Source organism: Salvia splendens, chromosome 18 (assembly GCF_004379255.2).
Source record: "Salvia splendens isolate huo1 chromosome 18, SspV2, whole genome shotgun sequence".
NCBI lineage: Eukaryota > Viridiplantae > Streptophyta > Magnoliopsida > Lamiales > Lamiaceae > Salvia > Salvia splendens.
The window spans coordinates 21,448,001-21,516,492 of NC_056049.1; the positions used below are offsets into that span (position 1 = coordinate 21,448,001).

Genomic DNA, 68,492 nt, shown 5'->3' on the forward strand with positions numbered 1-68,492 from the left:
CTATTTTGTTAAAGTGCGCACATGAATATCATTCGTTAGTATTAATGCTGATTTACGAAAGCAATTTGAATTAAAACAATCTTAGACAATAGCCAATACTCCTCTATTGAAATTGATGACACCCAATTTTTATTTCCACTTTCCCGCACGCATTTTTGCAATCGATCTCTTATTATATAATCCCATATACACACACCCTGATTAATCTAGGACTAACAAACTAACTTACTCATCAAAATAAAAAAACAACAAAATTCAAAATTGCTATCAACATCATTTCAAATAGTTCAAATATTGTAATTAGAGTTTATTACCTACAAATAATTAAAATTTGATAGGTAATTTAATATTTTCATGTGTTGATAAGTTGAGTTGAAGTAGAAAACGTTAAAAGCTATAATTATGGTCGGGGAGCAGGACAGAAATCCTATCTCTAGTCATATAATTCATCTATATCTCCTCTCACTTTTTAAGCTTGACATATACACAAATTTCTATTTATATTATAATCTCCAGCACACGATGTAATAATTTATACTACTTCTCTTATGCTTTAGGTACTGCCCCCTCTCTCTCCTCTCCTCCTTCCCCAACCTTTCCTTTCTCCCCCCTTTGTTTTTCTATTCGCTCTAGGGTTTGAAACTGTTTATGGTCTAATTTTGTTTATTTAATTCACCCTATTTTAAATTAATAGTACTGTTTTCCTTGGATCGAAATAATAATTTTTTTTCAGGCCTCCTGTTTTTTGTTGTGCTATATCAATCATCAACATGGCTGGTTTGGACTTCGCCCCTCATCTCCACCTCCCCGAATCCGAAGACAACAACGATGAATCCAACCCCAACCAATTCTCCGGCGACAACAACTCCTCCGGCGACGCATCGGGGCGGCGCCCCCGCGGCCGCCCCCCGGGGTCGAAGAACAAGCCGAAGCCGCCGGTGATCATCACCCGCGAGAGCGCCAACACGCTCCGGGCCCACATCTTCGAGGTCGCCAACGGCTGCGACGTCTTCGACGCCGTCGCCACCTACGCGCGCCGCCGCCAGCGCGGCGTCTGCGTCCTCAGCTCCACCGGCACCGTCACCAACGTCACCCTCCGCCAGCCCGCCGGCGGCAGCGTCGTCACGCTCCACGGCCGCTTCGAGATCCTCTCCCTCTCCGGCTCCTTCCTCCCTCCGCCGGCGCCGCCGGGGGCCACCAGCCTGACCATCTACCTCGCCGGCGTGCAGGGCCAGGTGGTCGGAGGGAATGTCGTCGGAGCGCTGATCGCTTCCGGCCCAGTTACAATCATCGCGTCCTCCTTCACCAACGTCGCGTATGAGCGGCTGCCGTTGGAGGAGGAGGACGGGATCCAGATGCAGCCTCCGCCTCCTTCTCAGCCTCTTAACATCGGAGGCGGAGGCCAGTTTCCGGATCCAGGGCAGCCTTTCTTGAATTTGCCCCTCAACATGGCCAACGGTCAACTCCCAATGGACGGAGGCGGAGGCGGTGCATGGGCCGGAAACCCGGCCGGGGGAGGCCGGCAGCAGTTCTAGAGGTCATAATTAATTAAGGTCAGAATATATCACCATTTTCACAATTAGAACAATTTAATCATTTTCATCTGCATAAAACTTCAATTATCTTGTAAATTTAGGTCACAATTATCGGGTTTTTTTGTGGTGTTTCTTGCCAATGTACCTATTGATTTGCGAGTGATTCGAAGGGGAAAAAATATTTTGTTTGGAAATTTGATGAGTTTGATGGAAATATTTTTGAGGTTTGGGACTTTTGTGCTTGAGTGTTTGTTTATTGCAACTTGTGCACATAAAAATTGTTTCTTCACAGAATCTTATGCTAATTCAATTGATTCTTAAATTTCTGAGGATAAGGTGTGCATAAATAATCTTGCACTAAAGTGTGTGCTTACAATTGATAATTTAGGAGATAAATTTTGTTAATAATTCCAGTGATGTCCTGAAAAAGAGTTTATGAAATTGGAAAATCAAAGCTTATGGATATATGCATATAAATTAGTATGCTCGTGGCAAATATTTACTGAATTATTTTCCATAAAAACTCACACAACCTTTTGTAATCACCATACTTTTGTTCTCTCTCCGTCTTGAGTAGAGAGGTTGTGCATGAGACAGAGACATTGATGGAAGAGAGGCAACTGCGAAAAGAAAAAAATAATTCCATGCTACGAGTTCTATTTACTGCATCCGTCTTGGCTACTTTCATCCCATGATTTCGCCCAAAGTGATAAAAATAATGTTTGCCCCATTTTATTGTTAACAACATGTTTATTAAAATAACTTTGCCCTGTTATACTGTTATATAGAAACATATTTATCTCATGCCCAACTATTTATCTAGAGGTATTTAATGCACATGAAAAGTTTCATTGCTGCACTTGCATATATTCTCGTATAGATAAGACTAGATAATTTTCTCTCAATCCTCACAACTGTATTAGGAATAAAATAGGTTTACAGATGTAATTGTCATTAATGTTAGTGTGGGAATATTCAGGAAACAAGGTGTTTGGTTGGTGGTTTTGAAATGAACAATGATATGCAAGTATATTATGCTTAGTTATAACATAATGGACATTTTAATAAAGAATAAAGCGTAACTATAATTTGACGGTCTAGGATATTTTAAATAATTATAATAAAAATAATAAGTTGATGTTCCTATTGAATGGTACCTATTTTTAACAAGACACAAAGATATCAAAGAGAATGTTCTCCGACAGACAGTAGGGTTAGAGAGAGAATCAGGAGCTTTTGAAAATTACAAGGTTAGATAGAATTAGGATTGGAGGGTTTGGGGACTTTCAAATAACCGTAACTATAATGTGATGGGCTAGGATATTTTAATAATTATAATAATAATAATAAAATTAATAAATTGTTGGACTTATTTATTGTTGTCTAAATTGTTACCTAATTTTAACAAATTTTTTTAATAAAAAACATTTGGTGTAGGCGGGGTTTAGTCATACCCTCAACTCGTGAATATAATCAAAATATATCGTTCTAAAACATGATCCAAGCATAAAAGTGACTAGGATTCAAAATAATAATAAGGACAAGAACAAATAAACTGGAGATCCCACGAATCGGATGCCTCCATGCTAACAAAACGCCAATAAATTTGTAGTGTTTGAAAATAAGGAGCTTGCGGAAAAATTAGACGGTGTTGGGGCATTGAAAATAGGAATTCAAAGTGTTATATAAATACAAATCGACAACGCCTTTATAGGACGTCATTTATTGTCCTTTTCTCGTACGACACATTTTGACACTCTAATTAAATACTCCCTTCTAGGATGTCAATTTAGCCCGCAACCCGTGGGCTGACCCGAATAGCCCGCCAAATTTATAGGGTTAGGGCTGAAAATTTCTAGCCCGATTAGCCCGCATCCGATTAACCCGCAACCCGTTAGGGCCAGACCCGAAAACCCGATAAAATTTATATTGTTCTATTTGTTTGACTCTAATTCGACACTTCATTGATTATTTTATAATACAGATTACTGAAAAAATAACTTTCCATTTTATATATTAAATATATAAATTATATATTAAGTTTTTATTAATATAATAATAGATAAATGAATTAGAAACTTCAAATTCACTAAAAAAATATATTTAAATTTCTAAACATGCTTTAAAATTTCTTGATGTTTATGTTTTATGTTGCATAAATCTCAAATATTAGTATTTGACCATGTTAATATTTGAGTTTACGCATATATCTCAAATTTATCATAATTAAATATTTTACATTTTATAAATATAACTAATTTTCACCATTATTTATTGGATTGATCGCATGTTAATTTTATCGGTAGCAACCCGATTAACCCGATGGGCTAGCCCGAAACCCGAGCTTTTAGGGTTAGGGCTGAACTTTTATAACCCGAAAAAATAACAACCCGATTAGCCCGCACCCGATTGACCCGCAACCCGAATAGGGTTGGCCCGAAACCCGGTGGGCTGGCCCGATTGACATCCCTACTCCCTCCGTCCTTGAAAATTTGTCATATTTCATTTTCTACACTCGTTTTAGAAAAATAATAGGAGTAATAAATAGTTAAAGTGCAGATAGAGTAATATAAGAGAAAGAATAATGTAGAGAAGACTCTCATATATGTTATTCTCTCTCTAACTTTATCCTCTATCCACTTTAGCTATTTATTTCATTTTTCTAAAACGAGTGAAAAAAATATAATGTGACAAATTTCAGGGACGGAGAAAGCAATAAGTACTCTAACATTTCTTTGTCACATTAATGTGGCATATACTAAAATATGAAAACATCACAATTTATTGTTCTATTTTTCAACCTTATAAGACTAAGAGCATCTGCAATGGGGCGGACGATAGGCCGCCCGATGCCTCGGGCGAGCCATCGTCCGCGCCCTATAGATCATCATCGGACGATACGCGGACGATAGGGCATCGTCCGCCCACTGTGGACGACGAGGACGATGGCGCGGACGATGCAACGCGTTTTATTTTTAATTTCGAAAAATTTATTTATATAAATACCCCCTACTCCACCTTCATTTGTAACCTTTCCATTCACTTTTCCACACTCAAATTACACTATAAAATGGATTCCGGTGAATACTCAAGTCCGAATAGTCCGATGTTTGGGGGTGGTGCACGTTGGCCGGGTACAGACCTTGACGAATATCGGTCGTTCGACTCCAACACGCAATACGATCCCGAATTCAGTACGGATTCGTACTGTCTGTCTGACATGGAGCCGTCTCCAACTTGCCCCGCCGCGCCGCCGCCGCGCCAACCAGAGGACGTTGTTGGACACGCACAACACCCTCATGCAATGTCAGGACCTGGCCAAAGCCGAATACCTCCAGGGATGATCGATGAGCTGCGCCGTAAGTTGGGACTTTTGTAGAGTAGTCAACTTTTTTTTCATTTCTAACTCGTGTAAAACTTTTTTTTAATCAATATAGGATTTGCCGTTTGTAATTAATCATGGTATTTTTTAATTATTTTGCATTGACATATTTGAAAATATTTAAATTAATTAATAAAATAATAGTGAAATCTATAGGGCGGCCTTTAGGGCGCCCCACTACAGGTGAAAGGGTAAGAGGATAAAATGCTGACATGGCGGTGCAAAGGGCGGGCTTTAGGGCGTCCCTTAGGGCGCCCCATTGCTAATGCTCTAACTAGATTTTCACCAAAAATCATGATCTAACCTGCTATTTGTCCTTTTTTTTGTTTTTTCACATTTCAATTTTTGCAGACAACAAATTTAAATACAGTATTTTCTATTTTAATTAGTTATAAAAATAAATTTAAAATAATAATCATTTAGGTGTATTTTTAGTGTTGTTTTCGACAAATTTTTGGTTGGAAAAAGGCATGCAAAATATTGTAATGATTTGATGTCAAAAGTATACTCCCTCCATTGATTCCATGTTAATAAATGCATATCTTTTTGACACGGATATCAAGATATGAATATTTAATATGTGAAGTGGCAAAAATAAAGTACGAGAGAAGATAGAGTAAGAAATAAATAGAGAATAAAGTAAAAAAGATAAAAAAGTTCGAGAGAGAATGCATATTGCTTTTTACTAAATATAAAAATGACTATATTATATTGTAACTTCCCAAAAATGAAAACAACTCTATTAAAATGGAACAAAACGAGTTCTATTTATAATATTTATGCTTATTTGGACAATTAAATACTCCTACTTTTTAATCAGTGTCAAACTAAAAGCATTATATTTTAATAAATAATAAGTATGGCGCATCTTTTGCTACACCGAAACAGGTTAAAAGTTCATACTCACTCCATTGTCATATTTCCATTTTCAGAAATAGTAAATTATCATTAATACATTTAACAACCTTTTAAAATATTAATTATTTTAATTATTTTTTCTTTATCATATTAATATATTAAAAAATATTGTATTCTTTCTCCATTGACACACTAAACAAAATCCTCTGAAATCTTGTTCCATGACATATCTTTGTGGATGCGCAAGTACCATGGCAGGATGGACGGGAGCAGGCTCAGGTGGGATCCCAGGATGGTTCTTCCATATCCCTAGTTTCGGCCAGTCTAGCTCTTCTCAATCTGTGCAGTATCCTAATCTGAATCCCAGAGACGGAACTAGAAAATTGAATGAGTCGGTGCTGAAATTATAAAAAAAAATATGTCATGGTGGGGTTATTGTGACCAGCACCGGCCAAGCCCCCGCTGGAGCGGCGGCTTGGCCCACGCTAGGTCCGTCCCTGCTAAATCCTAATCATGTTTATCAGTATTTTAATTTAGGATTTTAAATAATTAATGTGCGATTTGTATCCTGGCTGATTGATGTATTATGCATCTGCAGTTGAGTAATTTATTTTGATTTAAGTCTCTTGTGTCTTCTCAATTTTATTAGTTTTATGATCTTCGCAGATATTACTCCCTCTGCGCGCCAATACTTGTTACAAGTTGACCCGGCGCGAGAGTTTATGAAAGGTAACAAAAAAAAGTTAGTGTCTAATAGTGAGTAAGGTCAATCAATAATTATGTTTATTGTAAAAAAATTCAAATATAATTTCAACATTTGACCTCCAAAAACTGTGTTAATCTAGAGATGAACACTTAAGGAATGTAATTGATTTTGCGTGATATACTTAAGGAATGTAATTGATTTTTTTATATAATTTATAGCATTTAATTTGATATATTTGCAACAATATTCTAGATCTATCAGTGGTCTAACCGTCTAACCGGTCCGACTAGTTGAATCGGGAATCGATAACTTCACTATTTCGATTACCTGTCTGACTTTTAAATATTGATAACATGTAACCATCTTTTAATTAAAATTTATAAATTGATATTTAAAAAGTATATATTCTCGATTTCGTATAGGAAACTAAAGTATCATCAATCCGTAGTTATTTTACACTCTATGCATACATACATTGATGTTGCGCTTTATTACTAAGCTTTTATAGTAGTTAGTTAAAAATGATCAAATTACTGAGAGTAGTAAGTATAAGTTCAAAACGAAAAAACGACAAGGTGCTATTGCAAAAATGCAAACCACGTTCGTAAACGACAAGGCAAAGAACTGCCTACTACTTCGAATAATTCCTAAACAGCGAGGCTCCCGATAAAGCCAAAAGCACTTCATTATTAGTGTTACTACTTATAAAAGGGTATACTATAAAAAAATGTAGTATACAAACAATTTCTTCAAGAATGAAAAAAGGCTCAAGATTTTATAGTACATGTATCTTGCCAATATTACTTTCCTCCGTCTATCATTTAAATAACCAATTTTGACTCGATACGAGTTTTAAGAATTTATTTGACTTTGTGATAAAAAGTAATTGGAGAAAGTTAGCGGAATGTATGATCCATTCAAAATATTAATCTTATATTGGATTGTGAGTGTAAAAAGTTAGTAGAATGTGAATTCATCATAATAAAAGTAGAATAAAGTAAATAATTCTATAGATCGTGGACAATCTAAAATAATAAAATGACTTTTTAAATGTTGTAAAGAGTAAATATCACAATAAATGTTATTTTCAACATAAAATATGAGGGCAGCAATGCATTAACTGTCACTGCAAAACCGTTATGAAAATAAATGGAACAACTCAGACAACGCAAAGCAAATTTTCAAAATTGAAATGAATCTTAGGTCTTCAGCCGCTATAAATATGTACACAAAGAGACCCCTAAATCTCACCAAGAAAAAGAAAGCATTGTTAAATCTAAAAGCAATGACTAGAAAGAAGGTAACCCTCGCCTACATTACCAATGATTCGGAGAGGAAAGCTTCATACAAGAAGCGAAAGAAGGGTCTGATTAAGAAGGTGAGCGAGCTGAGCACCCTCTGTGGTGTGGATGCTTGCCTCATCATCTACAGCCCTTATGACCCCGTGCCGGTGGTGTGGCCGACGCCTGTTGATGCTCAGAACATCCTGGCCCGCTTCCGCAAGCTCTCCATCATGGACCAGAGCCGGAAGATGGTAAACCAGGAGAGCTTCACTCGCCAGCGGATCAAGAAGGCAACGGAGCAGCTCCGCCGCCTCCAGAAGGACAACACCTGCCGCGAGCTAGAAGCCTTCATGTTCCGATGCATCCTCGGCCAAGCCTCCCTTCACGACCTCCAATTCCATGACCTCTCGGAGATGGGCTGGGTCATCACCCAGACGCTCCGAGAGATCAAAGCCAGGATGGAGGCGATGGCGGCAGAGCACCAGCGCAATCAGACTGTTCTGCCGCCGCTGCCTCCACTCCTGCCGCCGCCGCCTATGTTGGTGTTGCCTACTCCTCCTCCTCCGGCGGTGGAAGAGGCTCCACCGCGGTTGGAGGATGATGGGATGGAGAGCTTCCCTTGGAACCTGGTCCAGAGCCCGGGAGGAGGAGGCGATATGGAGGGAACCGGGCTCGGGTGGGATCCCGGGATGGTGTTGCCGTTTCCCTACATTTTCGGCCCGTCTAGCTCTTCTCAATCCGGCCCGAATCCAAATCCAAACCCTAACCCTAACCCTAACCCTAACCCAAACCCTAATCCTAATTCTAATCCTAACACTTTCAACCAGTGATTAATCATTAGTCGTATGTTGTTTTCCTCTTTTTCCAGTTTATCAGTGTTTTAATTTAGGATGTTAACTGATTAATTGCGATTTGTATCTTGGTTGATTGATGTATAATGGATCTGGAGTTGAGTAATTTGTTTTGATTGAACTTTCTTGTGTCATCTCAATTTTGTTACTATTATTATTACTTCCAATTTAAAATGCAGAGAATTTGAGTTATACGATTCGTAGATATTGATATTATTATTACTTCCTTTATAAAAGGGAAAATTTTCTATCCCGCGCGATTATTTATTATAAAAGGAGTATCAATTAGATACCTTTTCTGACTTGTTATTTAAATTTTTATAAAGAAGTGAGACATAACTTAAGAAATTCCAAAGAAAACTAAATATGCTTATTTTACAAGAAAAATTAAAAATGTTTGCCTTTATAGGATAAAGTATATTCAGTTATAAAAATATATCTCTTCATTAATTATGAAGAATATACATGAATATTGGCATAAATTTTTCATGTGTATAAAAGAATGTATATATTATAGGAAAAATGAAATAGTCATATACGGAATATTACAATTCATATAGTAATAAATAATCTCGTGACAATAAAATAACAATAAATCGTTACATGATTGAGGTAGAGTAATTTGTTTTGATTGAAGTCTCTTGTGTCATCTCAATTTTGTTACTATTATTATTACTTCCATTTTAAACTGCAGGGAATTTGAGTTATATGATTCGTAGATATTAGTAATTATTACTTTCTTTTCTGAGTTGTTAATTCTATTCCACGCGATTATATATTATCAATTACATACCTTTTCCGAGTTGTTCTTTAAATTTTTATAATGAAGTGAGACATAATATAAGAAATTCCAAAGAAAATCTAAATATGCTTATTTTACTACAAAAACTGAAAACGTTTACTTTTATAGAAAAAAAGCATATTACGTTATAGTAATATAACCCTCGTTAATTAAATGATATACATGAATATTGCCATGTTTTTTCATGTGTATTGAAGTGTATAATAAGCGGGAATATTACAATTCAAATAGTAAGTCACATCTGTTACAGTAAAAAGAGATATTTGCAATCGAAACTGGGATCGAACTTTCCGAGTAAATTACGCATGTTTTTTTTAAACCATTGTTAATCATCATGGTTAACAGTGTAGTTCATACATTTAATACTTTTTACCATTTTACATATGAATAACGTGTATTTGATAATGGATAGGAGAATAATAATGACAAAGATTACGGGTACTGTCTCCATTCCATAAAAATATGTACATTTAAAATGTCACAGGAATTAGTACATATTTGGTAAAGTAAAAGAAAGAAGAATAAATATAGTTAAAATAGTGTTAGTGGATAATAAGACCTACATTATTATTAGTGTTTAATGAGTTGTAATTGCTGATCATAGTGGTATAAATTGTAAATAAATTGATATATACGGGTAATGAGTTGAGGATGATAAATGGCAATGACCATATATTTATAATGGGACGGACAAAAATGAAAAATTCATATATTTTTATGGGACGGACTGAATATTAAATAAAAAGATAGGCTAAATTGTATACAACATCTAGTTCGTTGTCAACGAATTTATGAGTAGATTATATCTATACATGTATTAAGCTTATTAAATAATTAATTTGATTGTAGAACACGGTAAATAAGACACTAAGATATAAAACGAAGTTTATTAATATACAAATAGGGATGTATTAAAATGGCAATACTCTTTATTGTGACACCATACCACCATTTTAGGCTATTGGATTTGAAAATCGTGTGCTTGTCAAGCTGCCATGTGGCAGCAAATTTTAATTATGCTGAATCAATTAAAAATTCGGAAGGGTAAAATAGGAAATCTCTAATTTTTACATTACTAGATTGCAGTGTTATTCATTGAATATTGCAGTCTTACCACAACAATATTGTAGTTTACCACACCAGCAATTTCTAATACATTAGACTGCATCCGTGTTCTGTTCACGAAATTTAATCCTAGGGTTTCGATTTGTGAATATGGAGGCGACGAAATGAGAGTAATCGTCGTATGGGGGAGAGAGTGGGAGAGAGAGATGGGGTAATTTTTACTTTATCAGATTGCAGTGTTATTCATTGAATATTGCAGTGTTACCACGAAAATATTGCAGTTTACCACACCAGCAATTTCTAATACATTAGACTGCAATCCATGTTCTGTTCACGAAATTTAATCCTGGGTTCGATTTGTGAATATGGAGGCGGCGAAATGAGAGTAATCGCCGTATAGGAGAGAGAGTGGGATAGAGAGAGATGGGGGATTTGGATAGTGACGCTATTTTCGGGGGATATCCCTAATTTGATTCTATATGAAATGACTAAAATGCCGCGTTAGCAATTCCTAATACACTAGACAACAATCTCAATTATGTTCGTGAAATTCAATCTTGATCATTGGATTTTCAGATCTAATGGTGTATATTGGTGTTATGTTGTTATTTGAGGAAAAAAGCCAACAAAAAGTAATAAGAAGTGGCGTTACTGGGCCAAGCCCAATGAAGAACAAATAAACTTCCATTTCCAATTCCCAAAACCAGTAAAGAACCCTAGAATCGGATTAGAAACCTTCCATTTTCCAATTCCCTTGTCTACTTTTCTAATCCGTAAAATTTGGGATTTGTTTTCCTGTAAGTTTTGGGCGTTGCAGAGATCTCTAATATTTCTTCTCAATTCCTTCCTACTCCTCCTCGCCGCCAGGTATGTCCTCTCTCTGCTCTTAACTAAATTAGTACTACTTGTTTACACACAAGTTTAGTATTTTGGCTTTCAAACATCTCTATGTAGATTACTTATTTAGACAACAGTTTTGTATTTTTTAGATAACTATACTGAATTGGAGCCAAACGATATTGTCAAACAGTGTTTCAATATCTATTGCTTCCGAAGCTGAGTGTTTTTTTTATATATATGCAGAACTGAACATCGATCTCTTGCTTTGAAATGAAGTCAGAGGATATAAACATGTGTCAAATTCAGGAATGGTTCCCGAAATTTAAATCCATATCCATTAAAACTTCAATTCACGAGCTTCCTGAGTCCTTTGTCCAATACCTTATTGACGATTCTGGTCCGTTTCTGCTCCCTCTTTCAATCACAAACGATGATGCCTTTCCCAATAGACTCCACAAACCCGAGGAAGAGGAAGATTTTGTTGTGTCCGAGGGATCCGGAGACGAAGCACGCCGCCCCCTTTGTTCCCTGAGCTAGAAACAGAGGTTAAAGCATCCATTGAATCTCTCAGCGGCCCTGTCTTTCCTAAGCTTAACTGGAGTTTGCCTAAAGACTGCTGCGTGGATGAGCTCGACCGGGAGTCTCCGATGCACGAATTTCTCCGAGATTGCACTCTTGCTGCGATCTTCAGACTCGGTAGTTCATGACCTCTTCCATGCGTATGATTCCTGCACGGACAAGACTGCATCAAGGCCGTCAAGATTCTACCTTGCGCTGTGGAAATGGTATCCTTCGCTGCACGATAAAGCCCTGGTGGGTATTTGTCAGCGGGAGGTGACTAACTTTTATCCTGTTGTTGTTGAAAAGAAGAGTGAATTGAAAGAGGCGATTGAAGAGTTTTTGTGGAGAAGATAAAGGAGTATGAATCTGAGACCTATACGTTTGGGGCGTGTTCTGTTTGTCATATAGAGGTCATTTAAATTATTTTCTGTGCATATCATGTGTTCTGTTTCGCATATACCATTAATGCACATCCCTACAAATGGGCTTTGGCCCGTTGCTTTTTGGCCATATTATGCCGTTAGTGTATCAGGGTGGAGCACTACGATATGTATTAGGGTTTTAACTCCCAACCAATAATATAATTTGAAGTGTCTAAAATACCCCTTAATTTCTCCCAAAATGCGTAGAAAATTGGGGGGATTGTAAAATTCATTCCCAAACCACCACACACACTTTGAAGAAATCTGTGCAACTCTGCCGACACTACCACCGCAACGAACTGAGGTGGGTCTGTTCTTTGTTTTTTTTTGTTTGCTATTTTTGAAATTTTCACAGTGCGTGAATCCTCTTACCGATTCATTTCAATCGAATTGATTAATTTTTTCGGAGTCTAAAAAACCCACGGAATCTGCCTTTCTAATCTGGGTCGTTCTGTGTTTAGTTGAGTAGATCGGTCCTAGGGTTTTCCACTGCAATGGGTAGTCAGTCCAACAACGAGGATATGGTGCCGCGTATGGGGAAAAAATATACCCCCCAAAGCCGAAGAAATTGCCTCCAAACAATTTATGTACATCATTAAGGGTAATAAGGGAAAACATATATTGTGGTATTTGATTTACGGCAAACCAAACAAATGATATATCACTTGTGCTTCATATAGTGCAAACCAAACAGCTGTATCGAATAGCCCAACATCCAATTTGTGACTTTTTTATCTGGCTCACCCCTTATCTACTTCTGAAACTATTGGATAAACAGAACAAGCCCTTGATGTATATGTTGCAAAAGATGGGAGAGTTAAGGTTTTGGATTTTAATCCATGGGGTGCATCTCGCTTCCCTTGCTTTACACTTGGGAGGAGCTGGAAGAGTTGTCGGGCGAGGAAGTGGAGCTGGGGATTGTTGAGAGCCGCTGTGGTGTTGGCAATTGAAACATAAAATGAATATAAAAATATCCCACAGGTGTACATAAAGAGCTTAATCCACTATATAAGTTTCATGGGCTTCTCCTCCTATCACCAATTGGTTTTAGGATGGAACTAATGGATTTCTATCATGGTATCACATGGTTATTAGAGAGGGTCGCTGACTGTGGCTTATATTTAACTGACCCAGTAGTATATATGGGCTGAAACCGAAAAAAATGACTAACCCAGCAGTATAACTAGGCTGAAAATTTGGGCCAGTAGTCCAACCGACCCAAAGAAAAATTGGGCCGATTGTCCAATCGATCATAAAAAATTCCAACCCCTCCAAGATTCACCTTGAAGGGATTCACCTTGAAGGGTTTGAGGGAGGGGGTTGGCAATTGAAACATAAAATGAATATAAAAATATACCACATCTTTTGTACACAAAGAGCTTAATCCAATATATAAGTCTCATGGGTCTCTCCTCCTATCACCAATTGGTTTTAGGATTGAACCCATGGATTTCTATCAGCATTCGTCCGGGTTTGAAAACTGCGGTGCCTTATGATTATTTGGATACCAGTGAAGGGATCGGGTGGGATCAATTCCTGAGGAATGCTGATGTGGAGCTGCGGAAGCAGACGACGCACCCATCCTTGTCTAAAGCAGGAGGATGAAGCATTGTTGTAGCTGCAAGAAGTAAGCAGTCAAAATGCCTATTTTTTTTCAAGTTTCAACTAGTGGAATGCTATCGAATTGGAGATTCTTGGATGATTGATACATAAATTGTTGTTGATTTTAGTCATGCTTAAAGTGTAACTAAAGAGGGGAAAATTAATTAGACACTAGTTGCCAGTTTTGGGATGAAAGTAACATGGACAAAGTAATGGAATGTGCGTCTTAAAAATCACACTCGGGCTAAATATTTGAACTTTATTTTCATCAAGCTCAATTTTTTCTTTGCATAGTGGAGAAAATTAATTTGATGGAATTCCTGTTTGATGTCAACTGATTTACTCATTCTTGATTCTCACATATCACCTCATCATAAAACTCGTGTTCGAGCATCCAATTGATTGCGGAAAGCCCGTTTGCAAGTGCTTTTTCACCCAACCGTTGATCGAAGTTGTGCGACTTTCCGGGATGATGGCACTTTTCAAAGATGGCAAGGTGACGGAGCGCAATAGCTGCAACGAGCATAGTAGTCCGATAAAATGTGACGCTATGGTGTTTGTGCCTACAAATAGCACGAAACTTGATTAACAACTAGAGTCAATAAAGACTGAAAAGAAGCTTTACCATAATTGGGAAAATGCTAAACAAATCAAATGAAGGACATGAAATTTGGGTAGGGTCACAGATGGATGGATCCATCTGCATGGTGTGTGCATATGCATTAGAATTCTTGTGATCTCAGATGAAAAATAAAAATATTTACACTTGATTGTAATGCAATGCCAGTAATATTCATGAATACTTGTATACTTTTAACCAATATATCTATCCTATATGCTCAGAGTGATATGATCATATAATAGCAATTACTATTAGTAATACTAATAGCCAAAGATATGTGTACAATATTTATAGGTAGTTACGATGATTCCTCTTTGAGATATATAGCATCAAATCCTAATAAGTTTTCTTTTATTGATTTTTATAAATTATAATACCTCTTTAAGCTTCTTCTGAATCAAGAAATAAAATACGGTTGATTGACATCTTTTAATATTTACATAAGACATTCACCAAAATTATTTTATGTGGATATATGGTCCAATTTAACTGGTTTAATTATTTGGTTACTGAACGAATTATTTGAAATTCTTTATAGTATGGAGTACTTAATTTGATTAAAATCCATACTGATCTAAAAAGGTGAATGTTATAGTAATTTCAAATTCATATTAAATGATGGTCAAATAGTATGTAAGTGTAACGATTTCTGATCTAAATAAGGTGAATGTTAAGGCCCATATTTAAATGGGCTGATAAATTAGTTTCTACAGTCCAATTCTCATCCAAATACTTACTTTTAAGTCCAATATTAAATCCACGGAGTATTTATTTTGCTATGTTTTAAATTTGGCGTTTCTTGCAATTCATTTACAAAACTAGGTGAAATTAACAATTTGGTTTTATTTAATTCACATACAAATCATGGGGAATAAAAGCCTAACACGGTTGCAAGCAATGTTTTAAAAGCCTAAAATCGCTAGACATTTGGCTGTTTTGAACTACCAGGACTGAGCTTTTTTTTTATTTCATACTACTATTTTTCAAAAAATAATCTTAAATTTTTATAAAATTTGATCGCTTAACCTTTAATTAAATAAAAAGCATATTTACTGTTTCACCATACACTCTTTTTTGAAATAATACGAACCTTAATTATCTATACTTATATACATAAAACATCATTTTTTCCCTCTATATTAACTAATAATTTGTGATTAATTATATATCATAAGTAATTCATTATTTCAATATTTTAAATATAATAAACTAAATTATTTTTATTATCCATTCTTTTGAATTATTAATAACATTTATATATTTTAATTAATATTTAATTATGTTTATCACCCACCCATTTTTTAAAATCTTATCAAGAACTAAATTTTAATAGGTTTATAGTATACTAGTATAAGGTTTAACATTTTTGTGATATATTACTAATTTTTTTTATTTATCATTCACTAAATTTAATTTTTATTTGTATAATATATACTCCCTCCATCCCATTAAATAGGAACTTTGGGGATGGTACGAGTTTTAATGAAAAATTGATAGAATAAAGAGAGATAGAAAGAAAAAGTGATTGGAGCATTGTCAGTGGAGAATGGACCTACCTCATGGAAGATGACTATTTATGTATGACGGCCCAAAATGGAAAAAGAAGATTATTTTTATTTGACTGAAGGAGTAGTATTTAATTATCTACATTTGAAAAATTATTCTAGTTTTATCAGTGGTATAACCGGGCCAACCAATTGAAACATGAATTGATAACTTCACCAATTCGGTTATCGATCCGACTTTTAAATATTGATTACAAGTTATAATCATTAATTAAAATATAAAATTTAATTTTAAAAAGTATGTGTTCTCGATCGTATCGGAAACTAAGGTATCATCAATCCACAATTATTTTATACTCTTCTTAGTACTCCGTACCAATTAATGATTATTTGTGTATATGTACATAGATGTTGCGCTTTATTATTAAGTATGTTGTTATATAGTTAAAAAGGATCAAATTACCGAAAGTAGTAAGTATAAGTTCAGAACGAAAATCGACAAGGCTATGCCGCAAAAATACAAACCACGTCCGTAAATGACCCTGTGCCGGTGGTGTGGCCGACGCCTCTTGACGCGCAGTCCATCCTGGCCCGCTTCAGCAAGCTCTCCAGCATGGACCAGAGCAGGAAGATGGTCAACCAGGAGAGCTTCACTCGCCAGCGGATCAAGAAGGCGACGGAGCAGCTCCGCCGCCTCCAGAAGGACAACACCTGCCGCGAGCTCGTGGCCTTCATGTTCCGCTGCATCCTCGGCCAAGCCTCCCTTGACGACCTCCAAATCCATGACCTCTCGGAGATGAACTGGGTCATCACCCAGACGCTTCGCGAGATCAAAGCCAGGATGGAGGCGATGGCGGCAGAGCATCAGCGCAATCTGACTGCTCTGCCGCCACTTCCTCCACTCCTGCCGCCGCCTATGTTGGCGTTGCCTCCTCCTCCTCCTTCCGCGGTCAAAGAGGCTCCATCGCGGATGGAGGATGATGGGATGGAGAGCTTCCCGTGGAATCTGGTCCAGAGCCCGGGAGGAGGAGGCAGGATGGAAGGGACCGGGCTCGGGTGGGATCCTGGGATGGTGCTGCCGTATCCCTACTTTTTCGGCCCGTCTAGCTCTTCTCAATCTGGCCAGAATCCAAATCCTAACCCTAACCCTAACCCTAACCCTAATCCTAATCCTAATCCTAATCCTTTCAATCCGTGATGCTGTCATTAGCTCTATGTTGTTTGAGATTTAGAATTTTTATGTTTAGGGTTAAGTGATTAATGTGCGATTTGTATCCTGGTTGATTGAAGTATAATGAATCTGGAGTTGAGTAATTTGTTTTGATTAAAGTGTTTTGTGTCTTCTCAATTTTAGTAGTTATATGACCTTCGTAGATATACTATATTATTACTTCCATTTTAAACTGCAGAGAATTTGAGGTATATGATCTTCATAGATGTTAATATATTATTATTACTTCCTTTTTAAAAAGGCCGAAAATTTCTATTGCAGGCGTTTAACATAACTTAGGAATTCCATTTCAGAAAGAAAACTAAACATGCTCTTTTTACTAGTAAAAACTAAAAATTTTAAATTTTATAATTAAGCATATTAAATTGTAATGTAACTCTCCGTTAGTTACATTTTTTGCAATGATTTACATGTGTATTTGTAATATTATAGGGAAAGTAAAATAATCTTATACGCGGGAATATGACAACTCAAATAGTAATAAATCATCATTGCATTCACTAAATTAAAACTCGCAGTTAATATCTCGTTACAATAAAATAAGAATAAATCGTTACATCTGTTACAGTAAATAGAGAAGAGATAGTAGCATCTGAAACAGGGATCGAATTTTTAGGAGTAAATTACTGATTACACATGTTTTTTTAACCAATGTTCAACATCATGGCTTCTCATGACAGCGTACATAAATTTGACCTAAAACATTTAATATTTTTTACCAATTTAAATATCAATAACGTGGCTTTGTTAATGGATAGGAATGAAATAATGACTGATATAAGTCGGTATTAAATAAAAAGATAGGAACAATTGTATACAAAATCAAGCTTAATGTCAATGCATTTATGAGTAGATTAGACCTAGTCCTAAACATAAAACATGCACTCCCTCCTTCCTTTAAAAGATGTCTTATTTTTCTTTTTAGTTTTTCCCACGAAAGATATCACATTATGCTCCTACTATTTTTTGAAAAAAAAATTCCCTATTAATATAAAAGTTATATTTTTTTTTCTCCACTTAATACACAAAACAAAACCTCCTAAAATCTCATGTCATCCCATAAGTGTGACATCTTTTGTGGGACGAAGGGAATAGTTTTGATACGAAGTTCATGCCACCCTGCCTTCACGTCGTACGTAACCACTGTCTGTCATCACAGAGCCTCATCTTTTGGGTAGGAAGATTCAATTTAGGGCTTTAGTTAGTTTTTGTTTTCCTTAGTGGATTTTTTTTAGATACTTGTATTCTCCATATTTCGATTTGAGGAGCTAGTTTGTTTCGTTTGCCATATTAGCATCGCTTGAATTTGTTGTGTATTGCTAGATCGATCCATCAGTGTGTCACATATTATTGTGTGAAACTATTATTTGCTTTTGATTATTGTATTGGTTTTGCTACTATCTGTATTATCTTTGTTATTCTTTTTTGCCAATCTTTGGTTTGCCTTTTTCTATTCATATATAGTCTGGATTTCATTTAAGGTTTGAGTTTAACTTTCTTTTAAAACCAATTGTTATTTCCTAACTATAGAAATATTTGTATGCATAGTTATAGTTAGATTAGACAGTCAACTTTGTGGAATTTGAAATATTATATCTCATGATTAGATATGGATTATATTTAATTCATGAGATTAATCTCACAACTTAATCCTAGATAGATAATCATATACTCACTCCGTCTCCAAAGAGTATAAACTTTGGTTCGGCACGGGTTTTAATGCATTATTGGTAAAGTAAGATAGAGATAGATAGAGAAAGTTTTTTTAAGTATTTTTAGTGGAGAATGGGTCTCACCTCAATAGAGAGGAGAGAGTTTCCAAAATTGGAAAGTCATACTCTTTGGGGACGGACGAAAAGGGAAATAGTGCATACTCTTCAGGGACGGGGGAGTAATAAGTACTCAAGTCATTCCTCTCCAACTAAAATAGTACTCCATCCGTCCCTCAAGAATATGCACTCTTTCATTTTTAGTCCGTCCCACAAGAATATGCACTTTCTGATTTTGGAAATCTCTTCTCTCTAATGAGGTGGGTCTCATTCTCCACTAACATACTTTATTTACTTTTTCTCTTTACCTCTCTCTTACTTCACCAATTTTACATTAAAACCCGTGCCGACCCCAAAGTGCATATTCTTTGGGGACGGAGAGAGTAAATCCTTAGCTTAACCCTAGATAGATAGTCATATGATAATGAGTCATATCAACCGAACGACACATTTGTGTATGTAATATTGTTAAAGTGGGCTTGGTCCAAGGTAGATCAATTTAAATAGCGATCCATTAGACATATTTTGGGTTTGGTCTAAAGTAGATGGGCTTCTTGGAGTTTTAGGGCTCAGCTATGGTTTAGCCCATTAATTAAGTGTACAACAATTACTATGTTAGCTAATAATTAATAATCTTGTTTTTTTTCACTTTTATTGATCCAAAAAAATATTTACTTTTTTATTTTTTAGTAGGTACTTTTTGGTGGTATGACTCATTTTATTAACTCACTGTAAATAAATTATTATATCAAACTCAATATTATTTTCTCATTTGTCGGATAATTAGAGTAAAATGCTCAATCTTATTCATTATGTAAAACAAAATTGTCTCCATTTGTGAATATAATTTTCATAAAAGATGATGCCGAATGGCCCTAACGATAAGTCAAGCTCATGTATCATCTAAATTAATATACGTGATAAGTATTGTATATATTGGAATTTACAACAGAAGATAAACTAAGTCAAAGATATGGGTATCTTTAAAAATAATTCGGACCAAGTCAGATATACGAATTAATGAAAAGAAAAAAAATTTGGTTGGTTAGTGTTCATATCTTAAATCAGTGTAGCAAATAAAAATTTAAAATTTAAAATGCTCGAAATTACTTATAAAAATCATCTTTGAATAGTAGCTGCACCAACACATTTGGGCCATTACACTCCACAAAGTAAATGTAATAAGCACCTAATTTCGTCTAAGTTCGGTTGCCAAAAACTATGAAATTCAAATTGAATAAAAATTAAATTAAAGGGAAAATAATTACTCCACTTTATAAATTGGTGGTTAAACTAATATTCTGTTTGACCTAAAGCGACAGCTCTCCAATAAAATGGAGAATTGGAGATTATGATGACCGTAATTTCACACTGCAACTAGCATCTATTTATATATGGAAATAATTTTATTGACGATAGAGACTATATCCCAATGCTGATGTAAATTATTACTGTTTCAGACAAATCAATTTTAATTTGAGTGACAGATAGAGATTACCTCGCTGTGCGGATGTGTAAGAGACAATTTCTTTGGTCGGTTTCCCGATAACACTAATTGATTCCATCATTTAAGTGTAATTACTAATTAGCCGTATGGCTAGAAATGATAATTTAGAAGCTATTTAAATAGCATTGAAGTAAAAAAAAAAGAAAGAGAAATTATTGATGATTAGGTACTTAATTTGAGGCAAATATTGACAATATATTTTTTCGATTAAATGGATGTTGATATTTTTTTATTTTCGGTCAAAGAAAAACATATCGGATTTAATTAAACATATTAAAAAAATATAGGTGTTGGCCGCATGATGACGACTATTTCTCAGGTCACCGAGGATTGAGATTGTTTTCTGTCGGCCCAATCAAATTAATCGTCTAAAATACTCTTATGTATCTCATTAATTTCTACCAATTCTTTGACGTATATAATAAGAAAATGGTTCAGATTTTAATACATATTTTTGTGTAAACGCTTTACCAAAATTCTTCATATATTATTTATAAGTATCAAATTCTATATACTCTATTTGTCCCACTTGTGACATATTTTTTCTTTTTGAATATCACATTCTAATTAAAATATTTTTTAAAATAGAAACATTAATCTTTAGAAGTATCAAATTTTATATACTCCATTTATCCCACTTTATGTGACACATTTTTTCTTTTCGAATATCATATTCTAATTAAAATATTTTTTAAAATAGAGACATTAATCCCATACTATGTTCTCTTTCTCAGGGGCGGAGCCAGGAATTTGTAGGAAATGAGACAAATTTATCTATAAAGAAAATTTAAGAATTTGAGGAGGGCAATTTAGTAAGAAATTAAAAGAAATAAATTTTATAATTAGTAATATATACAAGGACTAGAAAATATGAGGTGGGGCAAATGCCCCTCCAATGCCTTTACTAGATCCGCCCCTGCTCTTTCTTAATTTATTTTTCTTCATTTATGTTACCAAATAATAATGCATAAAATCTCATATCTAAAGTAATGTGTCATTTTAAAGTGAGATGAATACGAAGAGAATAGTAGTAATACAAATTATTTTATATAGCACAAACTTCTGTATTGCGATCGAAAACTAAAGCTTGACTTGCACTTCAAAGTGAATTATAAAGCAAAACTCTAGCAGCCTCAACTAAATTTGGAGTTAAAATGGGTATTAATAGCATCTCCAACTATTTACATTAGCTCAAATCCATTTCAGTGTAAATATCAAATTAAATATGATTTTATTCCAACCATTTAAATAAAACTCAAACTTAAAAGAATATTCTCTACATTATTCCTTGTTTACTCACAAAGTTTGAAAAAGCTTTTGGTTTTGGTTTAGTGTAAACCTAAATAGGTATTTTTGCTCAAAAAATAAAAATGAGATTGATTTTGAAATACTATTGGAGCTAATTACCCATCCCATTTTAGGTTTTAGTGTACCATTGGAGATGGCCTAAAATCTACCAACCTCGACTAAATTTTTGGTTTTTCCTCGTAATATTTAATTAGTTAAAAATATGTTAAATCGTATAACACATCGATGTGGTATTAATAAAAAAAGACTTGGTATCAAAGATGTCTTATAAGGTCTTTCAAATGAGGGAGTGACCCATTTTCATTTGATATCAGAGCAGGTCTAAATCGATGATGAAATCTACGTACGTGTGGATATCTGATGTTCATTCTAGCCCACACGTGTGAAGCGTGTTAAAAATCTTTAAAATTTTTAAAATTTTATCTCACATCGGCTTGTGTTAAAAATCTTACTGTACTAGTTTTAACAAACATCGACTTAGTTCTGCGTTTCTGTATTAAGATTGAGTTTTGTATAGTTCTCTATATTTTTGAATTTATATGTATCAATGTATTTCGAAATTTCACACATGCAAAACAGAAACAGGTGATGTGGACATGTGGTGAATTTAGTAATCTAAAACGACATCGTATAAACAAAAATTAAGATACACCTCATAATTTTAATTCATGGGATATTCTAGAATACATTAAAGTTTTATATTATCCCAAGTTCCCAACTTTGACCAATTCGTGAATTTTAGGAAGAATTTACATTAATTATAAATATAATCGAAGCTTGTCTGTTCGTAATTCATTTCATAAACCAAAGTTGAAATTTGGCTAATTGTCGCTTCGTTGTACTGTATCCAGAGAGTTAAAGATATTATCAATTTAATGTGATGTTATCATTGTTTCATTTTAAATTTCAAATCATGGTGTATAGTTCTTTTATTTTAAATGCAATATCATCTTTTTTGGCAGCGTACGACAGCGTTGGTTAGCTATATTTTTTAGTTCAAAGTTCAAACTATAAAATGAACAATGGAAATAAGTGCGATATAATTGTAATTATTAGAAATTCAAGCTAACAAATTAATTACTAAGAAATCAAAATTGAGAAATTTTAGTACTAACAACGTCAATATTTTAGGTAATTAGAGACTGGTTTTAGTAAATCATGGTTTACAGCCAATTAATATTAATTTACAATATTTCATTGTTTGATCAGCTTAAATTTTTTTTAATTGTTAGACAATGTAAAGGTAAGTAGGAAGAAAATATTAGTGCAATGTGAATTCCATTATACTATGATTTGCCTCATTCCGAAAGTGGAAGCTCCAAATAGTTTGGCTAAATTTCGCCCCATAGCTTTGTGTAGCGTGATCTATAAGCTGGCAACAAAGACAATTCCTAATAGACTGAAGCAGCTCATGCCTTTGATTATTGGCCCAGCTCAATCTAGTTTTGTGGCTGGTAGACACATTTATGATAATATTGTAATTGCACAGGAGGCTATTCATTCTATGAGGAATAAGCCTGATAGAACAGGTACGATGGCTGTAAAGGTGGACCTTGAAAAGGCCTACGATCGGGCAGCTGGGCATTTCTCTTTGATACTCTTAATGAAGCTAAGCTGTCTGCTGCTCTTGTGGATGTGATTATGAAGTGTGTCTCCACTAGTTCAATGCAACTGCTTTGGAATGGGAACTTAACAGAGTCATTTAAGCCATCTAGAGGAGACAAGGGTGTCCGCTCTCGCCCTATTTATTTGTGCTTTGTATGGAGAGATTAGCTCATGGGATTGAGTGTGCAGTCAGGGTGGGTTAGTGGAATCCGTTTATGTTTGGTAAGAATGGACTATCCCTAACAAATCTCTTCTTTGCAGACGATCTTTTACTTTTTGGGCAGGCTGATGTTAGAACGGCCGAGGCCTCCTTGAATGTACTAGATGGGTTTTGTGGAAGTTCGGGAATGAAGGTTAGTACTGCAAAGACAAGCTTATTTTTTTCTAAGAACGTCGACATTGAAAAGCGTAGAATAATTAAAAATCTGCTTGGAGTGGGGGTAGTTAATGATTTAGGGCAGTACCTTGGAGTTCCTCTCCTACACTGGAAAGTTAGCAAGCTCACCTATGCTCATATTTTAGATAAGATGAAGGCGAAGATAGCAAACTGGAATACTGCACAACTTTCTTTGGCTGGTAGAATCACTCTGGCACAAGCAGTATTAAGCACTATGCCGCTATATGCGATGCAAACTTCCAAGCTACCTGTGGGTGTGTGTACTGAGATAGGAAAGGAAATTAGAGGATTTATATGGGTGAGCCATAGGAGTGGCCAACGATTGAGTAAGGTCGCATGGAGCAAGGTGTCGCGACCTAAGGACGAGGGTGGTCTTAGCCTTCGAAAGTTAAGCCTAGTGAATTTTGCCTTTGGAATGAAGGAATGTTGGGAGATATTCAAACAACCAATGTCATTATGGGCAACTCAGTTATGCTCTAAATATAAGTTTGATCTACTTTTGGGGTTTGATCCTATTGCTCCAGCTTCTTGTACACCCTTTTAGAGATTAATTTGCAGCTCTTGGGATACTATGCGTAGGAATTTGGTTTGGGCGTTAGGCACAGGGAGCAGTGTTCAATTTTGAAATCAACGGTGGGTTCCAGCTCTGCAGGGACCACTTTCTGAAGTAGTTATCCAACGTATACCTGGTCATTTGTTGTACAGGACAGTGGATTTTTTTGTTGAAGATTCAGCTTGGGCATGGTCTAAATTCAGCTACTTGTTGCCTGAATCGGTGCTTGATCTGATAGCTGCTATTATGCCACCGGGAGCAGAGCATGAGAAAGACGAAGTGTTTTGGGGTCTTTCATCATCTGGGATGTTTTCTATCAAAACTGCTTATGACGTTCTGGTGGAAGGACAGAGGTCACAGACCTTCTTACCATGGAAAAGAATTTGGAGCTGGTACGGGCCACAAAGGATTAAAACTTTTTTTTGGCTGCTCATGAATAATGGGGTCCTAACAAATACGGAGAGAGCAAGAAGACATATTTCTCCATCAGCTATGTGTAGCATGTGTGGTTGTGAAGAGGAGACTGCCCTACATATGCTACGGGATTGCATCCATGTGAAAAAGGATATGGGAGGGACTGATGAGATATGGAGGAGAGGTTGGGTTTTTTGATGTGGCCTTAAATATGACGGATTGGATTATTCAAAATATTAGCTCAAAAATCTTATTAGGAAGTGGAGTAAAATGGTGCACGGTATATGGAGTAGGCTGCTGGCAAATTTGAAAAATGCAATGTGGCTTCATTTTTAAAGGAGAGAGAATTAGCCCGATAGAGAGCATGACTCAGATTGTTAGTATAGCAAAGACGGTAGAAGAGGCTAAAATGGCAAATGATACAACCACTGGAGTAGCTCGACTACCCACTTTTGTCAGTTGGCGGCCCCCTCTGCCGGATATCCTTAAGCTAAATACTGACGCATCGCTAGAGGGAGGATCAAGACATGCTTTTGGTGGTGGTCTCATCCGTGATACTACAGGAACTTGGAGGTATGGCTTTGTTGCTAATATTGGAGTGTGTTCTATTTTGACTGCCGAAATTTGGTGCTTATTTCATGGGCTACAATTGGCAAAGAATATGGGTATTCGAAAGTTAGAGGTGGAGAGTGATAGTTTCACTGGTGTGTCCATGATTTTGGGGAACTTTGAAGTAACTATCAATTGCAGATCTATAGTACGGAAAGTGCAGAGCTTGTTAAATGAGTTTGACTCAGTGGTGCTCCGTCACGTGCACAGGGAAGGAAATTTCGCTGCTGACTTTCGGTCACATTATGCATACAACTTTCATAAAGGTGTCCATGTTTTAGAGTCTCCTCCATTGGGTCTTAGTATTTGGTTGATGGATGATAGATTAGGTGTTTCTTATGTTCGTTAGTGTGTAATCGGGCTCTGCTCGCTTTTCTTACCCAAAAAAAATGAAATAGAACATTTATTGAGGTATAAAAAATTATACGATATTTATTGGAGATAGAAGGGAGTACTATAAGATTTTGACATTGGACACATGCATTTAATTTTTTTCTTTCCTGTGTCTATCATATGAATCTGAATTAGGTTTTTCTCGTCATGAGACGTAGATCAAATTTGTGATTTGGAAATGAACATATTTTAATAAAATGTTTAATTGATTTTCTGTCACTAACAAATAATGACTTTAGATAACGGATAATTATTCTTTATTAAATAAATAATTCATTAGTAAATTATACTACTAAGCAGGAGTGTTCAAGAAAAAAAATTAATTACACATTCTATCTGAATGGCTACCACGACAATTGACTGTAAACTGTTCCAATGGCATTACTACCGATGGTTCAATACATATACTGGATTAAAATACATATAGTGATTAATTTGAATATTAAATAAAAAATTCATATGCATTGACATATGTTAGTAACTAGTAAGAGTAAACCCCAAATATAACCCAAAAATATTGCATTAAGCATACTTGGCCGTAGCTCTCCCCCTTGCAACTTGGAAGTCAGACAAAGTGCCTCAACAATATATACATTTATTAAATCACAAAATTGCTTATTTTTTTCCAAGTTTTCAACTGAGTGTGCTCATACATTAATTACAATAAGGAACAAGTCACACGATTACAAATTCAAAATAAATATAGAAAACAACCGTTATCTCCGAAGAAATTAAGCACAAAATCACTAAATTTTGATAAATGATGAAAAAAAAATCTCATTTGCACAATTTTACATGGAAGAAAGAATATGTTTGTATATTTCATATCAAAATATATTAAAATATCTATATTTCCTTTTTTAAAAGAAAAAAAAATGAATTTTGACTTTCATTCCCCCAAGCCCAAGTAATCCCTGACGTCACTCGTGAAACAAGGGTACCGCCGCCACTCCCGGCCATGCAGCTTCAATATCTTCGCCGCCCTCTCCTTGGTCGTCGACTGCCCCGCACCGACATGCAGCAGCGCCACCAGTTTCTTCACCGCCCCGCACATCAGCATCTCCTCCAGCACCTTCTCCGTCGCGTGAAAGCTCGCCACCAGCATAAATATCTTCACCCCAATCTTCGTCGCCCCTCCGCTCGACACATTCAACATCTTCTTCGCCACCGCCGCGATCCCCAATCCGTGCTCCGCAAACGCCAGCCTCCCCTCCGCCAATTCGCACAGCAGCTTGATCAATTGCATGATCCTCTCGCACTTAGATCTGCTCGATTCGGGGAGCAGCTCCACCAGCGTGCAGATCGCGCCGGCCTCGATCGCCTTCAGCCTCGACTTCTTCGACGCCTCCAGCATCTGCACCAGAAGCTTCAGCGCGCACGAGCTCGCCTTGCTGCATATCTCGTCGGAAACGATCTCCAGCAGCGATTTGAAGAATCCGACGCCTTGATCCTGCGCCGCGTAGTTCCATTGGTAGTCCGCCCTCGCCAATTTCTCGAACGTCGCCACCGCGCCGAATCTCGCCTCCGCGCCGCCGCGCTGGAGCACAATCGCCATCGAATTCATACAATTGGAGCTCATCAGCACCTGCAGAATCTGCTCATCGTCGTCGGAAACCGGAATGTGACGCAGCACCGCCACCGCCTCCTCGCAAGCCCTAAAAACCGCGAAATCCGAATTTTCCCCCAAAACCTGCTCCATTATCCTCACCAGCACCTCAACCCCGCCCAATCTCTTAAAATCCTCCTTCACCTCATCCCCCAATTCCACAATCGACCTCAGCCTTTTCAGGCAGCTCACCTTAAACGGCGTCGAATCGATCTCCCCGAGCGCGGCGGCCAGCTCGCCGTGCTTTGCCGACGGCGGAGGAGATCCGCTCCGCCGCGATTGCCAGGCGGAAATCAGGCGCTGGAGCGTGTGATTGGGAGTGATGTCGAGAGCCTCGACGCATTGCATAGTGGCGGGGCAGGTGGTCTTTTTGTAGGTGAGGAACCATCTCTCGATGTTTTTCCTGTCGTAGGTGACGCCGGTGGAGATGGTGACGGGATCCTTCATGATTTCCATGGAAATCGGGCAGCGGAAATCCTGAGGGCAGTCCATGGGAGGGATTTCATCCATTTCTCAAAGGGGTTGTAAATGTGATTGTTTTTTGAAGACTTTTTATGGATGGCATTGACAATGAATATATAGAAGGTGTAGAGATTGGTGGAAGTGTGAAGAAAGAGGAGAGTCAAAACTTATAATCTGGCGTGTAGACATGGAAGGGACAACCAAACTGTGGGATCCGAGTTACTCTCATAACTTCGAATTTAATTATTTTATTTCTCAATCCGCCCCATGTTTCTTGGTATTATCAATTTGACCACGGAGGAATTTCTTTTGTAAGATGATAAAATGATGGATTATAGAGAATTAATTTAACGGAATAACTTATAAATCATGGTATATGAAATTTATATAAGCTTATCTGTACATTAATCAAACATTTTTTTTGTATTTGAAGTTATTGTCATGATCTGTATTCTTTTATGGATTATACATATTTGAGCAATCATTGTCAGATAAAAGTAGAAAGGGATCAGTCAAGCAAAATTGTTTAGAACACAATATGGTAAGTATGAATAATTAGAGAGAGAGATAGTGTCTCAATCCTAAGTAAGGCAACAGCTGGATGAACGTTATTTTTGCATTTGGAGGATTTTGAAATAGATCCTAAAAGGAACAGGGAGAAAAGTTAGGGGCGAAAATATAAATAGGTTCTACTTGATGGGCTGTTTGGTGAAGTTGACTTTGTATGTATAATACACTTGTACAAACTGGAAAATGTAAAATCTAATGTTTCGCCAACGACATGCACAGATTTAATAAATACAGTCATCGATACATGTGTAATTGTATTCGTCTTTAGACTTTTTTTAAATCTATTTTCCTCTCCTTATTTGCCAATTAATCAATAAGCTGTAGTAGTAAAATAAAGAAAAGTCAAAATCAAATTACATAACAGCGGCGCGGAATGTGATCATCTTTTTCTCACGTTATCTTTAGAAATAAAAATATCTTGGCTGTTCAGCTGCCTCATCGTCCTCTCTCTTTCTTTTATGAATTGGAATGGCTCTAACCTTAGCAATAGGTTTAGTTCATAGCCAAAAGCAACACCCACAACAAGCACAAATAATACCAACTCAATAGCAAGGTATGTCAACAAGATAAAGAAAAACTCCTCCCAAAAGATTAACTGATTAGGAGTTCGTAAGAATTGATCCCCTAACAGGACCAACGTCCTTGTTGGTCACAGTTAATTCATTTATAAGGCCATTACTCTGGGATGCTCATTGGTCACATCCACATTGGTCGCGGTTGTGTGTCTTTCACAATTAATGGGGGTGTTAGAGTCCGTCATAATAGACCCCCTTTAAGGGCTAACGTTGTTGTTGGTTACGATTGCATTGGTCACGAATGGTTCTTTTGTCATGTTCTCATTCTGAGTTGCTCGTTGGTCACAGTTGTGTCTGTCACAACTCACAGCTGATGCGGGATACTATAGCGGTAGCCAATGGCGGATCCAGAAATTAAATATCGTGGGGTCGAACGACATTCTAAATATTTAAATAATATTTATATAATTATTTTTATAACAATATATTTTAATATCAATAATTTATGTGAGTATGGATATTCTTAAAACAACATACTCCATTTGTCGCACCTTTTGAGTACCGAATTTAAGAAAATGACGTCTAGAAAATTAAGTGAACGAAAAAATAAAATAGAAGATGAGATAAAGAACAGAAGCAAAAAGATAAAGTAAACGAATAATTATGTTATATTTTGCCAAAGAAAAAATGACTTACATTAGTTGGGACGTCAAAAAAATACGAGTCGCTTATAGTGGGATGAAATGAGTATACTTTTTCTGTAACATTCTAAATTTTTAAAAATTAAAAATAATTTGAATATGAATAATAAGGTTGAAATTTTAAATTATAAAACTAAAATTAGAAGAAAATAAGAAATATTTACTTAACATAAGTAGGTGTTTATTTTAGATAAGTTTATTTAGTGATATAGAAAAAAGTATATGTAATATTAATTAAAATTATTACAAATTAAGAAAGAAAATTTCAAAGGTCATTTTACAATTAGAGTACATAATTCAAGATCTCTAATCTTTTAAAATTAGTAAATTATGGGTGCATCTTTGTTGATGCAATTTAAGTCTTGGTCCCTAGGTAAATATTGGGAAGAAAAAACAATAATGACAACTCCCTTCTCACTCCTCACCCACATCGCCAAACCCATTTTCTTTTCTCTCTCTTCGGCGAAAAAAACTGAAAGCCTCTTCTCGACATCTGCCGCCTCCGCCATGATGCCGCCGCCAGATTCCGGACTTCGTCCCGCCTCACTCCCTTTCTTTCTCTCTGCTCGGTCTCATCTCACACTGCGTGAGGTTGGGGCGAAGACGCGAACGCCGTAGGGTCGGAGGTCGAAGAAAGGTGCTTTCCGGCGGCACGGTGGTGGGGTCGACCCCACCTGGATCCGCCGCTGGCGGTAGCAATTGATAAACTCAACAATTACATTATATTTAAATATTATTCTTATCTTATTTTAATTGATTTAGATGTTTTGTAGGAGTGTGTTTGAGTTAATTCCTAAGAATTTGGTATATGTTGATAAATTTGTTGAATTTTGAAGTAAAAAGTGGCTTTAAAAGGATAAACGATGAAAAGACACGTTGGAACTTGGGCAAGGTTGAGAGCACAACCCAAATCAAGCGCAAGCAAGCATGGCCACGCAACCCACGCAGCATTGGCGAGTTTGTGAAAAACGAAAAAACCACATAGGTCTCGCACAAGCAAGTATTGATGCGCGACTTATGCAACGCCGATGAGGAGAAGATTCATGTGTGAGTTGTGTGGTAGGGCGGATCAATTGAGAGTGCCTTGTCGAGAGCTAAGTACGAGTCATGCAATGGGTCATCCATTCGCACAAAAGATGTCATGCTTGTGTGATAGACACAAGATTTTAGAAAGTTTTGTTGTGTGTTAATCAAATAGAGAAAATATAATTTTTATATGAATATGATATAACTTTTTATATTCTCTATTCAAAATTATATGTTTATTGGTTTAGAATGTCTAAAGTTGATGCTATCAACGCTATCCTTATTTAAAATCTGATATTGTATCCATCGTGTTAACAAGACCTTATAGTGTTTGTTGCTATCAACTAACATAAGTTCAGACATAATATATATAAATATATACACAATCATATTGTATAATGGTCACAATATATGGAGTACTAGAAAATACTGAATTAGCTACAAAATCAACGACGAAATTCTTTTCCGTCTTTAAACATACAGCGTTGACAAGATTAACGATTTAAAAATTAAAAATTTGTTATACATATATGTGTATAACATCAGCCAAATCAAATTTTAAGAATAATCTTCGATTGATGAATGATGAAACATTTTAACAGATGTACAAGCTTTGCAATGATGAACACTAAAAAATTGGGTGTAAACACCTGATTATCTCTAATTCATGTAAACGCACATATTTATAGATAATATAGTATATAAGCTAATCTAATCAATGTATATCAATATAGTATTATATAAGCTAATCTAATCAATGAATTTGCTATCTAAGCATACATTATCCTATTTAAGTATATCTAAAAGACAGCTACGTTACATAGAAGTTACCCTTTTTGTGACCAGTCTGTATCCGAGTGAAGATTGTCTGCAACTTTTAATTGAAATACTGAAAATACATGAATTTATATAATTTTGGTCAAATGTACGTGTATTAATATGTGTGTCACTGGCACCACATAAACATCTGTTTTCTGAATTTCAATTAAATTCGGTTCCTTGCTTTCATATTTTTGGAAAAATAAAATATACAATCATTTAATTCGAAATACAGTATTGGTTTCTTGGTGTTATTTATTTTGAATACGCAAATACTATATTTGAATAAAGGCCGATAATTTTCGATATGGAACCCAAAAACCATACACTAAATCGAAAAGTTAATAGTATTACTATATCATTATTCATTTGAATATAGCCCGATAATTTTCGACATAACACACACAAAATCGATAAGTTTCCTTATTATCTTAATCAGATAAAGACGCGATCATTTTGTGTTGGGTCGTATAACACCTCAATTTAATTTTATTATTTTATTAATTTTATCTTTTTAAATATTTTATCTTTATTTCGTATTAGAATTTTTTTTAATTTTGTTTTCTCCCGCAGTTTGCTGCCTCCATTTGTCCATTTTCCGTCTTCACCAACTCTTTATTTTGCTCCGCCTCCATCCTATACCTTCACCACTGCACCGCCGCCACCACCACTATGCCTCCACGGCCCACTGACTCGACGACTTCAAATAAGAAAATTTTACAACTAGATTTTACGTGCAACTTTTAGAATTCGGGAAGACTCACATGCTAACCCATGATTAGTTTTAATTCTTCTCTAATAATAGTTCAATTCTCATTTATATACGGAGTAGTTTTTCTTCTCATATTGCTTGATGCGTATTCATTTTTTCTGAGGAAGAAAGACCAACTTGATTTTATTTGGAATTATAGTTAATTGTTCTTTTGTGTGTTGGTCATTCTTAATTCCTCAGACCTATATTAATTGTAGTCTGGCAACCTTCAACCATGGCTTTCTTTGTTCGTTATCATTGAGTTTAATGCACTATTCATTAGTACTGATATAAATTGAAAGTAAATAATGTTTATTGCAGTATGGATAAAGTTAGTACGAGTAATATTTAGAATTTGAGTATAGTACTACTAATTTAGACATTTTATACTATCTAGACCGCATAATTAACAAATACAGATAAATAAATAAAACAGTTAAAGATAATAGATGGAAAACATGGTTTAAATAATTAAAGAAGCGAATTCTATGACTACGACATAATTTCATTAACTTTTCTGCATTTCTCGGATTTTAAGAAATGTAATTAAACGTGGGAAAAAGTTAGAGGAAGTGGATTCTCCTTTAATGCATTAATTTTATAATAAAATGCGAGGTAGATAAAATTCGTGGAATTTGAGATCTATTACCAGGTCAAAAGTAGTAAAATTAGAGAGTTATTTGCGGACTGACGAAAATAGCAAATTGAGACAAATAACGGCAACGAAGAGAGCATATAAAATGGAATTTATATTTACTTTTTTCACAATTCTATAAATGGAGGAAGAGGGAGTATATGATATGTAGTAATTTTTTTGATTTAATATCGTGGATTACCTGAACATCATATTCGTTAGCTCTAGTTGATTTTCACTTACAAAAGCACCTTTAAAGTCTAATATTTCATTAGAAAACATTACCCCTTACCAGTTACTGTCTGAGTCCATAATATATTGTGTGGTCAACTTTAAACATGTATAATAATGTGATTTCTTTTTTTAAAAAATCTCTACGTTGTTGAAAATAAACTTCTTTGATTGGCAGTCTTCTATCTGCCTAGTGCTTTTTTAAATTCTTTTTGTCCTCTTATTTTAATAAATTTGGATAATGGTCTTAAAAGTTACTAGTATAAACTTTTAAATGTGGAGTATAATTTTTCTAATTTTGCCCAAAAATAGAGTGTTTTCACCAGATTTTAATCTTACATGGCTAGCCATAAAATGTACTCCATGTAAGTTCTATTAGACCATCCACAACGCGTCTCGCGCCGGGCTCGCGTCTCGTCTCGGAGAGACGAGACCCCCGCGAGACGCATTGCAGCGCCCATCTCGTCTCCAGCTCGCGCCCGTCTCGTAGCGTAGCTCGTCTCGGCGAGACACGAGACGAGATGTCTCGCCACGCGCCAGGGACACGTGGCACGTCCCCATGCGTGCGTGACGCCCACTCGCTGGCCCGCGGTGGGCGTCGTCACTGATGACGCAATAATTCATTTTTTTTAAAAAAAATCGATTTTTAATAAAAAATTTTTTTTTTTTTCCAAACGGTAATATTACCGTTAAATATTTATTTTCATTTTTTAAATTTTTAATTTTTTTACTCTATAAATAATTCTATTTCATACTCATTTCAAACACAAACACACATCTATTCCTCTCAAATCCTCTCTATCACTCCAATTTCCATCTTCAATCAACTCAAACAAATGGATCCTTTTGAGCAAATGCGCCAATTAATGGAACAATCACTCGAAGAAGATCGACGACGAGAGGCGGAGGAAGCCGCACCACCCCCACGACGCTCCCGGAAGTACATCAATCGGAACCGGGAGGAAGCCGCCGCACGGTTAGTACGCGACTACTTCTGCGATAACCCGATTTGGGGAGATACCTATTTGTTTAAGTTGTAATATTGTTTTAATTTTAATAAAGTGTGTTTGCTTAAATTGAATTGGGTTTTAAAAAAAATTATAAATTAAATTGAATGAATAGTAATTAAGAGACGGTATAGAGACGGTTAAGAGACGGAGCGTTGCCGGTTCCGTCTCTTAGTTAAGAGATGGAGGAAAAAAGGACAGTGGGGCCCTCAAATAGTGCTCAAATAGTAGTTAAGAGACGGTTTAAGAGACGGTATAGAGACAGCGTTGTGGATGGCCTTATACATGAAACGACGTCATTAAAACGCCTTAACTCTTGAATTAAACTTTGAATACGTAACTAATAGGATAAAATATGTCTAGTAGATCTGTCGGGTGTGAATAATGATCCGTCGACATCAATCTTAAAGTTGGTGATTTTAATACCACCTTCAAAATTTATGAAAAATATTAGAATTTGCTCAAAATTTATACCCCTTCCGTCTCTAAAGAGTACCAACATTTGGTTTGGCGTGAATTTTAATGCACAATTGGTAAAGTAAGAGAGAGCGAGAAAGAAATTTTTTTTAAAAATATTATTAGTGGAGAATGAGTTTCACTTCATTAGAGATAAAAGAGTTCCCAAAATAAAAATGTTCATATCTTTTAAAGACGGACTAAAAAAGAAAGAAGATTGAAGTGAGTAACTCCTACTCCAAAATTTATTTAGTCTCACATGGCTGACACACTCCTCTTTCTTTCAGAAATTTTAATAATATTTTGACTGTGATTAAAATATGATGGGGTTGTTTTGACCATCACGTCGAGATATTAATTAATGATCCCACAATTGAAAGCTTACTTTATGTTATTATTCCCTCAACCCCCTAATTTAAAATTTTGAAAAATTAGGTCATCATTTGGACTTTTGATGTAAATGAATTAGTGTGAAACAACAAACCACGATTTCACTCAAAAATTAGTATAAAATGACATAATGTATTAGAATTTAAACCTCATTAATTCCCAAAAGTCGCCAAGATTTTCTGATCTTTCATTTGTCTCGCTTGGTTATTGTTTTATAATTTTCAACCATACTGCAGAACTGACAGCAAATCTCATTTATTGGGTTGAAAAATAAAATTCTAAGAATTTGTAAAAACGCGTCTCATTATAGAATCATCGAAACATTAATGTAGAGATGAAATTATCCAAAAATTTATGATTACATGACAACTAAGAGTGATTATTGGGTATCAATATATCATTCATGCCATTACAAATATGCACAAGAATTTGAACTTGTTAATTACAGACAAAATTTATGAATTTATTGCTACAATTAAATTTAAACTACCTTTACAGTTTCGAAACTTGGACCAGTAGTTTGGGCCTGGCCCATTAATCCGATAGACCAACTCTTTATATTTAAATTAGGCTATAATCATAGCAATTACTCCATTTCCCTTGAGTTATAAATTTATATACTAGTAAGTATTTCAAACCTTTATGAAAAATATTTTTTGCATGACCCAGGTCAGACCACTATCTAAATGGGTCTGGGTTGAGTCTGAATTTATAAAAAGAAATTCGGTCCAAGCCGAGGCATGCCTAGGCTCTGTCGGGTTGGGCCGTCCCAACCATTTGACAACTCCACCCTTTATATTGTTACATAAATTTGACTAAGTTATGTATTGCAATTGTTATCCTTCTTTAAGTTTTAGAATATATTTAAAATATTAGCTTCTATAATCACTCCTATATGTAAATTATACACTTTCCATTGAGAGAACGAGAGAGGATCCGTTTCCTAATATTTTTTCTCAAAATATTTCTTTCACTATTGGTCATTGAATATCTAACCCTTTGAGTATATTTCACAATGAAAGCATTACACTGAACTAAATGTAAGGTACTAGTAATTAGTAAAGACACAAAGAATCATCCAATCCTGCAGCAAAAGAAAGAATTTAATAATTCTTGATATCCCTCTAATTGCAATAAAATAGTAGAAAATGTAGTTTAACAAGAAAAAAAGTGCAAAATAGAGAAGGGAGCTGCATAATACTAGCTTTTTACATAGTAAAAAACTAAGCAGTTTTACTAGTCACTCTTTTTATCTTTCCCAAGCAGTTGTCTTTAGGCCTTGTGTGCGGCAGGTACATCACCGGACTATCAGGGTTGGCTCGATCGAACCTGTGATCAACAAAGCGATTGTAAGAGCCATGTCACAAAAATATTCCAAGACGAACAACAGGTGTTTTATGTTTATACGTATACTCACTCGTAGTTGAGGAGGAAATGGTGGAGGAAGATGGAAACTTCAAGCTTGGCTAGATCATTCCCGGGGCACAATCTGCTTCCACCTCCAAATGGAAGGAAGTTTCCTGCTTTTGGAATGAAGTCCTGCACATATCAAAGGATGTAGTACTATTATGTTGAGAGTTGTTGTTTGTGTTGTGAATGATGAAGCAGACAATGCCCTCAATGAACACTCACATCCCATCTCGAAGGATTAAACTTCTTCGGGTCTGGCCATGTCTCAGAGTCATAGTGAACGCTCCTAAACCACACCAAGACCTTCCACCCTTTCGGAATGGTGTAACCTTTACATAAAAACACAAAGATGGGAAAATTAGTTATTTTTTCTAGGCTTTTTTGCAAAGATTTCCAAGAACAAGAGACAAAAGGTATTGCTTGATTACCACAAACAGAGACATATTTCTTTGCCTCTCTAAAGACCATCAACGAGAAGGAAACTACACGCAGCGTTTCATCAATAACCTTATTGACATAATCCATCTTTCTGATTTCTTTCAGTGTCAAACCTTTCTGACCAGAAGGCCTATTTCTTATAATCTCCTCTTGCTCAGCCTAAATCAATCTCACTCATTAGTATATCCAATCATTGCCAAACAAGTTGAGGAATCTTTGTAGTGAAAAGGCAACCTACCTTAGCCTTGTTGAACATGTCTGGATTCTGCTGTAAGAAAAGGGCAGCCCACATAGTTGTGTGCCCTGAAGATTCATGCCCTGCATTCAGATACATAATCAAAATATCAACAATCCCTTCATCATCCAATCTTCTACCATTCTCATCCTCAGCATCTAGTAGAGCATCCATCATGTCTCTCCTCGGCCGCGATGGATCCTCCTCTCTCTCCGCCCTTCGCTTACTCACTATTGCACCCAGCACAGCCACAAGCCGCTTTCGTGCCTAAAACCACCAACACAAAATCTAAGCCAACCAGCAAAACTTCTAACGAAAAAACGAGCAAAACGCATTACCTTAAGCGCTTTATGGTAAGCAAACCCGGGCAAATTAATGGCCATGGCTCTGACCCCATAGTTTAAAGCGGTGTACTCCTTCTCCAACACCTCCCTCACGTGCTCGCCCTCCGAGCTCAAGAAAATGTGCATGATGATCTTGAAAGTGAGCCTTCTAAGCTCGGTTAAGAGTTCGATTTGTCCCATGTTCTCCCATTTCTCCAAAGCTATGACGACATTCTCCTCGATGTACTTCATGTACACGGTGAGTGCCTCAAAGCCGTTGACAGGGGCGGCCGTCAACTTGCGCAGCCATTTGTGTTCTTGGTCCGGGATAGACACAAATGACTTCCTTCCCATGAGTTTCTCGGTGGAGGTGGGCCACCCGGGCTTGAACCCGTCATCGTCGTTTAGTACGCGTCTGCATGCTTCCGGGGTAGTCACGATGATGCTAGGGTGGCCAAACATGTACACCTTGTACATCCCCGTGCGCCCGAATCTGATTTTTTACACGTGATGAAATTAAGCTAGAAATTATAATTATAATTATAATTATAATTATATTATGCGCACACGCATTCTTTTTTTATTATTGATAAATGAACAGAAATTTAAAGATTGCGTCATCGTTTAACACAGACCTGCGAAGAAGGTCTGAGACGAAGGATTCGGGATTGTTGGACTTGAAAGATCTGAGGAAAGACCACATGTTACCAATGAGAGGCAAACCCAAGTCACCAGGAGGAAGTTCATATCTTGCTGCACCTAATTTGCTTTCATATAACCAGTAATTAATCTTTCTAGCCACCCATCTCACTATCAAAAACACTAGAAAACACCCCACAAACAATCCCAGCCCCATCTTAATTCAAATATCAAGACAACTGATCCCTCTTTTATATCCAATGCAAGTATATATAGAGGGGGAAATTAGGAGGTAAAGTCAAATGAGTGTAAGAGAATATAGATTATTTTTGCAGTTGTAAAACAAGGCAAAATGTAATAAATTTGTGAGTAAGAATACATCACTCCATAGGGAAGACATAAATTTAGTAGATTTATGTTTTTTGGGTAATGCACCAAAAAATTTTGTGGGAAATAATTCAAACTGCTCATTAATATCAGATGCATAGAAATATTATGAAAAAATATTACTAGTATAAATTTTGAATCATTAAAGAATGATTTAGGCCTTCATCATTAAAATCATGGATCTGGATCTGGATCTGCCATTATATAAACCCATGACAATAACTTAGTATGATGAATAAATTTGGGCATGAGACCATCTATTCGAGTCACAAGTTTAGAAAGGAGGTAATAATGAAAATGATTCATGTTTTTAAGTTACATAATTGACAATACAATAATTTGAGATTATATATAGTCGTTATCTCTTTTTGAAGAAAATTGATGAATGAACTTAGAATGTTTTTTTTTCTATAGTAGGATGTATCAATAATTCTTTGTTTTCAAAATTGGCAAATAGTCATAAATTAAATTTTCAAAACTTGCCCAACAGTTGACTACAAAATTACTACGTTCTACTAATATTTGTAATTAACAATTGTTGTTTTACATGTGAATGTCAATATCTTTTGCTAGTCTAATAAAAGTGTTATGATTATATCACATTAGTGCGTAGTATGTACCTTACTTGCGTAAAATATAAGTATAATACCTAACAATTTTAAAAGATGATTTCACTTGATTTCTTTATTTTTTTTAAATAAAATTGATTTCTTTAATATGTCTACATAAAATTCATGGTAATTAATATATTGAATTTTCAACTCAAACTGCATGTATTTAATAAGTAAATTGAACTACTATCACTAATGACCATGACTTGTTTATTCATTTATGTTAAGATTTATATTGAATATTCAAAACTCAAACAACGCAAAATAAAACTCAATGACTAAGCTGGTAATTTACATATTGAATATGTTCGAGATATATTGCTGCTGATCCAAATAAGCATGGCACATCACCATTGTGGAAACACTCTACAACATGCGTGAAGAAGTATGAAGCAAGCAAGCCTCTGACGGTGCTTAACTCGGACTAGTCGGGATCCTTGGAAGCTGGAAATTTTTAACCAAGACCATTTAAGGGAAGCATTGGTTAAGATGCTTATCTTTGAAGAACTACCTTTTAGATGTGTTGAGCGAGAAGGTTTTATCGTATTTATGAAAGAAGCTCAACCATTGTTCAAAATCCCGAGCATACATACCATTAGTGTGAAGATGTACTTGACACAAAAGATGTATCAGAGGAATTTCTTCGAGTTAAAAGGCATGAGAAGAGTGCCACTTACAACTAATAGTTGGACCAGCTGCAATAACACAAACTTTATTTGTGTCACAACGCATTACATCGATAGCTCATGGAATCTGCACAAAAAAATCATTGGTTTCCCAAAGATCAAAGATCAATTTGCATCGATATGGGTGGCGACTGCATAAGCAAGATTGTCACCTTTATGATTATTGACGTTTGAGAAAACAATGATTTTTTTGTGCAGATTCCATGAGCTATCGATGCAATGCGTTGTGACACAAATAAAGTTTGTGTTATTGCAGCCGGTCCAACTATCAGTCGTAAGTGGCACTCTTCCCATGCCTTTTAACCTAAAAAATACCTCACATACATCTTCTTTGTCAAGTCTTCACACAATCCTCTCTAATGGTATTTCTGCTCGGGATCTTGAACAATGGTTGAGCTTCTTTCATAAATAGGATAAAACCTTCTCGTTCAACACATCTAAAAGGTAGCTCGTCAAGGATAAGCATCTTAACCAATGCTTCCCTTAAACGGTCTTGGTTGAATTTCCAGCTTACCAAGGATCGCGACTCGTACGAGTTAAGCACTGTCTAAAACTTGTTTGCATCATACTTCTTCGCATGCAGTACAATGTTTCCACAGTAGTGATGTGTCATTCTTGTTTGGATCAGTTGCAATATATCTCGAACATAGGTTAAATTTGGCTTTTGGCCGTGCTACTGGATAGTCTCCCTCTTTTTAACCAAGACTAATGTATATTCTAGCCACAATCATATCTCTCTCTGGTGTTCCATTTCTTATGGTTCATTCTTTTCTTTCTCCGTTGATGTAGGATGTAGTTCTTCAACTTCAATTCCCTCTAACATGTCTTCATCTTGATCACTATCTCGAATATTGCTAGCTTATGTTTGATGATAAGATTCAGACACCCGCCACAATTCGCAATGAATAGTTAATAACTATAAGTTACACATAAACATACTATACACACATAATAACTATAAGTTCCACAAAAACACACACAACACCTATACAAGTGACGACATCATCGATGGCGAGGAAATGACGTCATCGGGGGAAAATGATAAAACTACAAACTAATTTGGAAAAATACCTTCCAAACTCAAGAATGAGGAAGGTCAGCGGCATAAGAGATTGAGAGTGGAGATTGGAGTGTGACCGTGTGTGGGGATGACGGCTTGAGTGGGTGGGAGAGGGAAATTATGGTAAATACCAAATAATTTACCGTAAATTACTAATTTTTTTTTATTTTAGTAGCAAATTAAATTGTATAAAATATAATATTGAAAATCCAAAATTGATATATTATCCGGTTTCAGGTGGAATCAGAACCAGAATTTTTGAAAATATTGGAACCAGTACCGAAACCGGTTCTCCGATTCCCCAATTACCTAGACGGTTCCTGTCCCGGGTACCCGAGAACTGGAGTACCGATTAAGCAGGCCTAGGCACACCCTTATAATCGCACAGTTAAAATTTACAAAGTAATCATCCCTTGTAAGCCGAAAATTTCATATTCAGCCACTAGATCAAAGCTTCAAGTAGCACAAGTCTAAAAAAACCACTTAGATTTACTTGGCACATCAAGGAGCTAAAATCTTTTTTATTTTAAAAAAACCCTGAAATTATAAGTTGGCTGTAAGAAAATGGCATAAATCAACTTAACTTCATATCTATGGTGGGGAACAAGCTGGGAACAAGCTGGGATAAAGGGCGGAACCAGAAATTCGTAGGAAAGGGTGAAAAGTTACATACGAGGGAATTTTAAGAATTTGAGGGGCATATAATGAGAAATTAAAAGAAATAACTTTTGAAATAGGTAATATATACATGGGTTAAAAAAAATATGAGGTGGGGCAAATGCCCCTCCTTTAATGCATTTAGATCCGCCATGTGCTTGACGTTGTCTGGGACCCAAAAAACTTAAACCCTACCGTGTGGCCTTTTTTCGACAAAAATCACTTCTTTTTTTATATCAAGAACCGAATTCCGTGGCATATCTATAAAAAATTATCAACTACAAATCTATAGATTTTCAATGGTTTTTCACATCCTACACTTTTCAAGAATGGAAAAATTGCAACTTTTGACCTCTACAAGTGCCCAAACAAGAATGTTGTCAGTGTTTCACATAAATTCACTCCCCATGTAGATTCTACTGTTCTTGATAGGAAAGATATCAAAATAAAAGTTAGCAACAGCTTTAGTGTGGGTCTATCCTAGAGCACAACAAGCATAAGATAACATGAACTCTCTTAAAATCGAGTCAATTATCATGTACACCGGGAACAAAGCCACTATAGTGCCGACTATATCAGCTTAAACGGTAAAAAACAAGGACTGTACAAGATCAAACGCTATGTCAAGTTGTCAACACAGACCAACAGAGTAGAGACAATTATGCAACACCATTATTTCCGGTCTCTGAGCATCTAAGTTAACCATAGTCAAAATTTCAAAATCAAAAATAAATTCAAGCAGAATCACCTTGCAGGGACTTCAGGCTACAAGTGGCAGAGGTACTGCCCTCAAAACAAGTTAAAATAAAGGAGCACAGACGCTCTTAAATCAGCACTCGCAAGTTGTAAAAAGATTAGTTCCGAATATATCAAAAAGACAGCCATTACAATTTTATATAAACAGTTAACAAATATCACTCAATATTAGTCATTCAAGACTTAGACACCAGACTCAATATCACTCAAACTGAAAGATCTCAGCAAACAAATAGACCCTACAATGTGGCCTTTAATCACTAGAAATTGATGCTTCATCTTATTTGCAGATTGAGGCAGTTTCTGATCATGGTAGTAAAAGAACTCCAGCCATGTCAAATTTTGGGCTTGACCAAGGAACCCCCCATATGAACATTCCCCAAAAGAAAACAAGCATCGCATGAGACTAGACGATGACTGTCCTATAACCTGAAAATTACTAGTGACATAATACGATATTGCCAGCAGGTCATGGTTAACACTTAACACGTTAATGAGCTGCTAAAGGTCGGCGATAGACATGTGAAACAGTTCATAAATGATTTTGGGCATACATGACCCTATATTTGGTTAACACCCATAAAATCCCACAAAGTTATATCACCGAAAGGTTCTTATGTTTTCTCCGACTGGGTTCTCACAGATAAATCCATTGGAAATTGATGGAAGGCACAAACAAACTTATTTGTGGCTAGAAGTTTCAAAGTACGACTGCAGCAGGAAAAGAAGCCAAAAGACAACATTTTTGCAGCTATGGCTGCCATTGCCACTGCCTACTTATGCAGTGTACATGTCTGAATAATTTTACAGTGTAAAGATTTTAAACATGAGACAGTCTATCTATCACCATGACACAGTTTGATAAAGAACCAAATACACTGAAGCCCCCAGCAGTTAGGGATTAAATTCAAGCCGGAACTTGTTATCATTAATCCTAGAGGTTACATTGAGGCCATCAGTCGTGTCTGTTGTCCAGGCTAAGGATGAGGTTGCCCGGGCTGGACTGGTTGGGCTTTCACATTTGAAGATGTTGAAGATGATATGGACATCAACTTAGACCTATATATCTCATCTTCATCATGCCTATGAGGATCGACTACATTCTCCTCTGCTTTACTTTTAGGTGACATTTTAGCAGTTAGATCTGGTGCTCCATATGAAATTGCAATTAGAGATTCACGAGTCGCATCCTCAGAGGCCTTCTTCCCAGAGTCTTTCTTATCCATTGTTAGTATTCTAATCCCTGTCACGCCAACATCTTGAAGTTGAAAACATGAAGATCAAGAAAAACTGAAAACTTGAACCCGAATGTGTAGAGCAGTAGTGCTACTTGGTAGACAAGCAGAACGTACATACAAAAATAAGAGTATGATTTTGCAACTCTGGCAATAAACAACATTTTCCACTCAAAATCTCAAGCAATGGTGTTGAATAAAAATGTGCTGAAACTTTCAAAATCTACCATTATCTGCAAATGTATAAAACTTTATACATATTTGTTTTTATCTTTACTTAGCATCACCACAGCAATGATTATGTTGTAAGGCATCAGATAGTGCCTGCAATCAGATTATGTATCTGTGATTGCTTAACAATCCTTTATTCATTACTGATCTAACACAGAAAGGAATAAGTTTTCACACAAAAAACGAAAAGTATATCGTTCAATCATATAGAGAGACAAGAGTAGTCAGTAAATCCAGTAACCTATCTACAAAAAGCTATTCCCAAAATGAATTCAACGCTAAAATTAATTCAGAATCGTAATAATTAGATACAACTGAGCCAATTAATTACCTAGAAAAAGCGATTTTAGATTACACAACGTAACAAATTGAGTTGAATCTGAAATTTTGAAGACGAGAAAACAATAACCCAAACAGAATAACGGCACAGTCGCAGCCAAGTCAACCCAAAACCAAAATTCTCGAAAAAGAAAAAGCGCATTCAACAATAATTGCTTCTTGATTTCTTATCATTGTCAACCAAAAGATTATACTAATTTGTAACCTGCTTGTTGTGTATGGATAATGGATGGATCTTTGGTTGCTGTCGAAGCAGATAAACGATGGCGGCTCGAATGGTTTGGTATAATCGGATTCGCTATAATAAAAAACGAATTTCGGCACATGGAAAATGACGGTTGAATTAAGACGGATTAGCCCAATTCAGATTCTGGATTAACAACATATTTTGTTAATCAATTCTCAAAAGTCCAGTAAAATACCGAGAAAGCCCTGTCTTCCTCTCCTTTTGAAATTGGGCCAGAAACGCTAATGTTATTGGACTACGAAGTTCTTACAGTAGCCCAATTATTTATTAAACTTTTCAAGCATTTTTATAAAAATCACTTCAGAAGATTTTGTTGATAAATAGTAACAATTCATAATAATTAACATGATATAAACAAACAAAATAATTTACACAATCTAGCACCGCCAAGAGATATTACTTGCACGAAAAGCTTCTATTGATTACAAATATTTGTGTGATTTGAATCTAGTACTAAAAAATATTTCAATAAATTTATCTTCAGATCTATTGATATTTTGCAAATAACCATTGAAATGCTTTATAATGACAAAAGCAGTCACTTGTCTTAGAATCGACAAGTAGTATAGTGGAATTGAAGAGGTCATTTTCCAAGTAGTTCAAGTATTTAATCTCAATTACTCAGCTTAGCTGCATTTTTAGTTGGAATTTAATTGTGCAAATCGATTTCCCGAATATCTTAAATACATCAATTGTGAATTGGTTGGAGGATAAACCTTTTCTTCTTTTTTATTCAAATTTTGGAAGTGTCATTTTTAACCTTTATTTAGAAGGAAAACTTATTTCCATTACTCACATGAAACTCATATCCAATACTGATAATTGAAATAGGGAATCCTATTGAAACCTAATCTACCTTGTCCTAAGGAAAAAAGACAATAGTCCAAGACAACTTTCACTAATTACACTTACCTACATTAACTCCACTAAATAGCAACACAGTATTAGATACATTTACTTAAGATATTTATGAAATATTCCTCAAATAACCCTCAAACGATGGAGTTCATAGACGTTCAAACAGCGAGTCACCAGCCCGGGTGGAATCCTATGTCCCATTTGGTGTGCCTCTACTAGGGCAATTGGTTTGGCTGTTGAAGCCCACCCGGCCGGGTCCATCTCCCTAGCCCCGCAAGTCTCGCGCCGCTGGATGGTTGAGCATTTGGCTCCCAATCAATCGGGTCAGAGTCGTTGTCTCTTCCAAGCACCCCACTTGACCGAGTGTTGGATGAGGTGTCACTCCATCCGGCTTGATCCGTCCCCTAACACTCAACTTGTGATTCATAGTATTAAGTATCGAGTTCTATATACCAAAGTACATCAAATTGAACGCCGAATTGTACTATCTCCGCCTTATTCATGATGATGCACCTCACTTTTTTAATTTGTCCCAGATAAAATGAAATATTTTCTTTTTCAAAATAAAACATGTCTTTTATCTATTCTTATTAAGAGTTTTAATTAATTTAATTTTATTTTATTAATATCTTCACTAATTTAATTATTTTGAATAAAATGGACGGAGTATAAATGATAGGAATGAAATTTCAGATAGTACTCCTTCCGTCCCAAGGAAGATGACCCATTCTTTAGGTGACACATGATTTTATGCAATTTTATTTTGTATCAAGTGGAGAGGGTAAAGTAAGAGAGATGAAATAAGGTAGAAATAAATGTATTTTTATTTTTTTATAATGAGTCATCTTGATTGGAACAAACCAAAAGCAGAGTGGGTGAGTATTTGATTAACTTGATCCACCAAAAATAAAAAAGGTATTCTCCACCGTATGGAAATAAAGCTGTGACATGAATTTTTTACCCACTTTGCAATTCTTTTGCTTAAAATACTATGGCCTTTTCCCCAACCCACACGCACTAAAAAGTACAGTTTTCACACATAATGAGCACACAGCTTCTGCAATATGAAAATGCAGCAACAGTTTTGACGCACAAACAACCAAAGCTCCCTCTCTCTCTCTCTTCACGTGCCAATCATCGACTTATCATGTCATGTGACGCCTCTTTCCCACTCACTCCCTTCACTGCTCTCGCTCTCGCTCTCGCTCTCGCTGCTGCAATCAACACCCTCAATTCCTCTTCTTGCTCTTGCTTCCACTCATCAAGATCAAATTTTTAGCCCTTTTCTCGAAACCCATCACCTCTCTGTTAAAGAGTGAGTTAGTGGTTGAATGAGAGCACGCTCAAGATGGGCTGTTTGCAGTCCAAAACTGCCAATGTCCAGTCCCCTGACCAAGAGCCGTCGCAGCCCGACTCTAAACCAGATCTAGGTACTCTCCCCCTCTCTCTAAATGTGTTGCGCTGTGCATGCTGACTGCTTGATTAGGATGGATTTGCTGTTGCACACGTGAGATTTTTAGTGATTAATTGAGCTAGTTTTTTAAAGTGCTACGAAACCTATGGCACATCTAATATTCCGTTATTAATTCCAATTTGGGTAATTTTCGAATCGCTTGCTTGTTTTGGTTATGGTAGACGCCTGTTTGATTGGTTAACTGCCTTAGGGTTTGTTGCCAATTTGGTGTTGTTTGTTTCTTGCATTTTGTCTGTATTACTTCAATGTATCTTAAATTTCAGTTTAAGCATTGAATTTAGAGCTTTCTTGAATTTAAGCAACGATTTCTTTGCATAATGTTGCTGTGAGTTTTGGGGGTTTTGTTTTGAAATTATAATTGGATACTGATGAAGCAAATGGGGACCAAGTAGACCCAGATCAAGTGCCTGCATTTAAGGAATTCGGGCTTGCTGAACTACGGGCTGCAACAAATGGTTTTAGCAGTGAGCTTATAGTTTCTGAGAGCGGAGAGAAGGCTCCCAATGTTGTTTATAGGGGTAAGATCCGAAGCAACCACCTAGTTGCGATCAAACGCTTCTCAAAGCAGTCATGGCCGGATGCCCGACAGTTTACGGTGAGCTTTTCGCTTTAGTATGCTAATCAGCTTTCTGTTCTTTTTGCATAGGCTTCTTGCTTTTTTGATGTCTTGGTTATCATGGTATCATCTCCCGGTGTTATTTTTAGATTGTCTGATGTTATTGCCTGTGTCATTTTGAATTGTAGAAGGTTGATGTACATTTTTCAAAGGCATTTGGTTCTGATTTGCATTCATGTATGTATCCATGCTCTGCAGGCATCTCTTATAACAGGGACTTCCAGTTGGTTGTAATTTCTCATCCATTTCCTCTAAATTTTGTGGTTGTGCATTTGCTTCTGTCCTCTTCTTTTGGTTCCTTTATTATTATTAGTACTTACTGGTAGAGGTGAAGCTAAAAGCCTTTATTCTTCTTTAAATATACTTGAGGGCTAAAAATGTTCCTGCTTAATTGGGGGCTAAATATGTTCCTGCTTATTATTTTTCTTCTGCTTTATCTGTATATCAGAAGGTTTATTTGATTAAAACAACAAAAAACTGTTTAGGTTTAATGGTGCTCTTTATGCAACAAATTTTCAGGCGGAAGCTGCTGGAGTTGGTAAAGTTAGACACAAAAGACTGGTGAACTTAATCGGATGCTGTGCCGAAGGAGATGAACGCCTATTAGTAGCTGAGTTCATGCCCAATGATACACTCTCGAAGCATCTTTTTCATTGTACAGATATTCTTCACTTATGTCTCTTGTATTTGTGAAGATTTAGAGCATGTTGTGTCTCTAATAATTTTTTTCTCTACTCAATTGAGTGTATACTTTCTTGTTTCTGTGCAGGGGATAAACAACCTCTGCAATGGGAAATGCGCGTTAGAGTTGCTTACCATATTGCACAAGCTCTAGATCACTTGACCGCTGAAAACCGAAAAATTTATCACGATTTGAATGCTTACCGAATTCTTTTCGATGAGGTACTTGTGCAAACATATGTCGAGTGAAAGGATTTAGCCTGCTCAAAGTGTTGCTTGCTCTCTCGATGCATGCTCTCAATATTGTGTTGCTTTTGTGACCTCTTATACTGGTTTATTTAAACAATTTGTTCCATAAGCATAGTCTTTCGTTAGGAATATCTATTCTAGACTTAGAGTTTGCTATCTCATCCTTCAGCAATGTTTCTTCTGATTTGGAATAAGAAATAATACATTGAAAGAATGGAAAAATGCAATAGAGAATTAATTATAGCACATGTTTTATTATTTAATTATTTATCTAAAAATAAAAAATTGCTTTTTTCAAGTGCCTAAATCTTCAGAATACTTGCAGTTATACCAGATACAGATAACCTTCAGTATCCTCCTTTGTCGTGAACATGGTGCATCATAAGATAATACCTTTATGTCAGAGATAACTGTAAAATGAAATGTTTTTGTTGTACGGACTGAATAAACTTGGGATGATACAGGAAGGTGACCCCAGGTTATCCAGTTTTGGATTGATGAAAAACAGCAGGGATGGGAAGAGCTATAGCACCAATCTAGCTTATACTCCTCCTGAATTTTTGCGCACGGGTACCTACATTTTCCTTTTCTTTTCAAATTTGAGAATCTGTCTCCCTAGACTCTGTTTTTCAGATTTCTGTAGAATAGTTTGTATGTGGACTTGGAAGTTACTGACTCGCCAAAGTTATCATTTGGCTGGCATGCTAAGAGTAGCCTACCTCTCAAGTCATTAGTTACGCACCTTGAGCCTTGTGGCATGCCATGGTTTATCTGTAACGCATTATTTAAGAGGTTCAAGATTTTGTGTTTTCTTCAATATTTATTTTAAAAGGTTTGCTGCACGATCGCCATCCAAGGAGATGAATGAAAAAAAGAATCTCAGAATCTTCTAATCTCGACATTGGGAAGATGTAAATTTCTGCAGTTCTAAATGACATTTAGTAGGCGACAGCTTTAGACGAATGGAGTCCTGTTCTGTTTCACTCTTCTAAATAATAATTAGTTGTCCCATAATTTCTTATCATCCTAGATATTTCTCTGCAGCATGTTGATTAGTTCTCTAGGATAATTATGAAATCTGAATTTTAGATGATTTTTTAGCCGCAAGTATATATTTCATTATTAGTAACATGGAAAATTGGTTCATACAGATACTAATGGGGTTTAATCTTTGCAAACTGGCTGCCTGTAAAGATTTGCAAGCTAGTGCATGTAACAATCATGTAACCACAATATGTCAATCCAATACCAACTTCTCTAATTCTTTCATACTCCCTTCCGATCCTTTGCTTGAAAGATAACACTGTGTTCTCTTGCTACAAGCCTTATGGTGAAATCCCATCCCAGAAGTTTCTGTAGATGCACATAAGTTGTCTTTGTTTGATATCTATCCCTATGTAATGACACGTTCCTTGCTCTGTTCTTTTAACTTCTTCAGGCAGGGTTATCCCAGAAAGTGTGATATACAGCTACGGAACTGTTCTGCTGGACCTCTTGAGTGGAAAGCATATCCCGCCTAGCCATGTATGGTGAAATCAATAGTGTACATATGTTACGATGCATATCCAAATTTCACTCACTGAATTAAGAATCAGACCCTAGTGAATTTTTTTATGAAGCTACTGATGATGAGAATGTCATTTTTGTTTTGCTTTTACACCTTTTTAGATGATTAATAGTTCTCGTGTTGCAGGCCCTGGATTTAATAAGAGGAAAGAATGTTTTATTGCTGATGGACTCTTCACTGGAAGGACAATATGCTAATGAAGATGCTACGGCATTGGTGGAACTTGCGTCCAAGTGTCTTCAGTATGAGGCCAAAGATAGACCCGAAGTCAAGTTTTTACTAACTGCTGTCACGCCCCTTCAGAAGCAGGAGGTAACATCTATGTTTACACTGATTGAACATTGCATCAGTTCTCCATTAATTTTAGTCATGTGATTGATATTCTTTCTCGCTTAATGTTCTAGGCTGCATCTCATGTGCTGATGGGTCTGACAAAGACCACCCCTGTTACACTGCCTACCATGCTCTCGCCTCTTGGAAAAGCTTGCGCGAGAATGGATCTCACTGCTGTACATGACATTCTGCTCAAAACGGGCTATAAAGACGAAGAGGGTGCCGAAAATGAGGTGAGCAGTTCATCTTATTCTGGTGAAATGAATCGACAACTCTGCAACATAGAATTTTCTGAGGCTGAAACTCAGTGTGGCAGTGCATGTGTAATTTTTCCACATGCTTCCTTACGGTCATACTTTTAATTGGTGAAGCTCTCATTCCAAGAATGGACGCAACAAGTTCAAGATATGCTAAACACGAAGAAATTTGGCGATATAGCGTTCAGAGATAAGGATTTCAAGGGTGCAATCGACTACTACTCCAAGGTATGTCTCACCACACCATGGTTTCACAGATCATCTTATTAAATTGTCTTTGTTAAATTCATTCATTTCATTCTACTTGATAATCTGCAGTTGGTGTCAATGATGTCTGTTCCATCTGGAACGGTGTTTGTGAGGCGTGCCCTCTCGTATTTGATGATAGGGCAGCCGGAGTTGGCGCTGCGGGATGCTATGCAAGCTCAGGTTTGCTTGCCCGAGTGGCCAACGGCCTTCTACGTGCAGGCTGTAGCCCTTTCTAAGCTCGGGATGGAGACAGATGCACAAGACATGCTCAACGACGGAGCCTCTTTCGAAGCCAAGAAGCTAAATAGCTGGCGCAACTAGTTTATGTTATGTCACACATATCCACCTGGCCTAGCTCGCCAATCTGATTGGCTCTGAGCAGTTTCTTATGTATCAAAAAAAAATCCAAACTTGATTTAATATGATGTTCAAGATTTGGGCGATGAAATATTTAAGAGATATTTACAGAGACAAAATGTGTGTAAAATGAGCTATTGAGGCCTAGTTTTTAGTGGGTGCAATTTGTATCTACATGTGAAATATTTTGCATCTTGTTTGGTCTCAACTTTACTACTATTAACTAGAATCACATCTTCCCACTTTATAATATTTGATGTTACATAAATGTATATTATTGAAAAAAATTACTAATAATGTAAATGAAATTGAGAAAATGCGAAGTGAGTCAGAAATGAGTGTCTACCATACAACTTGGAGACAAAGGGTTAGGCGGAAAGGTGAGTTGTGTTATAGTGGTGGGAAACATAATGGCACATACTATTTGTCTATATACAGAAATTTTATGGATTAAGAAATATGTTCCATTCATAGTTTTACTTCTTGGGATGTTCAAAGTTGGTGTGTGTTTATGATATTTGATGAGACATTTTTCTTTTTGCTTTTGAAGCCCAATATATGAGTTTTTCTCATGTTAATGATAAAAAAATTTGAAAACTAAATCCCAAACACAAATAATGTACAACCAACTACCAAGAAATTAATGAGTTAATGGGTAGCTGATTTTACTATTAGGATAAAAGGTTTTATCTATAATTCAATAAAAATGATACTATATCCCGCTTTAACAGTCCCAGTTACTTTTAATCATTCGTTTTGTAAAAATGATAATAAAGCGGTCTACATTATTCTCTCTTACTTAACCATTTATCCACTTTAACTATTTATTATTTTTTTTATAAAATGAGTGCTCAAAACTACCTGAGACTGTTAAAGCGGGACGGAGGGAGTATTAATGTTTATCTATGTATCAAATTGGTATTTCAAAGCTCAAATAGTATAAGAATTGATTTATCATAGCACTTTCGTTTGATTAAAATCTTTTCCACCTAACTAATTATAGTAACGTTTAAGCTAATAAAGTATGATTAAAGAGTAAAGACATAAATTGGCTGAAATGGAACGTCAATTTAATTGATAAACCCAATTTTCCATCAATTAATAAATTGAAGATCCAAATCACCACTAGTGTAGAAAAATGAGAAACTACTATTTATCATAGTATTCTATTTAATAATACTATCTCCGTCAAAAAAAATAAAATAGATTGATTTTACTATTAGAGTTGTCCAAATTTAAACCAATTTTATATATGAAAAATTTTAAATACTAACCCTACACATCATTCTAATTTCTAAATGTGAATCCACAATCCACTAATATTACTTCTATCATATTTTCCTTTCATTGCTTTTACTTTACCAATTACGCATTGAAACTTATATCATTTATGATTTTATTTATTTTTTATGGATCGAGATAATAAAAAAAATATAATCCAAATATCTAAGTTGAAGGGTATGGCAACATATCCTGGAAAGGTGTCATGTCTCTATTTTTTACTCTCATAATTTAGATCTTTCTCCTAAGAGCATCCACAGTGGGACGGATGTCCCGGCGGACGTCCCGGCGGACATCCTGATGGACTTCCCAAAAACACCCACTGTCACGTCATAAGGACATCCCACTGTACTGCCACATCATAAGGACATCCCACTGCACAATGACGGACATCTCCAAGGTCATCCCGACGGACATCCCACAATAATAAAAATTCACAAATTCACCAAATTAAACAATTTACAGAAGTAAATAAAAAAATAAAAAAGTACATTTCATTAAATAACAAAAATAAAAAAAATACATTTCAACAAAAAAAGTCTAAACAAATTACATTATAAATATCAACAACGACCCCTCCGCGTTCATATCTCTTCAATAATATCGTTCTGGAGTCGATTATGGGCTTGTCGTTGGCGCATGTCGGCAAATGCATGGACTCGATCGGCCTCTTCATGGGGTATCCCCATACGTACATTGGACGTGGCCACGCCGTGGCTTAGACCGGCAGCATCAACATCATCATTAGTCCAATCAGTCAGTGCTGGACCTTCATCTTCGACAATCATATTGTGCATGATAATACATGCGTACATGATATCAGCGATGTTGTCAATATACCACAGCCGTGATGGGCCCTTCACTGCCGCCCATCGAGCCTGGAGCACACCAAATGCCCGCTCCATATCCTTGCGCGCTGCCTCATGACGACCCGCAAAATAGACCTTCTTTTCTTCCGTGGGGCATCTGATCGTCTTCACAAAGACGGGCCACATAGGGTATATCTTATCTGCCAAATAATAGCCCATGTTGTGCTGGTTGCCGTTGGCGACGAAACTGATGGCTGGACCAACACCCATACACTGGTCATTGAAAAGGGGCGATGACTGGAGGACATTGATGTCGTTGTTCGACCCGGCTACTCCAAAATACGCATGTCAAATCCACAGCCGGTAGTCAGGTACCGCTTCAAGGATCATCGTGGGATTCTTGCCCTTGAACCGGTAGTGTACACCCCTTTCCAGGCGGCAGGGCAGTTTTCCACTCCCAATGCATACAATCTATGCTGCCCAACATTCCCGGAAACCCGTGCTGACTCCCGTGCATATCCATCAGAGCCTGGAAATCTTCGGGGGTAGGCTTCCGAAGATACCTATCCCAGAATATCTCCCTAACACCCTCACAAAAATACTTCAGACAATCGCGGGCAGTCGTCTCGCCGATGTGAAAGTACTCATCGAACATGTCGGCCGCACCTCCGTATGCCAGCTGCCTGATTGCGGTAGTGCACTTCTGTATGGGTGTGTAGCCGGGTTTACCAACCGCATCCTCCCTCATCCTGAAATATTCGTATCGACGCTCTAAAGCGCTCACGGTACGCAGAAATAGCGGACGATGCATCCTAAAACGTCGCCGGAACATGTTCTCTCCAAACCGCGGCTCCGGAGCGAAGTAGTCCTCATACAACCGATAGTATGCAGCGATGTGGTCCCGGGGTACTATAGTTTGACGATGGATGGGTCGAGGTACCACCGGCTACTGCTGCTGCAAGGCCGCTTGTATCGCGCGATTTATCTCCCTGGACGTAACGGCCCGCAACTGTTCTCTACTTCGCCGACGTATGTCATCAGAAATTCCACGACTACCACCCGCACCACTATCACTATCACTACCACTACCACTAACCATTCTGGATATATAAAAGAAACGTAGAGTGAGAAACTCGTTAAAACAAGTGGTGCGAATGAAATGAAGTTGAACGAGCCGTATATATAGAGTTTTTTTTTTAAATGAAAAATCGGGACGTCCATCGGAAACCCGCAATGGCGGACGTCCCGACGGACGTCGTTGGAATGCCGCGGAACTCTGATGTCCGCAGCGGACGTCCGTATCCGTCCCTCCCACCCCTTATGGCGGACGTTGCTGGGACGGCCGTAGTTGTGGAGGCTCTGAGTCTTACGCCGACATAATTTTGAGAATTGCATATCTCTCGTCTCATCTCATAATTAAATTGGTAATTGATTTTTATGCGAACTCTTTTTACAGCATCACTGTATCAACTCAATCTTGAAGGCTGAGTGATCTTATATTCTGAAAGTCCAATTTCTAATCATTAAATATCTGTCACACAGCCACCACGGCCGCCACAAAAGAAGATATGCACTCACAGCTCACAGCATAAAATAGACGGCCGCCATTTTTCGTTTTCAATTTTCCATTTTAATAGCAGCTTCTTAAATTTGACTCCACATTGTGTCACAACTACTTATAGTAGACCACGTTCATCCATTCTTACCCTCTTTCGAAATATGAAAATTCGAGAAATATACAGAAAATATAATATGGAAAAAATCTAAAAAGAGAGTTGGAACGACCAGTATGATCGAAAAGCTAAATTACAAAAAATTACAAGAAAATTCAGATTTCTTTTGAGCTCTTCGAATTAAAATTATTAATGAGATACCAAAAAAATCTTAATTGCGAAATAAGTTTCAAAATTACTATAATTAATTCCTTCATTTTTTGCAGAACATATATATATGAAAAAGTTGAGCCAATCGTCTTATCAATCGTTGAAATTAAAGCTAGAAATTTATTCACCAAGCAATCGTCTTTTCAATTGTTGAAATTAAAACTAGAAATTCATTCGCCAAACAATCAACGTCAACTCTACTTTAGATATTACGAAATCTTCTAAAATCCCGCACCATTTATATATTTATAAACCCAGCGTGATTATCAACTAATTAGCGTTTTTCATTTGATGATTAATGATTATGTCATCCGTGATTAAATTAAATTCCAAATCCTCTTAAATCGCCCCAAATATTAGGTGAGTGTTATTATATTTTAAATTTGCTAACTACTATTATTAAATATAACTGTAATTAGTAAAGTAAATCAAGTGGTGGAATTTGGTATAATTAATAGATGAATGGTGGATGCCAGAGTGATAAGCTCTAGTGCGCAATCCACCTACACACATTTTATCTATATCTATATATTAGTATATGTAAAAATGATGAACTGTATGTCACATGATTAAAAATAACACAGATAGTTGCATCTGCTTATCTTTTTGTGATTTAGTTTGGACTAGTTTTGGCGTTGATAAGACGTGCCTAATTTGAATACGTGCTATTACTTTTCAATTTCGTTTTCACTTGGAAATTAGATTAAAAAAAGTCAAGTTGAATTTGAGGTCTAACCTAGCTGATCTCGACATTTACTATTAACACTTGTTTTAGCACATTATTTACGTGATATTACTACTTTATTGACTATGATATAAGCTTTGGTAAAATTCATAGTATTTGGACAGCTTTGCAACTCATTAATTGCTGTTGTCATATTTATACAGTTATCAATTTATCATAGTCTCTAAATCTATTAATATTGTCGGTATTTGTCTTTTATGAGAATATCTTTTCTAAAATGATTGACTCTTTACTCTAAATATCTTGTTTTCAAATCTTTATTTTAAGAGAGTTTATCTTCGTATACTAAATATAAAAATATACGGATAAACTATACGTACCTTTATTTTCTTTTCTTTTTTTTTTCTTGCGGATACCAACTTTAAGGACATCTATAATAAGGAGTAAGGGCATCATTAATCCTAGCCCGGAATCAGGTCCAAATCTCCTCCACGTCATCATTCCCCTAAATTTGAGTCCCTGGCCACAACTACTCTAACCCTGCAGGCCCCAACCCGAGCCGCAACTAATAAATGACACTATTCACAACTCCAACTTATTTTACTCGTAAAATAGAATGCGTTGAACAATTAAAATACGAAAAATTTATTTTTAATTCAAAAATAATAAATTATAAACTAAAAATTAAAAACATTGAACAAAATAAGAAAATCAAAATTAGAGCTCCACTTCCAAATTTCCAACATATAATTATAAATTATACTCCATAAACTAAAAAAATGAGAGAATTAAAATAGTCTCATCTTCCCAATAAAAATATGAAAATTAAAATAGGCTTCACTTCCTAACATTTATGCAAGCCTTTCCCTCCCTCTCCCTCTCCCTTCTTCTTCCTTTTCTCTATTCTTCTTCCATTTCTTCTTCAAATGCTAAAAAAATCAGAAGAAAAAAAAGGAATGGGTTTGGGGCCCGGCCCAGGAGGCTCCAACGCAGGGACTGACCGGACCCCGGGACCGTCCCCAGGCCGCAACTGCGGCCCCTGGACCGGCCTAGGCCGGAACTTCGTTGCCTCCAACGCTGAGCTCGGAACGGGACTCGCGATTTGCGGCCCGGCCCCGAGCGTAATGATGCTCTAAGGACCTTAAAATTAGCTAAAAAAATAGTCACAATCCATTTTTCATGTTAGTATTTTTAATTTCTCCAAAATCTACCAGAACTTAATTATTTCTCTATTTTTCATTCCTTTTCATGTAGATAATACTTTTTTTTATATTATTCTCTCTATTACTTTATTATATATCTACTTTAACTATTTATTATGATTTTTTTTAAATGAGTATATTTTTATATATTGATATGAGATAGAATTTTTTTAAGAAAAATTATGTGACATTTTTTATGAAATAAATTAAAAATAAAAGTATGACATTTATTACTATGAGACGGAAAGAGTAGTATTACAACAATATAATGAATGATGCATGTCGATTGTTTTTTATTATAAAAACTGTAAAGTCTTTCAATATACCTAAAAGTAGCATCAATACAAGGAATAGTAGGAAATTAAATGTCACGTCAAAGAAATGGACATAAAAAAACATGTAGACTGTATATCAATAGTTAATGGCCATATTGCGTATATTCCATTATGTATTTAAACATTGAAAATGACAAAGTATCTCATGGTCATCCTATTCTCATTGTATACATCATGTTTGTCACATGATAGAATATGCATATAAGTCACCGACGGTATATGAATTTTGATATTTATAAAATTATGTTCATTTTAATGAGAAATTGAAAACCATTTTTCACGAGAAGGAAAACCATTTTACTCCTATATTATTCATTCAAAATTATTTGGAACTTTTTGGGGTTAGAGCTGCGATGAGTCCAATATTCTTTAAGTAGCTAGACGAGGATTATTGACGAATAATGCATTGATGTGCTGCTTTTTTTTCAATTTCAGAAATAATATTAGTTTTATTTATATGTTGATTTCGTTACTTTTTATTCGAACTGTTCATGTATTGCGGCTTGATGGATCCGCGAATTTCTGATGTTTGTAAATGCTGGTAGAGAATAAAGATCACGACACAATGAATTTACGTGGTTCGATTTACTGAAGTAAATCTACGTCCACGGGAAGAAAAGAGGGCAGAGTTGTATTGCTTGATCTGGGATTACAGCTTACAATACACACTTGCTATATAATCTATTCTGTCTCTAGAGAACGAAAGAGTGAGAGTCCTCTTCTGTCAGATCTAAGTTCTATTTATATATTGAACTGAGATTGTGGCTTGCATCACCACCCTAAGTCGTGGAGGTCACGGAGGTCATGAGATCCTGCATGGCCACTAACTAGGCAGTGGCTTACATCATCAGTAATTATGTCGTGGATGTCGTGGAGGTCATGAGATCCTGCGTGGCCACTAACTAGGCAGTGGCTTACATCATCAGTAATTATGTCGTGGATGTCGTGGAGGTCATGCATGAGTCCGCTATCTCCCAGTTCGGTCGAATACTGAGACCGAACTGCTGAATTATTGCCGAGTAGCTTTTGCCGATCTGAGAGTAGAGCTTGATGCCGACCTGAGAGCAGAGTTTGATTGGTTGGCTTTTACCGAGCTGTAGGCTGGGGCCGAACTCTTTGGTTGTGCCGAACTGAACTCTTTAGTCATGCCGGACTGATACTCTTTAGTCATGCCGAACTGATACTCTTTCTTGGGCTTTAGGCTGATGGGCTTGTTTAGTACGTACTCCATCACTACCCCCCCCCGAAAAGCGAAGTGAATCACTTCGGCATTCTGGATAAAGGTACGGGGTAAGTTGATGTTTGTCCTCGGTCTTATGAAGTGAACTCTTCTTTGACCGGACTTGGTTTGTGTCCTAATTTGGCGAGTTTTATCGCTCGGATCGGACTTTCCGTTGTCCTAATTTGGGGATCGGACTTTCCCTTGTCCTAATTCGGCGAGTTTTATCGCGTGGATCGGACTTTCCTTTGTCCTAATTCAGGCAAGTTTTATCGCGTGAATCGGACTTTTGTTGCAGTTCGTTTTAGACGAAGTGCTTGTTTCTTAAGCTGAATTGTGGTCTTGTATCCTCTGTAGAAGCTTTGACTCACAATCGTTGGCTTGCAGCTCGTTTCAGACGAACTGCTTGTTTAAGCTGAATTGTGGTCTTGTATCCTCTGTAGAAGCTTTGACTTCACAATCGTTAGCTTATATATGTTCTAAAAAGGGGATCAGCCTTTGAAGAACAAGATACCTCAGTAACATTTGTAAGAGACGACACGCACATAGACAGACACAACGCACATAGACAAACAAAGACCAAGCAAACCAAAGAAAGCACATTGACCGAACAGGACTCAAGACTGACTGACCGGACTGTCTCTTACAAATGGAACTTTTTGAGGTTGGAAATGTGCCATGTTCGGGGTACCTGTTCTCCTGACATGTGAGCCAATTTGTAAGACCCTTTGCCGAGGACTTCTGACACCCGATACGGACCTTCCCATGTGGGTTCGAGTTTGCCTAGCTTTTCTGCTCGGCTTACTTCGTTGTTTCTCAAGACGAGATCTCCCACTTGAAATTGCAGCTTCTTCACCCTTTGGTTGTAATACCGGGCTACTTGCTCCTTGTACTTGGCTGCTTTTATGCATGCCAATTCTCTTCTTTCTTCGGCAAGATCTAGCTCGGCTCTCAGTCCGTCGTCATTCATTTCTGCCGAGAAATTTAGAGTTCGGGGACTGGGTATGCCGATCTCCACCGGAATCACGGCTTCAGTGCCGTACACAAGACTGTACGGAGTTTCACCGTTGGAGGTTGTGGGTGTAGTTCGGTAGGACCATAGGACTTGAGGGAGATTTTCTACCCATTGTCCTTTGGCTTGTCCTAACCGAGCTTTTAACCCTTTCACCAGGATACGATTTGTTACCTCCGTTTGTCCGTTTGCTTGTGGATGAGAGACCGAAGTGAACCGTTGTTGAATATTCAGCTCTTGGCACCAATTCTTGAACGTCTTGTCGGTGAACTGAGTCCCGTTATCCGAGATGAGGATGTGGGGTATGCCGAATCGGCACACTATGTTTTTCCAGACGAAATCCAATGCCTTCGAGCTCGTTATCGTAGCTAATGGTTCAGCTTCCACCCACTTCGTAAAGTAGTCCATGGCAACGATAAGGAATTTCATTTGCCGAGGAGCTTGTGGTAGTGGTCCTACTATGTCTATACCCCATTGCATAAAAGGCCAAGGGCTTTGCATAGTGGATAGATCGGTCTGCGGCATCCTTGGGATATTTGCATGGATTTGGCACTTCGGGCATGTCTTGACGAGCTGCACTGCTTCTTGTACCAAGGTTGGCCAATAATATCCCCATCTTAGAACTTTTTTAGCTAAAGCTCTAGCTCCGATGTGGCTACCGCACGATCCTTCATGAACTTCTCTGAGGATGTAGTCCGTCTCTTCTGGTCCTACGCACCGCAATAACGGCTGGAGGTAAGACTTTCTAAAGAGGACTCCTTCATGAAGTTCGTACCGAAGTGCTCGGCACGTGATCTTCCGAGCTTCTCTCTTATCCTCGGGCAATTGTCCTTGATCTAGATACTGTAAGATCGGCGTCATCCAGTTCGGCGAGCTGGTTACTGAATGTACCTCAGCTTCGTCAATGCTTCGATGCATCAATTCCTCCACCTTTGAGCTTGGACATGCGGCTAACTTACTTAAAGTATCTGCTCGGCTGTTTCCTGCTCTGGGAATGCGGACTATCCGAAAATAAGAGAAACTTCGGCTAATGCTTTGCGCTTTGTCTAAATATTTCCTCATCCTCTCATCACGGGCTTCACTTGTACCCAACATGTGATTCACTATGATTTGTGAATCACAATGGATTTTGAGAGACTTGATACATAGACTTTGCGCTAGCTGGAGTCCGGCAAGGAGGGCATCGTATTCGGCTTCGTTATTAGTGGTTGGGAATGAGAACCGAAGTGAATAGGTTACCTCGTGTCCATCGGGAGCGATAAGCAGAATACCAGCTCCACTTCCCGTTTTATTCGAAGCTCCATCTACGAATCCGCTCCAGCAGTCCGGCGGCTCTTCTTCGGATTCCAAGGGCTGTGCTAGTTCGGCATTGGCAGAATTTTTCTGTTCGGCAATGACAGGGATTGCTTGATCGAACTTGGCCTCTGCAAGAAAATCTGCCAAGGCTTGTCCCTTGATGGCTTTCCGAGGTAGGTACTCGATTGAGTGTTCTCCCAGCTCTATGGCCCATTTGGCGATTCTGCCTGATGCTTCTGGCTTGGTCAAAACTTGCCGAAGAGGCAGATCGGTTAAGACGCATACCTTGTGAGCATAGAAGTATGGCCGCAGTCTCCTTGCTGCATTTACTAATGCCAGAGCAATTTTTTCCAGAGGTTGATACCTTGTTTCTGGACCTCTTAATGCTCGGCTTGTAAAGTAGATGGGAAACTGCTTTAGGCCTTCTTCTCGTACAAGCACCGCACTAATGGTTTGATCGGATGCCGCTAAGTATAAGAAAATCACTTCGGCATCTGTTGGAGCAGAGAGAATTGGAAGCTCGGCTAAATAACTTTTGAGCTCGTCAAAAGCCTTTTTCTGCTCGGCTCCCCACTCAAACTTTGGTGCCTTTTTTAACACTTTGAAGAACGGCAGTTGCTTTTCGGCTGCTTGGGAAAGGAATCTATTCAATGCGGCTAGACATCCAGTTAGTCTTTGCACATCGTGTATGGACTTCGGCATCGCCATGTTCTGAATAACTTGAACTTTTGAAGGGTTTGCCTTGAGTCCGTCCTTTGAAACCCAACAACCCAGAAATTTTCCCGAATCTACCAAAAAGGTACATTTTTGGGGGTTGAGTTTGAGGTTGGCTTTTCGGAGCACGTCGAGAGTGGATTTGAGGTTGTCTTCGTACTCCGAAGTGCTTTTGCTTTTGACAACTATGTCGTCGACATATACTTCAACCTGTTTTCCGATTAGGTGCCGAAAAAGCTTGTCTACCATCCTTTGATAAGTGGCTCCGGCATTCTTTAAACCGAATGGCATCTTTTTATAAGCGAAAATGCCGAAATCGGTAATGAAAGCTGTTTTCGGAGCGTCACTCTCATCCATCAACACTTGGTGATATCCTTTGTATAAATCAAGAAAACAGAAAATTTCGAAGCCGATCAAAGCTTCTACTTTTTATCTATATTTGGAAGGGGATAGCAATCTTTAGGACAGTGCTTGTTTAGATCGGTAAAATCTATGCACATCCGCCATCCTCCTTCTTTTTTCTTGATCATCACAGGATTGGCCACCCAAGAAGGATATTTCACCTCGAATAGTACATCCGCTTTTAGTAATTGGCGGACTTCGTCATGGATGACTTGGCTTCTTTCTGCCGCAAAGAGTCTTTGCTTCTGTTTTACTGGCCGGATTGAAGGATCAATATTTAACCGATGAGTGATTACCTCGGGGGGCACTCCGGTCATGTCCAACGAGGACCATGCAAAGACATCTTTGTACTCCTTGAGGAGCTGAATGGTCTTTTCTCGGAGTAGAGGCGTTCCTGCGAAGCCGATCTTGACCGTTCTGGATGGATCGTCTTCGTATAACCGAACGGTCATTGAGTTCGGCTCTGAAGTGACTTCGGTCATCTCGCTTGCCTCTGACTCCGGTTGCTGTGATTGCTATGCTTGATGGTGCCGAACTGATTGCTCGGCACTTTTAAGCGCAATCTGCAGACATTCTTTTGCTCTCTTTTGATCACCTCGGATGACCGCTATCCCACCTTTAGTGGGGATCTTGATGGTGAGGTGATAAGTAGAGCAAACGGCCCGAACTGTGTTGAGCCAGTCTCTCCCCAGGATGATGTTGTACGGGGACCGAGCTTTTACCACAAAGAACTCGATCATCGTATTGGAGCTTGTAGGCGCTTTTCCCACCGTGATCGGAAGGCTGATAATACCTTCAGGGCGGGTGTCCTCCTGGGCGAAACTTTTCAGAGGAAGTGGAGCCGGACTGAGCCGAGCTGGATCCACTTCCATTTTATCAAAACATTCTTTAAAAAGAACGCTGACTGACGCTCCTGTATCCACAAATACTCTGTGGATCAGTTTGTTTGCCACTCCGGCTTGAATGACAATAGCGTCTTGGTGAGGAGAGATGGCTGGGACGGGATCGGCATCTGAAAATGTAATCACTTCGTCTTTCTTCAGCCTTTTATGTGTCGGCTCCTCTTGATTGGAACCTCTGCGTTCTGCTTTTAGGGACGACTTAGTCTTCCCGGCAGGGAGAGCATCAATAGTCTGGATTACTCCATCATATTGCGGCTCGTCGTCGTCTTCGGGATCTTCATGCCTTTTCGGATCCTGAGGATTGCAGTTCGCACCTCTCTGCTTTTTGTTCTTTTTCGGCTGCTTGCTTTGGTATTTTTTTAACGTTCCTGTTTTCACAAGAACATCAATACCTGCAGCCAAATTTCGGCACTCCTCGGTATCATGACCGTGGGCTTGATGGAAGGAGCAATATTGATCCTGAGGTCGCCGCGCGGCTGATTTCGTCATCCGCTTTGGTTTTTCGAACATATCGGAATGTAGTTCGAAAATTTCCGTTCTTGACTTGTTTAATGGTACGAACTGAGCGGGCGGCTTCTCAGGATTGAGCCGTGGCCCCAATCTGCCTTGTACCGGTGCCCTTTGAATTCTTTCAAAAGGAGTTCGGCGAGGAAGCACCTGGCCGCTTTGATCGGGCTTCTTTTTCTCTTCTTGGGATGAGCTGTCTAAAGACCGTTTTCGACGGTCTGCCTCATCCGCACGGGAAAACTGGTCCGCAATGTCCCACATTTCTTGAGCTGTTTGCGGGCCGCACTCCACGAGCTTTCTGTAGAGAGCTCCGGGCAGGATTCCATTTTGGAATGCCGAAATGACAAGTAGATCATTGAGATTATCTACTTGTAGGCATTCCTTATGGAATCTCGTCAGGAAGTCGCTGATCTTTTCGTCGCGACCTTGACGTATAGAAAGCAGCTGAGCCGAGGTAATTCGGGCTTCCGCTTTCTGAAAGAACCTCCTATGGAAAGCATCCATTAGATCTCGGTAGGATCGAATGCTGTCTTGAGGAAGGCTGTCGAACCACCTTCTGGCGTTCCCGATGAGCAGCTCGGGGAACAGCTTGCACATATGGACCTCATTGAGACCCTGGTTCGCCATATTATATTGATAGCATCCCAAGAAGTCATGAGGATCCACTAGCCCGTCATAAGTCATTGACGGTGTCCGGTAGTTCCGCGGCAAAGGAGTTCGGATGATATCGTCCGAGAACGGAGTCTTTAATGCTCCGTACATGGCGAACCCGACATCTCTTCGGTACGGAGGAGAAGGAGTTCTCCTGTGATTCCGGTGCCGAGGAGAAACAGGAACATGTCGGGGTTGAGGATTCTTCTTCCTGGAGGACACGGCACTACTGCGGTAGTGACTTTCATGTCTGGATGAGGAAGGAGAATCTACCGTTTTCGTCTTCGGCTGTTGGCTCTTTTGCAGGAAGGCTAAGAACTCCTCCTGCTTCTCAGCCAAGAACAGCTTGACAGCCTCATTCAAATCAGGCTGCTGGGAAGACTCGGTGTGTGGACCTTTTGAGCGGCTTGTTCCTTCACCGTGAGAACTGGAGACAGACTTCTCACGAGGCTGCTTTCCAGGCCTATGGGCTGCTGGATTAGCTTCCTCATGGTCATCACGGACGGAGGCACGGGAGTTATGTGATCTGGCATGCATTTTTTTTTTTTTTTTTTGGTGGAAAAAGGGTCAAAAATTCGCTTTATCACAGATTTGGTTCTCTGTTTCCCACAGACGGCGCCAGTGATGGATCCGCGAATTTCTGATGTTTGTAAATGCTGGTAGAGAATAAAGATCACGACACAATGAATTTACGTGGTTCGATTTACTGAAGTAAATCTACGTCCACGGGAAGAAAAGAGGGCAGAGTTGTATTGCTTGATCTGGGATTACAGCTTACAATACACACTTGCTATATAATCTATTCTGTCTCTAGAGAACGAAAGAGTGAGAGTCCTCTTCTGTCAGATCTAAGTTCTATTTATATATTGAACTGAGATTGTGGCTTGCATCACCACCCTAAGTCGTGGAGGTCACGGAGGTCATGAGATCCTGCATGGCCACTAACTAGGCAGTGGCTTACATCATCAGTAATTATGTCGTGGATGTCGTGGAGGTCATGAGATCCTGCGTGGCCACTAACTAGGCAGTGGCTTACATCATCAGTAATTATGTCGTGGATGTCGTGGAGGTCATGCATGAGTCCGCTATCTCCCAGTTCGGTCGAATACTGAGACCGAACTGCTGAATTATTGCCGAGTAGCTTTTGCCGATCTGAGAGTAGAGCTTGATGCCGACCTGAGAGCAGAGTTTGATTGGTTGGCTTTTACCGAGCTGTAGGCTGGGGCCGAACTCTTTGGTTGTGCCGAACTGAACTCTTTAGTCATGCCGGACTGATACTCTTTAGTCATGCCGAACTGATACTCTTTCTTGGGCTTTAGGCTGATGGGCTTGTTTAGTACGTACTCCATCACGGCTCGATATCGTTTCACTTTGAATATATTTTAGATAAATAAGTAACTAGGAGTCTGGACTTCCATAAATTATATGCATTGTACTCATAAAATTATCTGCACGTTACGTGTTTAATTACTAGTCCAAATTTTCTTATGAACTTAACCACGTTAAGATAGGCTGCTATGAAAAAAATGTTTTTCATTAATTCCATTTTTCGCACATTATAAATATATATAATTAATAGTCAATTTTTGCTGGATACGTAGACACATTAATTAATCCTACTTGCTAATATAAAATATTTCACCACATAACACCTTCACCAATAAAAATTGTTTTAATTAGGTGAAGTCATAACCATTTAGGCCGCCGGCGTGATAAGTAAGCTTAAGTCCAAATTTTATCTTGAAATTAATCATTGAGAAGAAACGTGGTATACTTAATATCTAATTATAAATTTATTATTCACTCCGTCTTATAAAAATAGGCTCAATTTCTTTTTTTTTTATCGTCTCATAAAAATAGTTCACATCAATTTAGGAACGAAATAGAAAATTTGGACAAATTATCTAGGAGTAACTATCTTTATTCCTTCTCTTTTACTTACAAATTACACACTAAAACTCGTCGTTTACAAATAGCCTACTTAATGGGATTGATGAAGTATATATATATGGTCGTTTTAGGATGAGATGGGAATCTTGCTAAGTTACTATCAAAATAAGACTTACTATAAGTCATATAAACAAAAAAATAGACGGTCAAGATATAATATTGCGTTTATCATCATAACAATTTCACAAAATCATCATAGGCACATTATTTTCCGCGTGGAGAAATGAAGACGTGTTAATCTATTTTGTAGTGTGATTTTTGGACTAAAAATTTACTGCGATTCTATTCATTAAACTGTTGATCTTGTTATAATGCAATTAGTTTATTGGTGTGATGCTAATATGTGTGATGATATTATTATTGTTTTACACTGATGGGGTACGGACTAAACAAGCCCAACAGCACCAACGGCCCATCAGCCCAAAGCCCAAGGAAGAGTATGAGTTCGGCATTACCAAAGAGTTCGGCCTCAGCCTACAGCTCGGTAAAAGCCAACCAATCAAGCTCTGCTCTCAAGTCGGCATCAAGCTCCCAGATCGGCAACCAAAGCAGTTCGGTCTCAGTAAGAGTTCGGCCTCAGCCTACAGCTCGGCAAAAGCCAACCAATCAAGCTCTGCTCTCAGGTCGGCATCAAGCTCTACTCTCAGATCGGCAACCAAAGCAGTTCGGTCTCAGTATTCGACCGAACAAGGAGTTAGTGGACCCATACAGGATTTCCACAACTTCCAACACACCCACTACCACGTGGTGTCTGCTCAGGCCACGATCGTAGGCCATGACCTACGCTACATGCAGGACCTCCACGACATCCACAACCATCATTAGTGGTGATGCAAGCCACGATCTTAGTTCAATGTATAAATAGAACTTAGATCAGATAGAAAAGGGTTAAGCTCTCTAGAGATAAACCATCAAATAGCAAGTCTGTATTGTAAGCTGTAGAAAACAGATCAAGCAATACAACTCTGCCCTCTTTTCTTCCCGTGGACGTAGATTTACCTCAGTAAATCGAACCACGTAAATCTCTGTGTCGTGATCTGTATTCTCTACCAGCATTTACTAACATCAGAAATTCGCGGATCCATCACTGGCGCCGTCTGTGGGAAACAGAGAACCAAATCTGTGATAAAGCGAATTTTTGACCCTTTTTCCACCCCAAAAAAAAATGCATACCAGATCACATAACACCCATAATACCGTTCGTGAAAACCATGAGGAAGCTAATCCAGCCCGCAGGTCCGGAAAACAGCCTCGGGAGACATCTACTTCCAGTTTTCACGATGAAGGAACAAGCCGCTCAAAAGGTCCACACACCGAGTCTTCCCAGCAGCCTGATTTGAATGAGGCTGTCAAGCTGTTCTTGGCTGAGAAGCAGGATGAGTTCTTAGCCTTCCTGCAAAAGAGCCAAGAGCCGAAGACGAAAACGGTGGGTTCTCCTTCCTCATCCAGACATGAAAGTCACTACCGCAGTAGTGCCGTGTCTTCCAGGAAGAAGAATCCTCAACCCCGACATGTTCCTGTTCCTCCTCGGTACCGGAATCACAGGAGATCTCCATCTCCTCCATACCGAAGAGATGTCGGGTTCGCCATGTACGGAGCATTGAAGACTCCGTTCTCGGACGACATCACCCGAACTCCCCTACCACAGAACTACCGAACTCCGTCGATGACTTACGACGGGCTCGTGGACCCTCACGATTTCTTGGGGCGCTATCAATATAACATGGCGAACCAGGGTCTCAACGAGGTCCACATGTGCAAGCTGTTTCCCGAACTGCTCATCGGGAACGCGAGAAGGTGGTTCGATAGCCTCCCCCAGGGCAGCATCAGATCTTACCGAGATCTAATGGATGCCTTCCACAGGAGGTTCTTTCAGAAAGCGGAAGCCCGAATCACTTCGGCTCAGCTGCTTTCTATACGTCAAGGTCGCGACGAAAAGATCAGCGACTTTATGACGAGGTTCCACAAGGAATGTCTACAAGTAGATTATCTCAACGATCTACTCGTCATTTCGGCGTTCCAAAATGGAATCCTGCCCGGAGCTCTCTACAGAAAGCTCGTGGAATGCAGTCCGCAAACAGCTCAAGAGATGTGGGACATTGCGGACAAGTTCTCCCGTGCCGATGAGGCAGACCGTCGAAAACGGTCTTTAGACAGCTCATCTAGAGAAGACAAAAAGAAGCCCGATCATAGCGATCAGAGGCTTCCTCGCCGAACACCTTCCCCACCAAAGGAGGGATAGCGGTCATCCGAGGTGATCGAAAAAGAGCAAGTGTGTTCACAGATTGCGCTTAAAAGTGCCGAGCAATCAGTTCGGCACCATCAAGTATAGCAATCACAGCAGCCGGAGTCAGAGGCAGGCGAAATGACCGAAGTCACACCGGACTCGATGGTGTACGGCACTGAAGCCGTGATTCCGGTTGAGATCGGCATACCCAGTCCCCGACCTCCATTTCTCCTCAGAAGTGAATGGTGACGGACTGGGAGCCGAACTAGATCTTGCCGAAGAAAGAAGAGAATTGGCCTGCATAAAAGCAGCCAAGTACAAGGAGCAAGTAGCCCGGTATTATAACCAAAGGGTGAAAAAGCTGCAATTTCAAGTGGGAGATCTCGTCTTGAGAAACAACGAAGTAAGCCGAGCAGAAAAGCTGGGCGAACTCGAGCCCACATGGGAAGGTCCATATCGGGTGTCAGAAGTCCTCGGCAAAGGGTCTTACAAATTGACTCACGTGTCAGGAGCACAAGTACCCCGAACATGGTA

At 37.7% G+C, this 68,492-nt stretch overlaps 6 protein-coding genes and 1 pseudogene across 9 annotated transcripts; 4 read left to right on the plus strand and 3 right to left on the minus strand.

The window, feature by feature from the left end:
- Window positions 1-770: 770 nt before the first annotated feature.
- Window positions 771-1,702, plus strand: LOC121776915 (AT-hook motif nuclear-localized protein 23-like). The gene has a single exon (XM_042174063.1). It carries the CDS (start codon window positions 771-773, stop codon window positions 1,533-1,535), a length of 765 nt encoding a protein of 254 aa, XP_042029997.1. The 3' UTR covers window positions 1,536-1,702.
- Window positions 1,703-7,766: 6,064 nt separating this feature from the next.
- On the plus strand, window positions 7,767-8,594 carry LOC121776916 (agamous-like MADS-box protein AGL80). The gene has a single exon (XM_042174064.1). The coding sequence runs from the start codon at window positions 7,767-7,769 to the stop codon at window positions 8,592-8,594; it is 828 nt and encodes a 275-aa protein (XP_042029998.1).
- Window positions 8,595-11,196: 2,602 nt separating this feature from the next.
- Window positions 11,197-13,910, plus strand: LOC121776917 (annotated as a pseudogene).
- Window positions 13,911-26,709: 12,799 nt separating this feature from the next.
- Window positions 26,710-28,010, minus strand: LOC121776918 (E3 ubiquitin-protein ligase PUB23-like). The gene has a single exon (XM_042174066.1). The coding sequence runs from the start codon at window positions 27,934-27,936 to the stop codon at window positions 26,710-26,712; it is 1,227 nt and encodes a 408-aa protein (XP_042030000.1). The 5' UTR covers window positions 27,937-28,010.
- Window positions 28,011-36,211: 8,201 nt separating this feature from the next.
- LOC121776503 (ent-kaurenoic acid oxidase 1-like) lies at window positions 36,212-38,250 on the minus strand. Its single transcript, XM_042173675.1, has 7 exons — window positions 38,030-38,250; window positions 37,410-37,887; window positions 37,075-37,338; window positions 36,827-36,995; window positions 36,621-36,727; window positions 36,406-36,527; window positions 36,212-36,317 (listed from the first exon to the last, which is right to left on the minus strand). Exons 1-7 carry the CDS (start codon window positions 38,248-38,250, stop codon window positions 36,212-36,214), a joined length of 1,467 nt encoding a protein of 488 aa, XP_042029609.1.
- Window positions 38,251-42,915: 4,665 nt separating this feature from the next.
- On the minus strand, window positions 42,916-44,330 carry LOC121775832. Of its 3 annotated transcripts, none has more exons than XR_006045197.1 (2): window positions 43,988-44,194; window positions 42,916-43,433 (listed from the first exon to the last, which is right to left on the minus strand). XR_006045197.1 is itself a non-coding variant. In XM_042172904.1 (2 exons), exons 1-2 carry the CDS (start codon window positions 44,319-44,321, stop codon window positions 43,168-43,170), a joined length of 387 nt encoding a protein of 128 aa, XP_042028838.1. In that variant the 5' UTR covers window positions 44,322-44,330; the 3' UTR covers window positions 42,916-43,167. The 3 variants fall into 3 exon arrangements, 2 of the variants coding, with proteins under 2 accessions (XP_042028838.1, XP_042028837.1); XM_042172904.1 differs by lacking the exon at window positions 43,988-44,194 and adding an exon at window positions 44,201-44,330; XM_042172903.1 differs by lacking the exon at window positions 43,988-44,194 and adding an exon at window positions 44,201-44,330 and having other exon boundaries at window positions 42,916-43,448.
- A 1,801-nt stretch (window positions 44,331-46,131) lies between these two features.
- Window positions 46,132-51,075, plus strand: LOC121777586 (serine/threonine-protein kinase BSK2-like). 2 transcript variants are annotated; one of them, XM_042174887.1, is made up of 10 exons: window positions 46,132-46,530; window positions 46,967-47,169; window positions 47,710-47,845; window positions 47,960-48,093; window positions 48,585-48,690; window positions 49,559-49,644; window positions 49,814-49,999; window positions 50,092-50,253; window positions 50,392-50,505; window positions 50,596-51,075. In XM_042174887.1, exons 1-10 carry the CDS (start codon window positions 46,449-46,451, stop codon window positions 50,845-50,847), a joined length of 1,461 nt encoding a protein of 486 aa, XP_042030821.1. In that variant the 5' UTR covers window positions 46,132-46,448; the 3' UTR covers window positions 50,848-51,075. The 2 variants fall into 2 exon arrangements, with proteins under 2 accessions (XP_042030821.1, XP_042030820.1); XM_042174886.1 differs by having other exon boundaries at window positions 46,133-46,530; window positions 46,949-47,169.
- The last annotated feature ends 17,417 nt before the right edge of the window (window positions 51,076-68,492 follow it).

Bases quoted from the DNA above. Each gene is read 5' to 3' on its own strand.
- LOC121777586 (XM_042174886.1), top strand. From the start codon at position 46,449: ATGGGCTGTTTGCAGTCCAAAACTGCCAATGTCCAGTCCCCTGACCAA. The intron at 48,094-48,584 runs GTACTTGTGCAA...GGGATGATACAG, and splicing joins ACCGAATTCTTTTCGATGAG to GAAGGTGACCCCAGGTTATC. The intron at 50,254-50,391 runs GTGAGCAGTTCA...TAATTGGTGAAG, and splicing joins AAGAGGGTGCCGAAAATGAG to CTCTCATTCCAAGAATGGAC.
- LOC121776916 (XM_042174064.1), top strand. From the start codon at position 7,767: ATGACTAGAAAGAAGGTAACCCTCGCCTACATTACCAATGATTCGGAG.
- LOC121776503 (XM_042173675.1), bottom strand. From the start codon at position 38,250: ATGGGGCTGGGATTGTTTGTGGGGTGTTTTCTAGTGTTTTTGATAGTG. The intron at 37,888-38,029 runs GTCTGTGTTAAA...GTAAAAAATCAG, and splicing joins GTCTCAGACCTTCTTCGCAG to ATTCGGGCGCACGGGGATGT. The intron at 36,318-36,405 runs GTGAGTATACGT...TGTTGATCACAG, and splicing joins CATTTCCTCCTCAACTACGA to GTTCGATCGAGCCAACCCTG.
- LOC121776915 (XM_042174063.1), top strand. From the start codon at position 771: ATGGCTGGTTTGGACTTCGCCCCTCATCTCCACCTCCCCGAATCCGAA.
- LOC121775832 (XM_042172903.1), bottom strand. From the start codon at position 44,321: ATGTGCCGAAATTCGTTTTTTATTATAGCGAATCCGATTATACCAAAC. The intron at 43,449-44,200 runs GTTACAAATTAG...TTCAACTTCAAG, and splicing joins TATCCATACACAACAAGCAG to ATGTTGGCGTGACAGGGATT.
- LOC121776918 (XM_042174066.1), bottom strand. From the start codon at position 27,936: ATGGATGAAATCCCTCCCATGGACTGCCCTCAGGATTTCCGCTGCCCG.